Below are 60,948 nucleotides of genomic sequence, written 5' to 3'. Positions count from 1 at the left end.
GGGGGTGGCTGCTGAGCCCCCTGCCATCGGCTGAGCCCCCCTATTGGCTGAGCCCCCCTCATTGGCTGCTGATCCCCCCTATTAGATGATCGCCCCCCATTGGCTGAGCCCCATCCTATTGGCTGATCCCCTGCCATTGGCTGATCCCCCCCATTAGATGAGCCCCCCACTGGCTAATCCCCCTCATTAGATGAGTCTCACACTGGCTGAGGTCCCACCTATTAGATGAGCCCCCCTCTATTGGCTGAACCCCCCCCCCCATTAGATGATCCCTCCCCCATTGGCTGAGGCCCCCCCATTAGATGAGCCCCTCCATTGGCTGAGGCCCCCCCTATTAGATGAGCCCCCCCATTGGCTGAGCCCCCTTCTATTGGCTGATCCCCCCCATTAGATGATTCCCCTGCCATTGGCTGAGGCCCCCCCATTAGATGAGCCCCCCCATTGGCTGATCCCCCTTATTAGATGAGCCCCACATTGGCTGATCCCCCCCATTAGATGAACCCCACATTGGCTGATCCCTCTCATTAGATAAGCCCCTCCACTGGCTGATCCCCCTCAGTAGATGAGCCCCCAATTGACTGAGGCTCCTTCTATTGGCTGAACCCCCCCCCATTAGATGATCCCTCCTCCACTGGCTGAGGCCTCCCCATTAGGTGAGCCCCCCCCAACTCGCTGAGCCCCCTCATTAGATGAGCCCCCTCCATTGGCTGAGGCCCCCCCATTAGGTGAGCCCCCCCCAACTAGCTGAGCCCCCTCATTAGATGAGCCCCCTCCATTGGCTGAGCCCCCGCTCATCGGCTGCGCCCCCCCATTGGCTGAGCCTCCCCTCACCCCCATTGGCTGCGGAGACCCCCCTCTTGGCTGCGCTCGGCCTCCCATTGGCTGCGGAGCCCCCTCGGTTGGCTGCGGAGCCCCCCCCATTGGCTGCGCTCGGCCCCTGCGGAGCCCCCCCATTGGCTGCGGAGCCCCGCCGCTGCCTGAGCCCCCGCCCACGTGCCGCGCTGGCCCCGCCCGGCCGCTGCGGAGCCGCTACCCGCGGCGGGGGTCGCGGGCGCCCCCGCGGAGCCGCGTTCGCGCCGGCATTGGCTGCGCTCCCGCCCGCTGCCGCGCTGCTCCCGCCCCCCTCGCTCCCCCCTCCCCTCCCCTCCCTCCTCGGAGCCGCCGCCCGCGGCGGGGGTCGCGCCGCCCGCCCCGATGCGGAGGCCCCGCAGCCGCCCCCGGCCCCGCGCAGGTACCGGGGCTGAGCGGGAGAGCCCCCCGCGGGGAGGGAGCGGATTGCGGGTGGTTTAGAGCGGGGGAGGGCGGTGCGGGAGCGCGGGGTGGGGGGGGGCTGAGGGGAGAGGGGGAGGCAGCTGAGGGGAGAGGGGGCAGCTGACTGGGGCAGCTGAGGGGAGAAGTGGAACTGAGGGGGCAAATAAGGAGGGCAGCTGAGGGGAGAGGGGCAGCTGAGGGGGGCAGCTGAGAGGAGAGGGGGCAAATGAGGGGGGCAGCTGAGGGGAGATGGAGGAACTGAAGGGGGCAGCTGGGGGCAGCTGAGGGGAGAGGGGCAAATGGGGCAGCTGAGGGGAGAGGGGGCAACTGAGGGGGGCAGCTGAGGGGAGAGGGGGCAAATGAGGGGGGCAGCTGAGGGGAGAGGGGGCAAATGGGGGGGCAGCTGAGGGGAGAGGGGGCAAATGAGGGGGCAGCTGAGGGGAGATGGAGGAACTGAGGGGGGCAGCTGACGGGCAGCTAAGAGGAGAAGTGGAACTGAGGGGGCAAATAAGGAGGGCAGCTGAGGGGAGAGGGGCAGCTGAGGGGGGCAGATGAGAGGAGAGGGGGCAAATGAGGGGGGCAGCTGAGGGTAGATGGAGGAACTGAGGGGGGCAGCTGAGGGGAAAGGGGGCAAATGGGGGGGCAGCTGAGGGGAGAGGGGGCAAATGGGGGGGCAGCTGAGGGGAGAGGGGGCAGCTGAGGGTAGTTGTGGGGATACGGAGGGTGCTAAAAGAGCTGTGCTGTCTTTGCACCTTGGGGACCTTTGTTGCTGCTGAAAAAGGTCTGAGGTGCCGCTGAGGCATAAAGGCATTTGGGGATGCTTTTTGAAGGGACGGTACTGGGGTCCTGAGCACCCCTGGTTCACGTAAATATCTCCCTGCATGCTGCCACAGCGTTTTTGTGAGAAATGTTGTTTTTTCCCACTTGGGACCGATGCAAATGCAACCCGGGAATGACTTCTGCCGTTGTTGCCAAAAACGTTTTGTTTTCTTCAGGAGTACTCAGGAGAAGGAGGTTTTTGTGCTGAGCTGTGGTGGGTTTTTTTTGTATTTCAGTAGATAACTAACAGTTGTGAGGGGAGGTGCTGAGGAGTCCCTCAGGAGCGCCTCGGGGACCTCTGTCGCTGCTGAAAAGGGTCTGAGGTGCTGCTGAGGCATGAAGGCAGCAGCGTTTGGGGGTCTTGTTTTTGAGAAAGAGGGGACAGTCCTGTGGATAATTAGGTGAGACAGGGTCACTGGGGCCAGGCAGCACCCTCCACCCTGCTGCAGCGTGGGGCTGAGAGGTATAGAATGCCCCAGTACCTGCACTTTGAGATGTCTTCAAGGAGATGCAAAGGTGGGGAGATCGGGGAGGGGGATGAGGTGGCAGCTGTGATGGGAGTGAGGTCTGCCTTGGGCCTCTCTGGGGAGGGAGAGGAATGCAGCTGGGGCTGTCTCGAGTGGTTCTGCTGAAGTAAAATTTATGGGCTTCTGCTTGTCTGCAGGTTGTGATAGCCTTTTTTTTTTGGTGGTTTTTTTTTTTTGGCAGATTTTGTCTTTTCCTGCTTTGGAGTAGTGTGACTATAACCCAGGAATGACTTCTGTCATTGTTGCCAAAACCATTTTATTTTCTTCAGGAGTACTCAGGAAAAGAATGTTTTTGTGCTGTGCTGTTGGGTGTTTTTTTTCTATTTCAGTAGATGAAATCAAAATATAAGGCTGGTAGATATTTATTTTGCAACTCTCTTCAGTTATGGGAATGAGTGGTAAATTTTCATTAAATTACTGGAGGTAAACAGCTTTCCTGTGGTAAATGGCTAATTTTGTATCATTCTGAGAAAAACGGTAAATAAAGATGCATATTAATTACTTTTCTAAAGAATACTTGAGATAAATGCTCTTTATATGCCTCAAGTGAGCACATGTTTTTAGATGCAGCTCCGTGTAAAGAACTGTACATATGTACTTTAGAAGTAGTGTGTGGTTTTCCTGCAAGCTGTGTTATTCCATCTGTTTTGCTGGAATGAGGTTGCTATCTTCCATCCAAATCATGCAACAGGAAATCTCGAGCTGTCTCCCAAGCCCTCTGCTAGCCAGACAAGAGGAAGCAAACAGGGAATTTAACTGCAAAGTCAAAATGCAGCTGGAGAGTTAGTGCATGCAAGTGCTTTGGTGTGTCGGCCACTTCCATAAGGAAATGGGCTCATCCTGCCTCTGGTTTCCTGGAATTTCTTGGAACTTGGCATCCTCTTCCATAGAATTTGATTAAATTGGCTAAATGATTGACAAGCAGTTAGGAGCAGGATGTAGAAGACAGAGTAGTAGCAGAAACTTCCTTTCACAGAGGAAAACGGGCCAAAAATGTTTAATTTTTTGTTTTGCGTTCATCTGTTAAGGTGATGGATGTAGGATGTGCCAAGCATGCTGCATAGCTGGGGTGTTTGGCGAGTGGGTTATGCTCTTCAGATAAGAGATTGTGGGAAGCTTAAGTAGGTCTTGAGTTTTGTTAAGTTACAGGACAAGACTCAGGCAATGCTTTAAACTTGTCGTGGATTCATGACTATGTCGTGGATTTATGACTATGAACAAAACTTACTCAAACACAACAGGTTGAAGTATCTGCAGCAGGCGCATCCAACGCTTCGAAATTGCATAGTGGTAATTCGGGTATAGGACTTCTGGATCTTAGACTCTCCCCTGTTGCAGGCAGCTTTCTCTCATAAGGTCATTCATAAATTAAGGACTTCCTTAAAACCTGTGTAGGCTGTTATTTTCCTTTACTTCTATGGGAAGGCATATTCAGTTACTGCTGTGGAATCTTTTCTTGTAGCTGATATTTATTTGTGACTTTTCCTGCATGCTAACATTATCCTTTTGTTTGAATTGTTTGCTTTTGGCTTTCGTGTTTACATGTTTGATCTAGCTAAGGACAAATTCTCAGCCTGTTTTTTGAAGTTAGAGAAGCTGAGCTTTCTGCTCTTCTTGGGAGCAGCTCTTCACCTGTTCCACCAGCACTCCCTGCAACCTGTTAGGTCCTGAAGTCTTTAATTTAGAAGTTAAGTACTAATATTGGCTTTAGCAATGTTTGTTGCTATATTACGATTTCATTTTATGCCTTTTCTTCATGGGAGGCTTTTGGCACCTCCCCTTTTGCTTCTGGAGGCTCAAGTGTGGTTTTTACCATGATCAGTTGGAATGTTAGATGATACTGTAGTAAAAATGTTGCTGTACTATTAACGTTGTTTCATAATTACCAGTTGTTTGGTGCAATTCTGCTGCATAGTTCAGATGTAATATGAAACATCTTGGCTGTGTAAGTCTGCTGGCATGTTTCCTTAGGCCAGCAAGGATTAATGCTATGCCCTGTCTTTTCTAACTGTTTCTTTTGGGGAAGGTCTATTCCTCAAACTTGACATGTAAGGGGAAAAATACAATTTGTTTTGGCTTTCCTCCAGGGGCTCAGAAATATCCACTTCCACTTGTGCTAAATGAACGTGCTGATACACTGTCCTCTCTTCCTCCTCTCCTGGCTGGCATGGCTCTTCCTCAAAGTACAGGAGCAGAGCAGGACTTTCCCCCATGCCCGGTCTGTGGGCCTGTGAAGGAGGATGTGCTGCAGAAAGGGGATTGTCAGCTGTGCCTGGTGGAGGTTCTGGGCAGCAGCTGCCTGCTGTTTCACAGCAATTGATTCTTCCTGTGTGTTTGCTGGCTTCAGCAGATGCTTAGTGGCTGACCTGAAGTTCTGAGCAGGCAGGTCACTGTTTCTTAAATAAGTAACAAAAAAGGGAAGACTGGTATTTGCTCTTAAATAAACCCAAACAAACCAAACCAAACCCATGAGCAGTGGCTAAAAAGCTTCCACTGCAAGAAATAGATTTACCTTTTTAATACCACACTGTTAGCAACAGCAATGCTTAAACTCATCTATTTCTTCCTGCTTGGTTGGAACACTGACTTCCAGTGGCTCGCTTGGGAGTCAGTAAAATTCCAAATTCAGCTACTGTCGTGGTCTGTTGCGGAGCACCAGCTGCCCTCTTAAGTGTGAAGCACATCTTGTTGATATTTCTTGTGTTTATGCAATATGGATTTTTGCTGTTCTTCGATTTAGGGCATCTAAAAGAGGTTTCACGGGAAATCTTACAAAAGCTTGGAAATCTCAACTAGAAAAGAGAACACTGAGGCATAAGTGAAATCAAGAGTGTGTTCTCTGTTTCGAACATTGAGCTGTTATTTAGAACCTCACTAAGAATTGTTTGCCTATAGCATTATTTTAGCAGCTGATGAAGGGATGTGATAGCGTTACACTTGGAATATCTTGAGGCTGATAATTGGACTGGATTTAAGCTGGATTTAAGAACCAATTTTTTTATGTTCTATCTGGATGACCCAAGGTTAAGAGCAAGTTTTAGCCTAGCTGCGTGTATCCTTCCTAAAGGAAAAGGCTGGGTGAATAGACACACAATCATTGAATCATAGATTAGTTTGGGTTGGAAGGGACCTTAAAGATTATCCAGTTCCAGCCCCCCCTGCATTGGCAGGAACATGCCCCAGAAGATCAGGCTGCCCAAGGCCCCATCCAGCCTGGCATGGAACACCCCCAGGGATGGGGCAGCCACAACTTCCGTGGGTAACCTGTTCCAGGGCCTCACCACCCTCATAGTGAAGAAACTCTTCCTTATGTCTAATCTAAATCTGCCTTGCAGGCATGTCTATCAAATGCTTTTTTTCATTCAATATTAATAGATGCTAAGGAGGTAATTATTCAAAGAAAGCTTACCAGATATCCAAATATGTTGAAGTATCAACTTTACTTTTTGGTTTATATAGTTGCAACAGAAGAAATAATTGTCAGGGGTCTGTAATTTTTAACTTCAGTTCCAGTTTTTCTCCAGCAAGAAGCTGTCAGTCTCTAATCTATAATAACCCCTAGGCTTCTTTCATTTCATGTCTTGTGACCGTTTCTGCTGGGAAGTGATAGGCTGATGATCAGGGGATTATTCAAAGATAATTATCCAACAGTCAAGACGTTGCTACAGATTATAATGCAGGAGTGTTTCATGCATCAGTCCCTGATAAGTCTGCCTCAGAATTTTAATATCTCTGGAATGTTTCCTTATGCTACTATGACAGTAGGGTTGAACAAGAATCTTAAAGAAGGTATTTCAATGTTTATTGTGTTGTAGAAAGAGATTTCCCAATCAGAAGTAGTTCCTATGGGATAACTTGTTTGTTCCTCTTCTTTCTACAGTTTTTTGTGAGTGTTTTGTCTATGGGCATATGCAGATGAAGTGCATTTTACCTCCCTTCTATAGGTTTGAAACCCAATTTCAACATCTGGGCAGCTTTTCGGTTGGCTTTCCTGGTCTGTTAAACCTGCATTTAAAATGTAACATATGAATATGGATTCAGTTCTGCAGAGGCCATTGGAAAGTGAGGCACATCTTTCACTGCGGTGCAGTTTTTGGAGTGCCTCTAGCTAGAGGATGATTGTATGTTGTTCCAGGTTGATGTTTTTTTAATAATTGTTCTTTAATGTCATGACAGAATTTATTTCTGAATACTTCAAGAGATAATGAAGTCTGATAGCATAGGAAGGATCTGAAAGTATCATGGGTTGCTAAGTAGACTTGAGGGGGAAAGTCCTGGAGGAGGGGACACCCCTGAGGACTTGTGGGCCACATATGCCAGAGCAGGTGAGTTTGTAAGAAGCACAGAAGAGCTGATAAAGAGGAGAAATACACTGAGAATCACAGAGGAGCTGCAGATGGAATCCATTATGCACTTAACCTACACCGCCTGTCACCTCCCTAAAGGAGCTGGGATGGACTCTGTGTAACCTATACAAAAATAAAGGAAACGGAGACAAGAAAGGGAGGAAGAGAAGGTTTGGCTTAAAGTTAGCCTGTGGAAGAAGGGAAGCTGTTTACTCATAGGTTAAATTGTTTTCTTTTTCTCAATATTAGAATTGGTGACTAGAAGTTGTATCAATTGGCAGTGCATTATATTACTTAAAGATTCCCCGAGTCAAGACTGTTTTGCCCATTGAAGAGTTGAACAGGTTTTGAGGATATGGGAGAAAACTGTGAGAGTTTTATATCGATGTCTAAGTCTTTTTTTTAATTACATTCTTAGATCAGAAAATAAGTTAAGTTTTCATATGCTTGGGTTTCTTCAACAGGGAGGCTCTGCTTAACGGACGGCTCAAACATTTTTTACTTACAAAATGCCACAAAACCAACCACTTAATAAACTGTTCTGTTCTTTTTTTTTTTACACCTCTTGCCTTTGATCTCTGCATTTCAATTGCACAGAAGTAAGCAGAATTAATCCTAGCGATAAATTTTACCTATTTTTCATGTTATGTAAATTAATAACGTTCTATTCAAATATTATAGCAATCTTGAAAGCCTTAATGAAAATTAATCTCTCATCTATATTGTCAATAATGAATCATAGAATCACCAGGTTGGAAGAGACCCACAGGATCATCGAGTCCAACCATTCCTATCAAACACTAAACCATGCCCCTTAGCACCTCGTCCACGCGTGCCTTAAACACCTCCAGGGAAGGTGAATCAACCACCTCCTTGGGCAGCCTGTTCCAGTGCCCAATGACCCTTTCTGTGAAAAATTTTTTCCTAATGTCCAGCCTAAATCTCCTGTGATGGAGCTTGAGGCCATTCCCTTTTGTCCTGTCCCCTGTCACTTGGGAGAAGAGGCCAGCACCCTCCTCTCTACAACCTCCTTTCAGGTAGTTGTAGAGAGCAATGAGGTCTCCCCTCAGCCTCCTCTTCTCCAGGCTAAACAACCCCAGCTCTCTCAGCCGCTCCTCATAAGGCCTGTTCTCCAGCCCCTTCACCAGCTTTGTTGCTCTTCTCTGGACTCACTCCAGAGCCTCAACATCCTTCTTGTGGTGAGGGGCCCAGAACTGAACACAGGATTCGAGGAGCGGTCTCACCAGTGCCGAGTCCAGAGGGAGAATAACCTCCCTGGACCTGCTGGTCACACCATTTCTGATCCAAGCCAAGATGCCATTGGCCTTCTTGGCCACCTGGGCCACTGCTGGCTCATGTTCAGTCGCTGTCAACCAACACCCCCAGGTCCCTCTCCTCCAGGCAGCTTTCTAGACAGACCTCTCCCAGTCTGTAGCACTGCACAGGGTTGTTGTGCCCCAAGTGCAGGACCCGGCATTTGGCCTTGTTAAACCTCATGCCATTGGACTCTGCCCAGTGGTCCAGCCTGTTGAGATCCCTTTGCAGAGCCTCCCTACCCTCCACCAGATCAACACTTCCACCCAGCTTAGTGTTGTCTGCAAACTTGCTAAGGGTGCACTCGATGCCTTCATCCAGGTCATTGATGAAGACATTGAGCAGGGCTGGACTCAGCACTGAGCCCTGGGGAACCCCACTTGTCACTGGCCTCCAGCTGGATTTCACACCATTTCCCACCACTCCCTGGGCCTGGCCATCCCACCAGTTTTCCACCCAGGAGAGTGTGCGCCTGTCCAGGCCAGAGGCTGACAGCTTCTCAAGCAGAACGCTGTGAGAAACTGTGTCAAAGGCTTTACTGAAGTCCAGGAAGATACATCCACAGCCTTTCCCTCATCCAGCAGCCGAGTCACTTTGTCATAGAAGGCGATCAGGTTAGTTTGGCAAGACCTGCCTTTTGTGAACCCATGTTGACTGGGCCTGATCACCCGGTTCTCTTGCATGTGCTTCATGATAGCACTCAAGACCACCTGCTCCATGACTTTCCCTGGCACTGAGGTCAGACTGACAGGCCTGTAGTTCCCTGGATCCTCCCTGCGACCCTGCCCCCTTTTAAAAAGCCTCAGAACAGAAAGTGCATGAATTAGTTTTTTGATAATATGCAGAGCATTCCAATGAAGAGTATCTTGCTCAAGTTTATTGTGTGAAACACTTCTGCCTTTTAACATCACCTTTCTTTTTTGAAACATAGGTGTTGCTCAAACCCAAATTATTTTCGTTTTATAGTTTTGGTTTTGCCATTATGTTTTCCAAGTAATTTATGTCTATCTGATTTACAGGAGAGGGCATGAAACAAGCAGGTGTTTGGGATTTTTGCAGTAGTTTTACTTTCTGTTTCGAGTCCTGTTGCTCTTGCTATTCCTTTATGTAGATGTGACTTTCAGGTTTCTGTTGCTGTGGGTTTTGCAATGCAAGCTTCTTGTTACATGAACTTCAAAGGCTGCATTGTGCAGTGAGACCTTCAGGTGGCCTGTCTTGTGCTTGACCTATAAATCTGGCGGTTTCTGCTACTTGTGGTAACCTGAGAGGGAAAGTTAACTTGTATTTTCAACTTCTAGGAGCTTCAGGTGTCATCCAAGATCATTTTGTACTAGATGCCATACAGCTGTAGAACAGAAGATGCCTCTTGTCCTGACAGGCTTTCAGCAGTGGTTTGCCTTGGGTAGATTCCCCATGGGCTCAGGTAAGAACGTGTGACAAGTAACAGCCTGTGTGCAGGTACTGGCATAAATCTGGAGATTAAGTTTCTGCATATAGAGGTAGCGGTTGACAGCAACTGTCGGTGCCAGTGCTCCCTCTGTAGCTCTGGCCTCTGCCTGCACACAGTTGTTTTGGGACAGTACCTGCTTACATAAAATGCTGAGCTCAGATGTGGAGGCTGTTAACTGGACCCTCAGTGTGTGTGGAGATGGGAATTAGTAGGATGAAGGAGGTAAGTGGAGTTAATTTTTAGCATTCTTGTATAAAAAGACATCCTGAAGACTTAAATTAGTTGCTTTGTAAGTATTCCAAGTGTGGAAATTTTGTCTACTATGGAATAACAGTAAGACAGAAATAAATTATGGTGAAAAGAATAGCACCACAGAAAGCTTTGGATTGTAGTCTTACTGATGGACAGTTTAGCTTTTGTAGCAGATTTACACAGATCACTTAAGCTCAGTAGATGAAAAGCAAATTTAAGTCCTTTGAGTTCTCACTAATTACATCGCAATGAGTAGCTATGGAAATGTCAATGCAAACTGATTTAGCACAGCATTATTGCTGAGGCATCTTTCATATGCAAAGGATACATTTGCATTTATGGCTCTCAAAACAACTGCAGCACTGCCCCTTTCTGAAAGTGCGTAGTGGTGTTTGGCGGTGGTGTTTCTATGCAAAAAGCAAGATCTGGATGCTATAGGCACAGCTTGTTCTTGATGCTTGGTTTCATAGTTGCCACAGTTCTCTATAAACTCAGGGGCTGTTTGTGAAGCTCAGGAAGACCTGGGACAGGCATCCTCTCAGGTGCTTGTTACTGCTGACCTTGCTCTTTTGAGCACTCTTGCACCATTCCAGCTGGTGGAAGGTTCTTATTAATTTAGGTAAGAGTGCAGGATCTAACACTGAGTAACTTAAAAACTGCTGTGCTGGACAGATGTATTTTGACTTGATCTATCTATCTGTCAGCCTATCTGTATGTATTGACTTGATCAATAAAGAAATCCCCTGAAGCAAACAATTGACAAAACTCAACTTCAAGTAAACTGTTTCAAATGAAATGAAAACTGACATTATTTCAGTTATTAGAAAAAAATTAAAACCATTGAGCGTATTAAATACTAAGAACTGGACTCAGAAAGGATGTGCTGAGGTGATTGAATCCTCTGGGTTTCCGTGTTCCTTTTTTGCACAGTCAGGATGAGTGAAACAACTGTTTGGGTATGACTGGAATTTATTTAGCTCAGAGGCAAGGAAGACTTTCTGATACTGCAGTTTATTGCAGTCTTGCATTTCTCATTAATCCCCTTCTTTCTTCATCACTCTACCTCTTCAGTTCCTTCTCCATCTTTCAGATGTCTCTTAGCATTCTCTTTTCTTTGTTTTGAAAGGCTTCCTGAAAAGTGCATCTGTTGTAGCATCTCTGCATACAAAGCACACGAAATGTGCTTTGCCCAAAGCAAAGGCAATGAGACATTAACCTTACTGTTGTAATTCAAGCTGTAAAACTTCAGGATTTGATTGGAACTGCTGGAAACTGTGCTTAATCTGGAGTGTATTCCCTGTTAAATTTTACCAGTATCAGGACCAGACCTTATACTGTCACTTGGTACGTTGTTGCAATGATTTAGCAGGATCTTCTGATACTTAGTTCATTCCTCTTGTGCAGAATCTGTTCTGATCTAGGGCCCTATAGGCCTACGTGTTTGAGTTACCTCTACATGTTGTTTACCTGAGAGACAATTATTACCTGCATTGATCTGTAAGTGAAAATTACCAAAGCTTTTTTCCTGTTTTTTTATTCAGCACTTTTTCTTTTTAGAAAGAAAAGTCTGATTTTATACTTTTCCCCAGCTGTGTGTATAGAGCTCAGTGGAACTGCCAGGTGTAATTATTTTTTTGTTGTACCTTGTAATTTAGGCATATGCAGTGTTCAGCAGCAATCAAGTCCATGCTGCAAGCCACCCATGTCGAGGAGCAATCCCTTTCTTTTTTGCCAGACAGTGCTGGGTGCCCCTCGTTTGTGCTGATCTGAGCCTGTCTCTTCTGAGGTGATATGACTGTGGGTACTCTGTGTGGTATATGGAACAGTCCTGGAGTTTCCATATAGTTTGCAGGCCTTGTTCACATTCTCCTACACAGCTCTCTACTGTCCTTTAATCACTACTTGTTTTGTGCACCAAGTTTGACCATCCTGGCAGGCTCCATGAGCTGGGGCTACTCCCTGTGTGTGCTGGCAATGTGTTATTTGTTGGATAGCTGCCATCTCTGAGACATGTTGGTATGAAGGTACCAGGTAATGATGAAGGTTGCTTAGCTGTCTTGTCTGTGCAGTGTGGCAGGAATGGTGTATTGCATCCTGCAGTATAAAAGAATTATGCAAGTCCTGCTGGATAGGCACTGGACAGCTTGAGATTCGGTGCAGCTTAGGGATCCATACTGGCACTGGGGCATTGTCCTTGTAACAAATTTTGCTGGTGCACACTAGGCCTTTACACCTGTGTAAAGACTGATTTGCTGCAGGTCTTAGCTGAGAACACAATGGACTTGTGGATGGCTGGGGTGGTAGTTTTAACACCCAGTTTTGCTCCCTCGGTGCTGTTTTGACCTGCTATATTGTGTCCTGACAGGTTGCATGGGAGGCTGGAGCTGGGCTTGATTTCCAGCTTAACTGCTAGCATTCTGTGAAACCTTGGGGTACTGCTTACCCATAGGTTTTGGTTTATCCTGTTCCAAGGCAAGTGTAATGGTACTGATTTTGGTTTGTACAGTGCTTTCAGGTCTGCTAAAAGGTCTTGTTAAAGGTATTGCTACTTTGTGACAAAGGCCTACAAATGGATGTGATAGCTCAGAGAGTCTGTGCAGTTAGTAAATACAGCTTGATGGGTAATTTGAGGTTCTTAGTATTATCATAATAACCAAGTTACATATGTTTTGAGGTAAATGGTGAATTCTTTTTGCTGCAAAAATCATTAGGCTTTTTTTTCCTTGCTCTGTTTTATGAGTTATGACAACTTGCAGGTGACTAGAAAGTGTCACTTAACTATTGTCTGCTCTTCAGAGGACTCAAAATGCTGGTGTTGATCTTTATCTCTCCTTTTCCTACTGTACCTTGCCAGTGGTTTGTGGCTTTTGTCTGCATACCGTATATATCAAATTCTGTCTCATTGGCTCTTTCGTCTTGGTGTTTAACAACATGAACTATCTATCCTAACATATGGTGTTTTGAAGTGGCAATTCAGGCGAGTTCCAGTGGGTTGTATCACCATATAAAATAAAAGGATGTGAAGCGCATAAGAGAATGTGGAGGATTGTCCCTAGATAAAAGCCTTCTGTTAGCCCTACTATTTTTAAAAGTTCTTGTGACGGAGCTCTTGGCAAGAGAACAGAACAGTGTGAACTTATTTGCAGTGGAGAGCAGAGAGGGTTAAGCATTGAGATAAAAAGGAAAGAGTAGGACTGAAATCCTCTGCCGTAGCGGATCAGGCTGTAACCTTCCATGGTTGGCTGATCGAAGGGAGTGCTGCTTTGGGAGGCTGGTAAGGCAGGAAAAAACTGTTGCCCATATCCTTTCTCCTTTCAGGGCGAACCCAGTGGGGTCATCTGGGTGGACTTTGCATGGCATTTCCTTGTTTACTCACATTTCCGTTAATGGCAGCAGCATTTGAGATTTTCCAAAATCAGAATTGAAGCATGCTGATAAAAACTTGTGGAAGCTTACAAACAGTAAACAGTGAGATTGCTTCTCATTAGTTAATGATCAGTGACTTGGCCATTTGTGAGGGAGCACTGTGGGTTCACAGTGTTTGTTGGAGGGGTGCTGCTACTGCACACAGAAACTTCTCTTGTGCTGGCAGCCTCCTGGTCCTGCTGTGTGCCAGGCACAATTTTCTGCACATCCTCTTTGGTGTTTGCTATCAATGTTGCTGGGGCTTCTGGAGAGGTCAGCAGTAGATTCAGATGGATGAAGAGACAGGTTTGCTTAATCTCAGGGAAATTGGGGAGTTAATTTGAGGTGTGGGCTTTGGTTTTGAGGATACGATCAGGGTAGCATGGTGTTTGGCCACATTGATTCAGGGATCCTAAATGCCCTGATCATGTGGTGTAGATTTTTTTTTTTTTCCCCTCTCTGAAGTCTAATAATTGCTCTAACAAAATAGTGTGTGACCAAGATCAAATAGTCGTGCTTGATGGTAGCTAGTGGAGTTGCAATTAATAGACATCAGGCTTACGAAGAATGCAAAGACCTATCTATACCCGGCAACGTGTACATATTTTTGGAATTGTGTCCTGGTGGTAGCATGAGTATATTCTCGATCACAAGGTGATCAGGAGCAATTCGATATTCCTGACATGATGACCAAGAATCACAGTTATCTTGGGGAAACAGAGTTAAGTCAACAGCCAGTGGGTGTCCTATGATTTTTCTTTTTTTCATTAAGAAAATGTTACAATAGATTTCTTCTGTCTTTTTTTATAGCAATGCTGAGTGACAATAACTCTGTGAAGCTGAAAAGTGATTGTTCACCTCCTGTGCAATGGTGTAAGGTGGCTGCACATGAAGATGAGAAGACCAAGCTGGTTTTTAAAAGGTACTCGCAAGTAAGTGTCATTGGCTCAGCAATATAGAGGTCAGTTGCTGTCTTCCCTAGCCTGGGCAGTTACAAAAGGGATGTCGAAATCAAGGGATGAGATTGCCACAGGAACTGAATGGAGGGTTAGACATGCAGCTTTCACTGGCACGCCTAAAACACTTTGAGGAGCCTAGGCTTTCTCATGCTAGTACCTGTGTTCCCAGGCCAGTGTGAGATCCCAGTATTTTACTCACAAGTATTTCCAGTCTCTTTGTATCCAGATACATTACAGTGTTGAGGCTTTTGTACAGCCTGATGAATGCAGGGCAGTGGATGTTTAGTGGATATTTTGGGGGGGTTCCCCCTCATAGTTAATTTATGAAGACTGCTGGAGTTCTTCATCATGAAATCAGTACCCTATTGTTTGTCTTTTAACATCAAATTAGAATTAATGAGTTTATGCTAGGGTACATCCAGAGCCATTTTTTAAACCAAGAAAGCTTGCTACTGCAGTGTCCCTATGGCACATGAAGATTTAGGTCTCTGAAAGCTTAAAAAAACAGAACTCAAACTGTTCTATCAGCTTTGTTTTGAGGACTTGACTGTTGCAGCCCCTGCTGAGTCTAGAGGTGCCTGATAAACCTCCGTGAAGGAAAATCAGCCTCCTTCATTTGTCTGTGAATCCTGTCAGTCAGCTGATTTTCAGGGGGATGTGCTAACTGAGGTTTTAGATCCTCCCATCAGCACAAAATTTGCTTTAAATCATTAGGAAAGCAAAAGTCAATTTTGGTTTCTTTGTGAGGAGAGCTGTTTGACCCATCATAGATCCGTATTATGTATATGATGCAGGCATAGAACTACATATCAGAGTGTCGATATGCAACATTTTCCTTATCAGAGCATCTATGTACATTTGTACTTTCTTGTGGATAGCTCTGAAGAGTTGTGAAAGACTTGCAGTGAACCAAGCAATAGTTTTTCTCAGTTTGAATCAAATGCAAGTATTCACCTGAAGTTCTTCAACTGCCTTAGATTTGTTTAAAAATACTCATTTATCTTTTGATGAATTGCTGGAAAAAAAAGGTGATTTGTTTTCTTCCTCTCTGCTACCTTTACACCCTGCTGTTTGCTTTTAGATTCCTTGCACTGTTTCTGGTTGGAGGGTGCTTCCTTTATATCCTCAAATTACGTTTTAGTCCTGGAGAATGTGACAGAACAAAAATGCCATATGTGGACCCTGATCGTGTAAGGGTTAGTATTTTTTGGTGGTTTTTTTTACTTGGATCATTTATTTTACTTCAACTACAGATTTGCATGTGGCTTTTAAGCTGGTGTACCAGAAACCAGTAATGCTTACTCTTAACTCTTGCAGTGATTTCTCTGCCTTTGCAACTTAACCTGTTTGCTTTTTATAACAATGGTTACCTTGGTTCAAAGTTCTTATGTTTCTGTCTTCGAATGTCTCAGCACTAAGACACAACTTGTAGCAGAAGCGCTGGTTTAGGATGGTCTCGTCTTTGCGTCACTGGGTGTGCATCCTTCCCTACCTCCCACCTTCTTCAGTGCATATTTTTCCCCTTCTGAGCCTCTCTGCCTCCCCTTTTCTTCTCATTTGACTTATTTTCCTTTCTCAGTAATATATTCTTGCTTGCAAGCAACCACCATCTTAAACCAAGCAGACCTAAGGACTGCATGGACTGTGCTTATTGCTGTCTCATGATTAATTTTGTTTGTGTTAAATACAGGATGAGGAAATAGCATTGCTGTTTGTCTAGTTAGGTAGCAGCTGATTGCAAACTGTTTGAGGCATTTGTCAAGTGATCAGCATCGAGTTTTACTGATAAGATGCACAAAACTCAGCCTTAAAAATGATTAATCCAAAGATGCACTGACTCTTGCTGGCAGAGTACAGCATAAGGTTGCTTAGTTGTGCTTTGTCCAGGAAGAATTGTGGTGTTTATGTCCAGACCTGCAGAAACCTTTGTAAACATGCTGGAGGCAGCTCTGGGGAACTATCTCGTTTAAGAAAAAAAAAAAAGATAAAATAAAAGCAAAACTTTCCTCCTCATGCACCCAGATACACACTTCCCTTTCCTTAGCAGTTCAGCCTTCTGAACTGCTGCACTAGTAATAGATTTGAGTCTTGACTCTGTCTATTTTTGCTCATGGATTTTTTTATTGCAGTGGAGGAGACATCAGCGAAGTTGTATCAGGGGAAAAGAACATGCAAAAAGATGTTATTTTAACTGATAAAAATAATACCTTTGCTATTCCTTCCTTACATGAGATATTGTCATGTCACTACAGATTTCTAAAAAATATATGTGAATAGGGGTTTTTGTGGTTTTTTTTTTTTGTAATGAGACAGATCAATGTGTAGTTTTATCTGACAGCTTAATGTTTTTGTGCAATATGGAACTGTATTCTTTTATTTTGCTGACTAGTCTTTGAAAGAATACCTGAAACACCTCTACCTTACATTGCTTTTAAACCTGTTTTTTTGTTATTGGCAATACTAGCTTAGCAATTCTTCTCGATGAAGTGTTGCTTCATTTTGATCAGTAAGCAAGTCCAGCCTGCCATTTCTCAGAACTTTTACCCAGTGCATGTGTTTGGTAAAATTCTACCACTGGTAGAACTCGGGTCACACAATTGAGCAACAGAGTAGAATTCCACTTGCTGGCTTGCTGGGTAGAGGTATGCCTAGAGCTTTTCATCTGTTCTTATAAGCAACAGTCCAAATGTTCTCAAACAGCTCATTTTCACTTAACTCTTTCAGTAGCCTAATGTATTCTTTAGAGAAACTCCTATACAGATGTGATTGGATGGGGAGACATTCCTTTGCAGCTTTTCACCCTGCACTGCCTTAGTATCTGTGTTTGAGTGAATGCTTTAAAATGTCTTCTATTCCTGTGTTTAAGCTTTCTTTATAAAACCCTGTGTTTGCTAAACTGCTGGTGGTCAGCAGGTGGGTTGCACTGAGAGGGTGTTTTGTTTTCCTGAAGCCAGCTTTCCCGACTGAAATCATGTATGTTTTGTTTTAGAGAGCACAACAGTATGCCAGTGCGGTATTGCAGGAACAGTGCCGACCGTCTTATGTGAAGAAAGAAATGAAGAAGTTATTTGCGGAGAAATACAGCACGGACATATCTCCCTTTGTAAGAAAGAATGTAAATGAAGATGATGGAGCTTTATTTAAATATGAACCTCCTTTTGGATTTCACAACTTCCTTGATAAGCTTAAAAATCTCCTTGAACTCTTACCTGAGCATGATTTACCAGAAGATTTGAAATCAAAACACTGTAAACGTTGTGTTGTTGTTGGCAGTGGTGGAATTCTTCATGGATCAGAGCTGGGTCACTTACTGAATCAGTTTGATATTGTTATACGGTACGTATTTTCTGTTTAAAGATTCCAGCTACTTCAGCTGTACTTTATGGGTCAGCTTTATTTTTTAAGAGGAGAGTATCTCCAACATTTGTGCAACTTATAAGACTTTCTGAAAGTGCTTTTGGAAAATAACTTGTGACTTGGTGGAATTTGAAGTCTGAGGAGCAAAATAAGTTGTCACGTTCACAAGGCACGGATTTGGTGTAATTATTTTTGCACTTCAGATAAAAAAAACATAGGCAAACATGAGATAGAACCTCTAGAAGGCAGACCTCTGCGTTTTTCGCCTTGGTTAGTTTGCTTATTTGCAGGATTACTTTATAACAGCTATTTCAAACACAATAAAAATGAATTGGTGTTAAAGTATACGGTTTGCTTACTATATAGCATGCTTATCTTTCCTTATCTTTCTAAGATCAGCGCAAGCTTTCTATGATGACCCATGTTTTTCCAATGACTGGATTAAATGAATATGTGCTGCGTATTTGCACCTTCTGAACATTACCTTTTGAACTCTTTCTTTGTATTTTGTATCATGTAAAGCCACAGATTTAATAAAAGCAGTTTCCTCAATTGCTTTGTAAACTAAGGCTTGCTCCCCTTAAAAAGGGTGGGCTTGATATGGTGAGTCAATAGCTCTTACACAAAGGTAAACAAGCCTCTTAGCATATGGAGAGGCAGGGAACCTGAATTAGCTCTTATCGTAAATTAGAGCTGGTAGTGTGAAGGTGTTGATATAGGAAAATGCTGTTCTACAGAACCGATGGAGCTGGATGGTGCTGCTCCTGTTAGCACTGTGCTGGCAGGTGGAATTTTTCGTGAGCTGGAATGATGTAAATTCACAGAGTAAATTACACAACACCAAAGGGAAACATTGAATGTGTGTGCAATAGCCGTATACGTGTGTTTGTGTGTATGTATGTATAGATAAATAAAAAAGATAACACTGGCAGCTTCCTCTGTGTTATCATAGAATCATAGAGTAGTTTGGGTTGGAAGGGACCTTAAAGATCATCTAGTTCCAACTTCCCTGCCATGGGCAGGGACACCTCCCACTGGATCAGGCTGCTCAAGGCCCCATCCAACCTGGCCTTGAACACCTCCAGGGATGGGGCAGCCACAACTTCCCTGGGCGATCTCTTCCAGTGCCTCACCACTCTCATAGTGAAGCAATTCTTCCTTATGTCTAATCTTTCTTTCCCTTTCTCTCTTAAGCCTGAATTGGCAATGAATATGGAATCCTGCAATGCTGTCTTAAATTACTTTTCTATTCAAGCTTTTCTTTTTGAAGTTTTGCTCTTGTGCCAGTTAATCCAGAAATAGAATTTGCTTCCTTTCAAAAATAAGGGACAGATGAGTACGTGAGGCAGGGAACATGGAGATACTGAGGAAGTGCTGTACTCTGTTCTGTTAAAAAACTGTAGGCCAAATATAAGTCCTTTGCTTACTGTCTGCTGTTTCTATGAGATTGTAATCAGTGCTTGTGAAATACAGTTTCTCTCCACTGTGGTTTTGTTTTTGTTAGGCTAAATGATGCACCGGTTCAAGGATACACAGATCATGTTGGTAACAAAACTACTATACGGATGACTTACCCAGAAGGAGCCCCCCTTTCTGAACATGAGTATCCTCCTGCTAGCCTGTTTGTGGCTGTTTTGTTTAAGAGTGTTGATTTCAACTGGCTTCAAGCAATGGTAAAAAATGAAACCTTGGTAGGTAACGTGGCAGTGTTACGTGCCTCTGATTTTTGTTTTTCTTTTTTAATGCTTAAGAAGCTGACTGATCAGATACTTCCTTATACTGATATCGTTTATGTAACTGAGGGGCTTTTAGCTCCCTTAGCTCTGTGTCCTGGTTACAGGTGGTACTAGTGTTCATGCTGAAGCTCCACGCTGGCAGTAACACTTTTTCTGGAGGTGTTGGTGGTTTGCAGCAAGCTATATTTTTTGCATGTTTGCAGCATGACATATTGGGTGTTGATTAAAGTGGAATTCATTTCACATTAGGTTTAAGTGACTTGTTTAAATCTGCCAAGCCTGAAATAGAAATGAGATTTCTGGATGCCAGTCCATTCTTTTTTTAACAGCTGAAGTCTGCACTACTACAAGAGACGTACCTGCAGGTAATGTGCAATTTGAAGCATTGCAGTTCTTAGTTCACATTTGTCTGTGGTTCCAAAATTAAGAGGTTGTGTATTTCTTGTGGGATATTTAAATAAGTGCAGAGACTCCTAAGTACCTGATAGAAGGATTCTATGTTTTTAAACTGTCTTTAAATTGGTTGTTTGCACTTTTAATTTGCAGGCAGCCAGTTTCTGCAAGTTGAAAATGAGTAGCTAGCTTTCTCTTATGACAGGTTGAAAACAAATGCTCTAAGTCATTGAGGTAGATTTGCAAGAAAGCCTGACAAGTTTTAAACAACTTGATACTCATTGGTTTATGTACTCCAAGATCCCTTCTTAATTCTGTGATTTTTGCAACTTTAGAGCATGTAGAAGGTCTGTTTAATATTGGCCATGACTGCGTATTACTACTTTAGTCCAGAGAAAGTGTGCTGGGAAATTCTCTTGTTTTGAATAATCTTGAATATGTTTTATAGAGGGGAGTTCCTAAATGCTTGAATTTGCACAAATTAAAGAACATATGCTCCCTGATTACTTTTTTTTTTTTTTACCAAGGACAAGGTAATGTTGGTCTGTGACCTTCCCTGCAGCACTGTGGTAATTTTGATGACCAACAGCTTTCTAACTTTTTTTTAACAAACTATATGGCCATTTCATGCTTTAAGGTTTGGTTTTGAAGAATGATGAGTACAAGGATGGCTTTCTGTATTAAAATTTGTTTTGGAGTAATTGGAAGAATGATTGTTTTTTGGCATCGACAGCATCCTCTGTTAGTGAGTTAGAAGACTGAAGTAAGTGCTTTATGAAAATGGTACTTTTTCTTGTTTTGCATGGTTTAGAAACAGATCTGCTCCTTTGCACCTTCTTCCATTGTCTGGTGTTTTTGCTGGTGCAGAGAGCCAGTTTCAGGAGCTGGTCTGGGAATGGACATACTGGAGAGGTTGCTAAAGGGCCACAGGGATGCTCAGGTACTGGAGCATCTCTCCTATGAGGAAAGGCCAAGAGAGCTGGAACTGTTCGTCCTGGAGAAGAGAAAGCTTAGGGGGAAATCTCAGTAATGTACATAAACAGCTGAGGGGAGGGTGCAGAGAGGATGGAGCCAAGTTCTTTTCACTGGTACCCAGTGACAGGACCAGAGGCAATGAACACAAACTGAAACACAGGAGGGTCCCTCCGAACAACAGGAAACATCTTTCTACTATGAGGGTGACTGAGCACTGACACAGATTGCAGAGTCTCTGTCCTTGGAGATAGTCAAAAACTGTCTGGATGTGGTCTGGACCAGCTGGTTCCAGGTTTTCTGCTTGAGCAGTTGTTAGACCATTTGACCTCCAGATGTCCTTTCAAGCTCAACCTCTCTGATTCTGTGAACTGAAAACGTTACTATTTTTAAATCCTAGGCTTTGAGTTGGTTCAGCAATTTGTGCAGGCAGTTACTTTGTTGAACTGATTAAGAAAACAGGTGGGAAGATGGGACCATAGCAACCTAGATTTGATCAGTTTTAGCTGCTGCAGGGTTGTACCTGTTGCCTGTTTAAAATATATAGGTCTATGTTGCAGTTATCAGTTTTATAATTTGCCCACTTTATGGAAAGATTTGTAAAATGAGCCTGACTTAGTATTTTTTTTTCCATTAGTGTCCATCTAATTAACTGCAAGCGGCATGAGATCAGAATCTAGCTTGCAGAGTTGTGTAAAACCTCTTAAGTGTTAGATCTGCCACTAGGTGGATTCTGTGAAGCAGTAGGTGTTCACTTCAAAGTCTGAGGAAAATTGTTTTAAATCCAGTGCTTACTTCAGAATGCCTGGTTAACGTTCATGGAAAACCGTTGTTCCATTTCTTTAAATACTGCTGCCTGCTCAGTTGTGCTGAGGCAGGTCCAGAGAACCTGGTGGATTCTGTTGGATGTGTTAACTGATTAAACACAGAGCGCAGTCAAATATTCAGATGAGCAGCTTTCCTCCCCGCTATCCTCTCTGAAATTCCTTATACTTAGAAGGTTTTACCTCTTGTGGGTCAGTCACTTGAGCTGTACGCTGGTATTCCTGAACTTGGCTTGGCTATAAACTGTTTCCTGTAACTTTTGTACTGTCTACCATATGCTTTGCAGTCTGTTTGCCTTTGCTGAACTACTTTTGTCTTTCTCTAAGCCTCTGTGGGTGCGACTCTTCTTTTGGAAGGAGGTTGCTGAGAAAATTCCTTTTACATCAAAGCAGTTTCGGATTCTGAATCCAGTCATCATCAAAGAGACAGCTTTGGATATTTTACAGTTTCCTGAACCTCGATCAAAATTCTGGGGTTGGGATAAGGTAGGAATTTTCCTTTTAGGAGAAGGAGACTATAAAAAAGAATAAACTGAAACAAGTCTTGGGCTCTTCTTTCAATATAGTTTCTCTGTGAAATTTCTGAGCTGGTTTCAAATAATAGGGAAATTAATGCACTCTCAAGACTCTTGTATTTTCTTGTGTAAAACCGAAGTAGGATTTCAGCTTGGCTTTTTAGATAAAGTATTATCCCTGTGAATGCTGACACAAAATGGCCTGTTTTACAAAGCATTCAGATGCAGCAAGACATGAATTCCTTCTAGTACAGTGTTCACTCGGACATTGTTGTGAATGGTGTAGATACTCAAAACACGCATTTGATGTCTATTAAGTGTGCTGAGAGCAGCCCTGTTAAGTCAAACCAGCAATCACTACAGATAAATGTGTCCCTAGCTGTAGGGAAAGCAGAGAGAGTATGGAAAACAGGCCAGTGTTTAGCAGCCTTCCAGCTACTGGAATTGCTGTGTATGCCAGTAACAACTGATGGGTATATCCGCCCTCTGTCCTTTGCTCTGTCAATGGTATGGAGTGATGAATTGCCCAGTTTAATTATATGCTGCATTTTTGTTATTGTCATTGTTTGATACATTGGATGTCACTAGTTCTCTTGAACTATGAAAAATACTGAATAACTTATCTGTTTATGTTCTGTGTAAAAGCATTTAATGATAATGTTGTTGCACAAATGTTTGAAGGATCTTGTCATATTTATTAAAATGTAACATACTAAGCTATGTGTCTTTCAGCTGTATTGTAGTATGTTTACCTTCTTCATGGGTTATTCAGTGAAAAGTTATTTTGTGAAGAATACGGTTAAAGCTGTTTGCTCAAGGCTGAAGTAAGCATGCATCAAGAAATGTCAAGTTTAACTGCATGTCAGGTGTTGCTTGAGTGTTTGGAGCAAGGGTTCACATGTAGTTCAACTACATAGTAATAGGGATGTTTTGCCCTCAGAGGAAGTTGGCAGCCGAAAGTCTTGTTACAGGCAAATACTCAAGTTTTATGTATTTGGCCCAAAGGTTTTTAGTTTTAATTATTTAATTTATTTATAGCTTTAGTTTGAATTGGTTGTTTGACTTCTGTCTATTCTCTCTCCTCACTTAAAACAAAGTTGTTAAATTTTGTGAAGTGTTTATAAAACTGGCAAAGGAGAATATGTTTTAATTCAGCAAGCTTCTTGTTCCTCCCCTTTTTAGAATGTACCTACAATTGGAGTCACAGCAGTTGTTCTGGCCACACATTTATGTGATGAAGTGAGCTTAGCAGGATTTGGATATGACCTCGATCAGCCCAACGCACCTTTACACTATTACAACAACCTGTGCATGGCTGCCATGAATGGACAAACTATGCACAATGTGACAAGCGAAACAAAATTCCTGCAAAAACTGATCAAAGAAAATATTGTCGAAGACCTCACTGGTGGGATACATTGTGAATTCTGCAGCAAAGACAGCTAGTGATTGAAGTGTGGCATGGTGTGGATTTGTTGTTTCCAGAGGTTTGATTGGAACCACCTTTTCACTGTCTTAACTACTTCTTTAAAATGTGTATAGAATGGACGTGAAATCTCTGCTGCCTTTTTAATGTTAAGTTCAATATGTTGGACCTAAAAATTTATTTTGATGTCAGATTTTACTTTGCACATTTTTGTGGATAACTGTGTAAATATACCTTGGGGTTGAAAGAGATCGATTTAAGATATTTAATGTTTTTAAGTTGTCTGAAGAAAAGCAGCATTTTGTTTTCAGATATATATGGTATGCACAACGCGAGCCTCAGTTGTCTAACAGCATACAAGTGTTATTCTCCACTGAACTACTGTTTTTGTCAATCCAGTTCTTGATACGTGATTTCTTTTCATGCATGACATGAAAAAAAAGGCCTGTGCTTCTCAAGTCTTTAATTTCTCACAACTGGATTGCTTTGTTTCCCCCTCAAGTAGTTGTATTGTTTTCAATTTGTGCTGATTTCTTTTTTTGGGGTGGTGGAGGAATATGGGAGTGGAGGTGAAGGAATAGGAACTGTTGTGGCAGCAACTAAATAGTAAGCACTTTGGTATTCATGGTTGATGGTAAAATCATTGCTGCGTTAATGGATTGGGTTAGAATCCTGCTTTATCATGAAGCATGTTTGAGCCCAGGGCTCACTAAGGATTTAGCCAGTAGAATCTTTCACCTGAGTCAGATTTTTTTGTCATTTCCATTCCTAAAGAGCCAGATAAAAGTTTAAGTAGTTGATTTGTAGCAGAAATCACCTAGCCCAATTAAATAAGTGGCATTAATGCAAAATCTCAAAATCTGCCCCTCTTTTTTTTTTTTTTTGAGTGACTTGAGAGTTGCTGGTTCTATAAAATACTAGTTTGTGTAAACCTTCCATTTAGCAATAATAGAATCTATGACTAGGCTAAAATATCCATGGGTTTACTTACATAATAATTTACAGATATCATAACCTTATTAGCTTACAATGATGATAATGCATATGCACTCTAGTGCTGGATATTTAATTGAATGGAGAGGCAGAATTGTTGGTTTTCCTGGATCAGATTTTAAGTCAGCAGTTTGGGCGGGTGTGTATAACTTAAGAAAAAAATCACTTTGAGAAAGTAGTATGACCTAGTAGCAAGCTAGGTGACGGCTGAAAGCAGCATGCTTAAAACCAAAAAGCTATAGATTCATGTCCTTGTGACTGGAAATCAGTGCATTGCAAAGAAACTGGATCATGCAGATCTGCAAGCAGCTTTTTGGTGTTCATTTTCATTTTGTTTAGCAGATTAGTAGATACGACTGTATGCACTGAGTAGGTAGTGTTACTCAATCTACAGTATGTGAAAAAAGCTTTCTTTGGGAATGAAAACTCATTAGCAAATTGATCAAAGGTTGGCCTAGAAACATTGTTCGTTGTCATGGACTCTCCAGGTGGTAAACATTCCTACTTTTTTGTTATGGGCAAAGGCGTGAATGCAGTTTTAGTTCTAAGTTTTCAAAATACTGATGTCAGAAAGCAAGATTAGGGTGGTCGGGCTTTTTATTTTGGGATGTTTTTTTCCCATGGAGAGGAGGTTTAATGAATGGTGATGTTAGAATGCAGGAGCAGCAGACTGATTCTGGCCATTATGCTAAAAGGCAGTAAAATGACATCAGATCATAAAGCATTACTCTGAAGAAAGTTCTGGACCCTGTCTTTTGCAAGTCCCATGTACCTCTGTGTCCTTGAAAATCATGTGTGGATGGTGAGCAAATTTGAAAATCATATTTTTCTCTGGCACTGTTAGTGTTTATAGCAATAATATTAATCAAACTTGTCCTCCATGAAACACATTAATATTTGTACCAGCAATAAATAACTGTTTTTCTTGTAAGTATTGTATTGTTTAATTTAAAAATATTTCATGTGCAAAGAGTTTTATACAAATAGTCTTTTAGTTAATATATTAAAATGTGCTAATTATTTTCTCCTGGTATTTAAACTGGAAGCGAAGTCCTTTAATTTCATTTGGTATTAGTGAAGCTTTGGGAGAGTTCAGAACATGTGCGTTGTATACTGAATGTACGTGTTTCAGAGCACTTGGTCTCCCGCCAGTTTGCTTTATTTGGTAACTTTAATATCAGTTGATTAATGTAAATGCCAGTAGCTTTTTGGAGATGCTGTATTTACTGTCAAATTCTCAAATTATGTTGATGTAGGATGAGATTGTTTTCCCACTAGTTTTGTGGCTTGTGATAAAATACTGTTCTCTCTGGTAGCATGTTCTGCATTGAATATGTCTGCACAGGCTCAACCATCCGTAAAATGGCAGTGAAGTTCAAGTTGCAAAAAGCAATAAACTGATGAAACCACTTTCTACTGAACTATTTGTCTCACAGGCTGCAATTTGTTCTGCCTCCTTTGTTGAAGAATGATGATAACCAACTCCAGCAGAACTGGAGAATATGGTGATATTTAAAAATGCCACTGATGAAAAACGAGGTGCTGTTGAAGAAGCGATTGCCTCAAGTGATGTATGTCCATATCCAAATATGAATTAAAGGATGAAGGGATTTGAAGATGGACAGCTGAGCCCTGCTGTGAAATGCAATGCCTTTGTTCTGAAGCCACCTAACTGGAGATGTTTACCTTCTCACAGTGGCACAGATATTGACCTGGAAGTTTCTGAAGCTCTAGAAATTGTTTGTGGACAAATCATAGAATGGTTTGGGTTGGAAGGGATCGTTTAGTTCCAACCTGTTCCAACGTGCAAGTATGTCTTCATTGCAAGAAGATGTGAGCACTTTGGTATCAGCCTTGCCCCACATCTCATGAGGTGTTGGAAGGCAGGCGACCCGCTGATCAGGTTCCCCCAAGGGCTTGGTCACACCACACCTAAAACTTGCTGTGTGTCTTCTCTCAGAGTCACACAAAAGTGCTTTTCTTGCTAAAAGCAGAGTCCCCAGCAATCTCTGCCTCCTTGGCTATTTTCTTTGTTTTCCCTAAAACAACCCCGGGGGTGGGGACTGAAGCACCCACCCACGTACCTGTAGGTGGTGTGAATAATGAACTTGGGTATGGAGGGTTTGTCTGCATTTCAGTGTGTCCCCAGACAAAGGGGTGTGTGGGTTGCAAGCTGAGCGCTCTTACTGTGTGACCAAAACTACCCAGGCTTTTTATAGATTTATATTCCTCCCCATTGTTCCTGGGAAGGAGCCACAGTGGCTTATAGCTCTGTTCTGGTCCTCTAGTTGAGAAGACCAGAACCCTGTACGCTGCCACCTGGGAATCCTGTTTGCTGCCTCTGTTCCTTGCTCCTCTCTGTATCAAAAGAATTGCACCTGTGTGCTAAGAGCCATAAGGCTCTTCTAATGAAGAAGAACACAATAAGATGACTTCCTTGAAGCATGACGAGGGATCTTTCGGAGGTGGTGGTGGTGGTGGTGGTGTGGTGTGTTCCTCACAAGCTGTAGTTCAAACTTTGATGTGTGACTGACTCTTATAGGGTCACAACATGCTCAGTGGCAGCTCTGATGGTTGAGGCAGGTATTAAATCAACTGTGCTGTGACAGTGCTGCGGTTTATGTTGATATCAGGCTGGCTAGCAGAGCACCAGTGCCTGTAGATTTTGTCAGTCTCTTTATCTACCTGCCTGTTCCAGCTGATTTACCCTTTTCTTCTTGCCCAACCACTTGTGTATCAACTCTTTGTGGTTTAAAAAAAAAACCTATGCTTGAATCTTGATTGAAATTCTCATACCCATTAACACTTGCATTTTCAAGCCTGTGAACTGGAATTAGAGCTCCTCATGCGGGGAAGGTTGGGGAGGGCTTGAACAGAGGTGGTTTACTTCCCTCTGGGGTCATCTGCCTGGTCATTTGTTTTCACAGTCTGTCTCTTGTGCTCGTGCCAAAACCAACTAGTTTCTAAGCTCCTACGTCTGCCCTTGAGGAGAACAAAGGCTTCTTGCTCTGTGCAGCCACTCCCGCTCCCTCCTTGTGGACAGTGAGTAGCCCTGACCTCTGGAAGGAGGTTCTTTCAGCTGCATGGGATGGTTTGGCAGCAGTCATACACTGGAATTATTAGAAGGAGCTTCCCAGGGTCAACAGAAACATGATAGGCAAGTTGCAGAAAACAAAACTTTTTATTTTTCCATCTTTCTGACAAGGGAAAACTAGAAATAAAAGCAAGCGCTGCAGTGCTAAGCATTGCATGTTTCTTTCTCAGTGGTCTTTGCTTTCCTGCTGTAGCTAAAATAATTATTCTGTAGCTCAAGGAAGGCTTGAGCCCCAGCTTGGACCATGAGTATGCAAGTCAATCCTGAGAGGGGAGCAGAAACGAGGTTCCTTGCAATTCTCTCATATTCTCCAGCCTCTTTCTACCTTATCTTAGCTTAAAAACCAAAAAAGCACTCTTTGTGCAAACTGGAGTTATATCCCCAACACCACCTCAAGTTGAGTTAAGGAGGAGAAGACGTGAGGAGTTGGTGGAGCCAGTAGAGAAGCTGCAAAGGAGATTGTTTCCTCTGCAAGAGCTGGATTGTTTCTCATGCTTTTTTCCCTTGTGTCCCCTTTGGATCTGCCTCCTTTGTTTTGGGTATCAATATGCTTTCTTTTTCATGCTGTTTTCTTCCTTTGTCTACCACCTTGTTGTACTCCTGCGTGCCTCTCTGGACTCTGCAAGGCTCTCTGGTTTCTCAAGGCTGACCAGCTGGAGTAGTTCAGGTTTGTGCCCAAAGGATGTGAAAGCATTTGCTGTGGTGTTGAGAGGCTGCAGTAGAGAAATCTGAGAAAATCATAGAATCACTAGGTTGGAAAAGACCTATAAGTTCATCAAATCCAACTATACCTGTCTACTACCAAACCATATCCCTGAGCACCTCATCTACCTGTTTAAAAAACATCTCCAGGGATGGGGACTCGACCACCTGCCTGGCAGCATCTGCCAGTGCCTGATAATTCTTTTGGTGAAGAATTTTTTTCTCATGTCCAATCTGAACCTCCCCTGGTACAACTTGAGGCCATTCCCTTTTGTCCTATTACCTATCACTTGCAAGAAGATGTCCAAATGCAGCCTCTGCAGCAGGACAGCAGGTGCTGGGATCGACCCTCTAGGGCACTGCGTGCCTGGGCCTTTCATGCTGTTGTATCATAAATCACCACAAAATCTCTCAGCAAAAATTTTTGGACTACTTCTCCTTTCCACTGAGTAGGATGGATGTTCACAAGAAGCAGCTGGTGTGATGTTTTTTGTGAAGGACTTGGTCTTGCGGTACCTGAAGGAAAAGATTGGGATGTGGGTCTGTGGCAGTTTTATGGCCCCTCTGTGCTGGTCTGTTGGGAAAAGAGATTTGCAGGTTATTGTAGTTGGTCATGCAAATTTTTAATGCAAAATCTTCAAAAGGAAGGAAGGATTGGTTTTTGCTGGCACTCAAATATTGAGATTAGCATAAGCATTTTCAGTTTTATGGCTGTGTGGAGAGGTCCGGGGTTATTTTTAAGCAAGTCCTTTCCTGTTTATAGAGGCAGTTAATCAGGACGGATCACAGCTTAGCTCAGAGCCCCTGGGGTTTTCCTCTATGTGGTCTGTTCAGCCTGGAGAAGAGGAGATTGAGGGGAGACCTTGTTGCAGCCTACAGCTTCCTCACGAGGAGAGGAGGAGGAGTAGGTGCTGATCTCTTCTCTCTGGTGACCAATGTTAGGACCTGAGAGAATGGCAGGAATATGTGCCAGGAGAGGGTTAATTTGGTTATGAGGAAAATGTTCTTCACTCAAAGGGTGGTGGAGAACTGGGACAGGCTCCCCAGGGAAGCTGTCACGGTGCCAAGCCTGACAATATTCAAGAAGCATTCGGACAATGCCCTCAGACACATGGTGTGAACGTTGAGGCTGTCCTATGCTGGGACAAGAGTTGGACTTGATGATTCTCGTGGGTCCTTTCCAACTTGGGACGCTGTGTGATTCTGTGAGGGTCTGAAGCTGGTCACCACTTCTCCCATCTGGTTTTGTCTGGTTTGATTTCTAAGCCTACTCTTCCCCTGCAGATGTGCTGTTCCTGGTGTCATCAGCCAGAAATTTGTGCTAGTTTGTCCCCAGCTCTGGCTGCTGCTCAGAAATGGATGGATTAATGTCCGTTTGTAGTTCTGCAGCCTGGAGGGGCACTTGGGGATATCCTGGGCTGGAACCTCCTGCTGCAAAGGGACAGTCCCAATCACTGTTTAGGCTGAACATTAGGAAAAAAATTTTCACAGAGAGGGTCATTGGGCACTGGAACAGGCTGCCCAGGGAGGGGGTTGATTCACCTTCCCTGGAGGTGTTTAAGGGGAGTGGATGAGGTGCTGAGGGGCATGGTTTAGTGTTTGATAGGAATGGTTGGACTCGATGATCCGGTGGGTCTTTTCCAACCTGGTGATTCTATGATTTACTGTCTATAACAGATCATGCTCCGTCTGCGTTAGAAATGTCAATGACACTAAGTACCTGGGTACCAGAAGAGATGTCCCCTTGCCTGAAAGCAGTGAGGAACCTGGAAGTTCACAGGTAAGAGGTGACGAATTTTATGCTGTGTTACAAGAACAGATGTGGTGAAGTGGTCCATGAAATCAGAATCAAGGAGGGCTCCCTTCTGTCAGTAAATGCAGCTGGAGTTTTTCTTGTAACTGAACCTGATTTCGCATTTGCAGGAGGACTGGAGAGGAGAAGCAGGCACGTAGCCCCATCTAGTGCTTCAGCGTGAATGGTGCTGCTGAGCCAGGATGCGGCTGAGGTCTTCCTCCAGCTGCAATTCATGATTTTGAAGGATCAAAGCAAGAAAAAAAAATCCTTAACCACTAATGCAACACGTGTGTGCTGGGTGCTGGAAGGTAAGCCTGAAGTGAAGTCCATGGGAATGAACTGTTTTCCTTGCTTAACACACAGGTGGAGCTTAAGATAAGGACTTTTATTCCATGGCTGAGTATTAAATACAATCAGCTGTTGGCCCAATCACAGTGCACCAAACGATGCAACCTAAGGTGGCAAATATCAGCCCACACCCTGGCCTGGTGCTTTCCTAGAGAAGCCAAGTGTTTTTTTAATCAGATAATGCTTTCTTGGATTGTGCATGTAGTTTGTTTCATGGTTTAGTGTTTGACAGGAATGGTTGGACTTGATGATCTGATGGGTCTTTTCCAACCTGGTGATTCTATGATTCTTTGTATGTAGTAAAATCTGTATCTAATAATATTTCTAAATTCCTTTTCCTCAGAGTTAGTGTTTCTAGTGATGGAGAGTTGGACCAAGCCAGGGATATCTGAGAGCTGCTAAAGGACCTGGATGTCTGACTCTGCACCTTTGTGTTCCTTGCCTGGGACAAATCAGCCTAAACCGGGCATCCAAAAAGAGCCAGGAGCACAGGGAATGTGCAAGATGGTCATAGAACTCAAATAGGAAGGGTGTAAAGTGACAGCCAAGGGATGGGATAACAGGGCTTTCTCCTTGCCTTGTAGTGGGTTTGTGTGTGAAGCTTGGTAGCTCATCCAGTGATGACCCTCTATCTCTGCATAAATCTTCCTGTGGGTGGTGGCTGTTGGTGTGGAGCATGTTCTTACAGCAAGCGAGATGTGGACCAGGGGTGTGTCTGTAGCAAAGTCATCTGAAGACACACACCATGCTACGTGGGCTGGAGGGAGGAGAGCTGATGTCCCTTTTCCTACTCGCTGCGCCCCCATTCTCTGTCCCTAAACACAAGTTGTGTGTCTGTGTCCTCTGAGCAGAGCACCACAGTTGCACTAAGAGCTGGTGGCAGCTGGGTGGCCAGAAAAGAGCACCAATCCTGGACCTACTGCCTGCACCTGGAGAAACAGCCTGGTGGGTCTTCATACTCTTCACAGAGGCATTTAGGTTTGCCCCTCCTTTTATTTATTTTTTTCTGGTGGTTAAAGGGAAAATGGGTGCGAGCGACCGCTGAATGATTTGGGATGCTTGTGAATTGTCCTCCCCTCATCCCTGCCCCATAATGTTTAAAAGCTTTTGGGCAAAGACATTTTCCCCTCCTCCTTAGCCCAGTCCAGGATCTTTGTACCTGCAAGGGGCAAATTTGGACTTGTTTGCAGGTTGCATGAAGAAGGAAAGTCACTGCTCACCCGTGACACTGCCACTCTGTGTACCAGCAGTGCAGAAGGAAAAACTTGTTTTGTCTTTGAGGCTGCTGGAGACAAGTGTGGAGCTTGCTTTCCAAGGCAGAAGCTCATCAAACCTCTTCAGAACAGCCTAAAACATACCACCACCTTTACCAGAAACCCCAAATTTCTTAGGTTCCAATGCAGGATTTTGGAGGGAACCGTCAAGGTCTTGTTTAGCCACATCTAGTGGTCCTTCTCCACATGTGGAGGAGTCTCCTTGCTTCCTCCCGTAAGCTTGTGCCTCTCCCCTGGTCAGGGAAAAGTGGTGTTAGGTACTGAGTCACGGAGCAGCAGAGATGCTGCTGTCCCTCTGCACCACCTCGCGTGGCCTTTCTGGGAGGCAGATGCCCCAGGGGCAGCCCAGCACAAGGACTGAGCTCTTCTTTGTACACAGGCTAATTGGCTCTTGGCTCAGTGGTTGCATTGATGAGCCCTGCAAAAATGATCTCAAAAGGATTCTCAGCACTTTGGCTGCTAACTGGAAGTACTGGATATAGCTGAATGCAGAACCATGGGCAGCTCAGAAGACCCGTACTCCCAGGATTCACAGAGCACTGAGGTTTGGTATCGTTTGAAAGAATTTCCCCTGTAATTTATTCCCTTCCAGCATGAGAAAGTGGAAGAAGGCACTTGAGATGGTGGTTTTATATGCCTTTTCATTTCTCCATGCAGAAGCGATGGGGCAGGGTTACTGATGCCTCCTGCTCCAGCCTCCGTGGAAGCACGAGCTATTGCTCAAAATCCCTGGAGGTTTGTAAGCAGCAGGAATCTCCCACGTCTGAGAAAAGCCGAGATTTATCTGCATGGGAAAGTCTGGGCAGCCATAATGGACTGGACAACAGCGATGCAAATAAAATCCTCAGCAGCCCTGGCTTTAACCCAGGACACCAGGAATCGGGCCCGAGTTTGCTCCTCACTTTGGAGCGTGTAATTGCTGAAGCAGAGCTCATTTGGTGGCTAATGTTGCAGCTCACCTGAGTGCTGATGCTTCTCTACGTGAGATGGTTTCAGCAGATTGTGTAGGTGGCAGGTGAGCAGGGAGGAAATCAGGACTGAGCCCCGGGAAAAGTCCGAGCATGTGAATTTGTAGCAATGAGTCGATCTTGATCTGTCGTTGATGCGTCTCCTGTGTTGGGTACTTGCAGTGAATACTCTTCAAGAGAAGACTTGAAATCAATAGTGTTTCCTGCACTTGGGGCACAACAACCCTGTGCAGTGCTACAGACTAGGAGAAGTCTGGCTAGAAAGCTGCCTGGAGGAGAGGGACCTGGGGGTGTTGGTTGACAGCGACTGAACATGAGCCAGCAGTGGCCCAGGTGGCCAAGAAGGCCAATGGCATCTTGGCTTGGATCAGAAACGGCGTGACCAGCAGGTCCAGGGAGGTTATCCTCCCTCTGTTCTCGGCACTGGTGAGACCGCTCCTTGAATCCTGTGTTCAGTTCTGGGCCCCTCACCACAAGAAGGATGTTGAGGCTCTGGAGCGAGTCCAGAGAAGAGCAACAAAGCTGGTGAGGGGGCTGGAGAACAGGCCTTATGAGGAGCGGCTGAGAGAGCTGGGGGTGTTTAGCCTGGAGAAGAGGAGGCTGAGGGGAGACCTCATTGCTCTCTACAACTACCTGAATGGAGGTTGTGGAGAGGAGGGTTCTGGCCTCTTCTCCCAAGTGACAGGGGACAGGACGAGAGGGAATGGCCTCAAGCTCTGCCAGGGGAGGTTCAGTCTGGACATCAGAAAAAAATTTTTCACGGAAAGGGTCATTGGGCACTGGCAGAGGCTGCCCAGGGAGGTGGTTGAGTCACCTTCCCTGGAGGTGTTTAAGGCACGGGTGGATGAGGTGCTGAGGGACATGGTTTAGCGTTTGATAGGAATGGTTGGACTCGATGATCCGGTGGGTCTCTTCCAACCTGGTTATTCTATGATTCTGTGATTCTTGGTTCTCTGCTATGAAGTTGTGACAGAGGTCGTTTAGGACCTCACCCAAAGCCCACTAAAACGCTCATTGATTTCAACAGGCTTCAGACCGAGTCTGTGAGGAGCCAACTCTACAGAGCAGTAAAACACTCCCAACACATGGCAGCTCCGTGTAGTCTTAGTGCTGTAGGAGGGAGGGTATCATGCAGAAACCAAACAGCTACGTGACTTCTGGGGGTGTCCTTGCTTGCTTGACTATTTAGTACCAAGGTGCAGGTGCTGGGATTTTGTCTGCCAAGTCATTCTGTATTTGGTAGCACAGTGAGGCTTCAAGATGGTCTTTTCAGGCATGTGAAGGTACAAAGAGGAGCTGCCTGTGCTCTGGTTGAGAAAACCTTCCTGTTATTTTCCCCTCTTATTTTAAGCCCTAGCTCTTTTCATTCAGAAACATGGACCACAAATCTAAGGAAAACTGTATGCTGGAGGAAAAGCAGGACTTCAGCCAGCCGGAAGAACATATGCATACAATCTACACAACTTGTTGCATAGGGATTTGTGGAAAGGAACAGTCTCCAGCTCTAAAGGGAGTGTTGCTACATACATTGCGTGTTGCTCCATTTCCCAAGGAGTTGGGTTAATGCATGGAGCCTGATGTGTGAACAGAGACTCACTAGTCCAGAGAGGATGATGCAAAGGGTCAGTGCAAGAGAGAATGATTCCCTTCTTCCCTCTGCATTATTCTGGAGAAAGGACAAGACATAACGGACACAAATAGCATCCTGGGAGGTTTAGGTTCAGCAAGAAGATTTTTCTAAGATGAGATTAGACAGGCATTGGCATGGATTGTGCCGGGAGGTCTTCCAGCACTGGAAAGTCTGAAGGCTGTGTTGGACAAGCTCCAGCCAGGACTGTTTCAGCTGTAGCTGATCCCACCGTGGGCAGGGGATGGATTTAGCTACCCCAGGGGGAGGAAGGGAGTGTTCTTTCCAGCCTTTCTCTTTTTGCCCTTTTGGCTCGATGCGTGACATTAGACACTGATGCTGGGGTTGCGGTTACTCGCCCTTCCTCCTGAACCATTTTTAACTCTACTTACAGGACATGCTGTGAAAAAGCAAAGCCCAGCTATAGAACTGGGGACAGAGTCTCCCCTGTAGCTAAAATGGGTGCAGAGGGGACAGAATTGCAAGTACTTGATTCAGAAGGAACGGTGTGTTGAAAATCATTATGGCCAAAATTAGAGTATTTCTTGGACAGGTTTAAAATTTACTATCTTGGATGAAGCACCTTATCAGCTTGTAGAGACTGTTATTTACTTGGAGATGGGTCTTCAGGTATGTTTGAGTGCCAAGGCCTGAATTTACCTCTCTTGTTGAGCGGTAATTGGGAATGTCAGCTTAGGAGAGGAGATCTGGGGACAAATGAGGTTCCACATCGTGCAGAACTAAAGCAGAGGCTCAAAACCTACAGCAAACCTGCTCTCTGCATTTTCCTTTAGTTTCTCTCTCTCCTCCTGTGAAAATAATGTGTGAATCGTGGAGAAGCCAGCTGGAGCTGAGGGATGCAATGGACCCTGACACCATAAAACACTTCCCGGCTAAATCCTTCCCGCAGCCTGTCCAGGGAGGATTTGTTACATGGCTCATTGCACTCTCAGCTGGCATTTTGCTTCATCTGCTCCTCACACCTGTAGTGGTCGTGGCAACTGGAGGAGCTACCACGTGAAACATGCAGCCCAGATGAGTTAGGGGGAAATGTTTTGATCCATGTACAACATACACATCGTTGCAAATGCAGCTGATGGGAGGTAAGGGTGGTTTTTCTTGCAGGCATGCACCCTGTGTACCTGGGAGCTGAACTGATTGATGCTGCAGCAGGGTGTGAGCTCACTCTTCAATACCGACTGCAGCCACTTCTGCTGTGTCTGATGTCCCTGGAGAATCATTTCCTTGCATTTGAAGGACCTCTGCTTTTTCTTCACTCCAGGTTTTCTGATCCCAGTGTTCTTTCCACATTTATTATGGGAAAGGAGAAGAGGTGAAAAACAATTGGTTAAAGCACTGCCCTGGAAAATGTGAGCATTTTCCTCAAGTTCTGCTTATCTCTGACCCTCAGCCCAGTCCTTGACTATAAAGGGATTGTATGCACATTACTCCTGCTCTTGTTCTGGGATACGCTTGCAAGCGTGACCCCTTATTATTTGTTCTTGGCATACATGCTTGCTCTTAGCTAGTCTCTTGAGCTTGTTGTGACTCTTATTCAAGGATGCAGCCTGTCCCTGATGTAGCATAAGGGACAGTCAAGTCTCCTCCCCCATTCTGGACTGATTTTCTTGCTGCTGCTGCTGGCTGCAGTGGGTTATGGAAATGAAATGACATCTTCTGGGCTCTTGCTCCAGATGATATTGTTCGGAGGCCTCACCCTTTCTAACCCTAAGCTGAGCGTATGCAAGCTATACAGGGAGACTCCCACTGCTCTCCTTCCAAACAGCACTTCCCAGATCACAGCTTTGCTATAATTTCTCTCTGCAGCCTGCAAAGGACGGAGTTGCCATAAAATGATCACACCTGGTAATACAACAGCCTCCTGACAGACCTGTGGAAGGGATCCTGATGTCTGACCCAGCAGCTGGCAATCATCAGCACAGAGCTCCAAATGAAATACATTCCTGTGTGGCTTTTAATCCTTTGACAGAGATGTTTCCCAAAGTGAAGCTGCCATGAAAAGTGCAAGCCAAGAACATATTTATTAACCAGTGGTGCCACGAATACTGCTGCAAATGTAGGAATGAAGCGAATACACCTTGGGGTGATTTTATTCTGGCTCTGGCTCGTCTTCCTGTCTGCACTAGCTGTTAGGCAAGAACTAAACAATGCTCAGTTCATCATCTCATCAATAGGCTACATGAAAGAAATGAATAGGAGCCACACAGGAGGTGTAATGTTAGCTGTCCAGGGCTTGTGGTTACTCCTGCTAACAGCAGCTGAAACCCAAAGGCCGTGGTATCACTCAAAGCCTGCACTCATCCCTCGTGTTACCGAGTTCTCTGGAAAGACTGAGGACACGCAAGCATTTTCCTTACACAGAAACAAGGAGGTAACTGGGTTCTGAGCAGATGTGTACAGATGTCACTCCAGGAGGATCTGCAAGTCCAGCAGTGGGTTCCCATAGGAGAACCATGAAATGTCTTCAACTGCCAATGGAGAGCACTGGGGGAAGTTATAAATTAATGGATTTTTTCTCAGGTTAAATTTTGCTTTGCCGTGATCTTTGTGAGCCTTTTAAGTTGGGGTCCCAATTTCAACATGAGTGCAGCTTCTTGCTGATGTGCTTTCAGGCAGGTGAGAACAGATACGGCTGCCATTCAGTGTGTTGCATTTGCGGTAACCTGCATCTGGCTTTTACTTTGTTCTAGAAAAAGTTGCTCCTATATTGAATCATAGAATCACTAGGTTGGAAAAGACCCACTGGATCATCGAGTCCAACCATGACAAGCATTTTCCCTCCCTTTTCTTTCTTTATTCAATAGTTTTACTGAAGAAATAAAGGTTATGCAGTATGACCTCTGCCTGTTGGTCCCCCAAGTAGCTCATAGATGATTTTAAATAAAGTTTACATATGAGAAGAATTGTTAAAGGAATTACAAGTTCATAAGCAACGTAAAAATCTGTGCCTGGGTAGGGGAGGATAAAGGTAGGTTATCTCCCACCCTGTTTTGTCCAGCCAGGTCAGGATGCAATGCTTGGAGGGAATCCAGACTTGCTTAATCCTGCTGCTCACAGACTGTCTAACTTCTGTTTTTGCAGGTACAGTTTTAGGAGTTAGTTTATGGATGCAGAAGTATTTTTCATTTTGCTTGAAAATATTATGCTTGAAATTACAACAGGGAGCCTTTGCAGGCAGGAGTTTCATTCTCACCAGAGGGAAACAATGGATTTGATGGCTTCCTTACTAGCAGTGAGCGTGGAATGGTGTTAGGGTCAGAAAATACAACCCAACCTCATTGCCAGGTTTGAGGGGGTTGGAAGGACCGTGCTCACCTTCTGTTTTCTTGCATGTTGCATTAACTCTGTGGCAGAAGTGATCGCTCTTGCTGCTGTGATCATAGAACCTGAACTGCGTCTCCCCCAAAGAGCTTTCAAAAAGGCAATATTGCCCTTGCCTCTGTTTTTCTTTCAGCAGACATAGCTAGAGGGATATAAATCAAAACAGACAAGTGGAGTGTATGAAACAAGCCACTTCAATGTGCGTGTTGGGGGGAATCTCATAAAGTCCTTCACAGCAGCCAGGAGATTCCAGGTTGGGCTGCAAGACTGTAGTCCATAAAAGTTGCTGGGGTAGCTCTTGTGCTTTTTCTCCCTGGAGCCGGGAAACCTTTATCTCAGTCCCATTTGCTGCTTCTACTAATGCCAAATTTCCCTGTGTGAATCTGTTGCTTTTTCTTCACACCCTCAGGTAGACTTTCCATTGATCACTGCCCAGTTCTGTGTCTTTTAGATCCTGGAGCTCGGCACCGAGTAGCCTCCTTCCTAATAGAATGGGTGGATGAGGAGCTAGAAAGCAGTGGGTTTCACTTTTTTATCAATTACAGTTTTTCCTGTGGTTAAAGAAGTGCAGAGCTCAGGAAAAATCCAGGCTGACGACCTGGCCTCAGCATCCAGTATTTCCTTTCTGAGATGAGCTGACTATTGCCTCACTCCTCGAAGTAAGGATCTCCCACTGCTTTATGTGATTGTGTTGTGGTTTTTAAATGTCGCACACCTCATTCAGGGGGCATTTGAACATGGTTTTCTCATGGAAAGTGCAATCATTTTCTGGAATGTGTTGCTGTGGAGTGTTGCTGAATCCAGGCACTTAGCAAAATTCAAAAGGAGGTCATGTATTTGTATGGATTGCAACACTAGTCCAGACCTATATGGGATTATGTTAACAACTTTTGGAGTAGATCTGACTAGTGCTTTCAGGCCTTAGGTGTTCTCTAGAGCTTAGAGCTCAGGAGGAGAGCCTCATGTTTGAGAGATTCCCAAATATCTGCCTATTTTATGTCTTCCCTTATCTTCCCATTGCTGTGTGCTGGAGAAAGCACGGCCCTGATCCGTATTTTTTTTTGCTGTGGTTATCCATTCATATTGTGTGTAGACTTAGCTGAATGATTGTAGGCAAGATGTTCCTGATAAATTTTGTGCTTGTCCCAACTCTTGGAGCAAAGGAGAAGCCAGTGCAGGTTGGAAGCAGGAATTACATGGTGTCATTTGGGAGGCAATTCTCATCCTCGTCTCACTAATCTGTAATACGGGGCAAAGAAAGGGGCGTGTGAGTGTCCAAAGCCCTTGTGAATGAGAGGAATAAGGCACTTGTGCAGGACTTGTGGTTCCCTGCCCTCCAAGGCTGGTAAGTGACAAATGCCTTTGATAGCCACCTGCCACCAACTGTGCTCAAGTCTCTGGTACAAATAAAACCACCAAAGTGGGCAAGAAAGAGTATGCAGACAAACAGCCAATGGGTGTGAGCACAGCTCTCAGCTTCCATCCTCTGCCTGGGTCCTGGGGTGGTTGCTTTATTATGGGGAGAGGATAAGGGTTGTTTGGTACCTAAACAAGCAGGCATAGAGTGAAATACTACTGAGCATGTAGTCCTTCTTCAGTAGGGGCCCTGAGTTGCATATGAATCAGTCCGACCATCCATCCATCCATCCATCCATCCATCCATCCATCCATCCATCCATCCATCCATCCATCCACAGAATCATAGAATCACTTAGGTCGGAAAAGACCTCTAAGATCACCTAATCCAACTGTCAGCCCAGCACCACCGTGCTTGCTAAACCATATCCTGAAGTGCCATGTCTACATGGTTTTTTGAACACCTGTCGGGAAGGAGAGTCCACCGTTTCCCTAGGCAGCCTCTTCCAATTCTTCACCACTCTTTCAGTAAAGATATTTTTCCTAATATGCTTCCATCCGTCTATGCATCCATCCACCCATGGCAGAATTAGAGATGGCTGCAATGGGAGTATTTGTAAGACGGGCACATCAAGCCGTGTTTGAGCTATAGGACTAAACTTTGCTAGATTCCCAACAGGATTCTTTCTGATGGTCAGTTCTTCCAAAGTGCTAATCAGCATGACTGAATATGCAAAACTGTCTCTGGCAATCCTGTATATCATAGAATTATAGAATGGTTTAAGTTGGAATGGATCTTAAAGATGATCCAGTTCCAGCCCCCCTGCCATGGGTAGAGACACCTCCCACTGGATCAGGTTGCTCAAATCCTCCTCCAACCTGGCCTTGAACATCTCCAGGGATGGGGCATCCATGACTTCTCTGGGCAACCTGTGCTGGTGCCTCAACACCCTCAGAGGAAAGAAGTCTTCCTAGTATCTAATCTAATATTAGCTGTAAAAGCATGCAGTGGGTGAATGCCGTGCAGTGAGCACTAGTGGGTGCCGCCTCTTTGAATCCTGGTCACAAAGGTCAACTTGACCAGGCTTGAGAGAGCAAATCAGAACCAAACTACTTGTTTTCTTTTTTTCTCCATTTTCCCTAACTTATGCCTGATGTTTTTATGCTACTACCCAATCCCCCAAAAGGAGAAGAGAAGTGGTGGTGGGTTCCTCTGCTTGTGCCACCACTTACCTTGTTTCTTTGTCTTGCCAGCCATCCTCTGTATGCCGGGGGATGTTCTGCCTTTTTGCAGCCCCTCGTGTTTATCTCAGCTATCCTCTGGCAGCTTTTGTCACGAGGTTCCTTCCTAAAGTGTACCTACAGCATCTCTGCCTCTTTGGTGATCACGGAGCTGACATCCATGTGCAAAATTGTGTCTGGCTATGCCATTGGTGTCAGAAAGCACTTTTATACTTAGTAAGCTTATACTGTGTTTCGAGGCAAGATAATGATACCAAAAATGCCAGCAAGTAAAACTCTCTAAGACTTGTTTTGGAGTTTTAGAAAGCAAGCATCCTTTATCAGGCCTGGGCAACAGGAGGGAGTGATCTCCGTTAATCATCTGCAACAAGACAAGAGCTGGTTACAGAATGTATTTCCTACTTACACGCGTATGTATAATTTTCCCCAGAAATCTTATGCATATTTTATTACTTTCCAAGGTCTAATTTTAACGCTACTATGAACCTCCCAACAGTCAAAACACTTGCTAATTCAGAGCTGGCTCCAGCTCTCTGCCTGACCTTGCATTTTAGATAGTGAAAGACTGCAAACAGAGGTGATTACAGATTAAGAGACATCTGTCCAGCAGAGATCATGCTTGACAGAAGGTGTTATCATCTCCAAATAATGAGCAGGGTCTGGAAAAACACCGCTTTAAAGAAAACTATCAGAGACATGTAAGAACACAATTACTTAGATGAAACTTAATTCTACTTTAGCTTAAATCAAAAATATTACATTTTTTGGAACAGTAACTACTTCTTGTATCACAGAATCACAGAATAGCAGAATAACCAGGTTGGAAGAGACCCACCGGATCATCGAGTCCAACCATTCCTATCAAACACTAAACCATGCCCCTTAGCACCTCGTCCACCCGTGCCTTAAACACCTCCAGGGAAGGTGACTCAACCACCTCCCTGGGCAGCCTGTTCCAGTGCCCAATGACCCTTTCCGTGAAAAATTATTTCCTAATGTCCAGCCTAAATCTCCCCTGGCGGAGCTTGAGGCCATTCCCTCTTGTCCTGTGCCCTGTCACTTGGGAGAAGAGGCCAGCACCCTCCTCTCTACAACCTCCTTTCAGGTAGTTGTAGAGAGCAATGAGGTCTCCCCTCAGCCTCCTCTTCTCCAGGCTAAACACCCCCAGCTCTCTCAGCCGTTCCTCATAAGGCCTGTTCTCCAGCCCCCTCACCAGCTTTGTTGCTCTTCTCTGGACTCGCTCCAGAGCCTCAACATCCTTCTTGTGGTGAGGGGCCCAGAACTGAACACAGGATTCGAGGAGCGGTCTCACCAGTGCCGAGTCCAGAGGGAGAAGAACCTCCCTGGACCTGCTGGTCACGCCGTTTCTGATCCAAGCCAAGATGCCATTGGCCTTCTTGGCCACCTGGGCCACTGCTGGCTCATGTTCAGTCGCTGTCAACCAACACCCCCAGGTCCCTCTCCTCCAGGCAGCTTTCTAGACAGACCTCTCCTAGTCTGTAGCACTGCATAGGGTTGTTGTGCCCCAAGTGCAGGACCCGGCATTTGGCCTTGTTAAACCTCATGCCATTGGACTCTGCCCAGCGGTCCAGCCTGTTCAGATCCCTTTGCAGAGCCTCCCGACCCTCCAGCAGATCGACACTTCCACCCAGCTTAGTGTCGTCTGCAAACTTGCTCAGGGTGCACTCGATGCCTTCATCCAGGTCATTGATAAAGACATTATCGTTGATATTAATTTGTCACTGGTCGGTATGTTGATAATTTGTGGATGTCATAGGTGTCTGCAGAGGCTAAGCAGGATTTCATGCCCCGGGTGCACTGGCATCGTGGCATCGCTCGCTGCTCTGGTTTGGGTTTCATCTCTGGTGATGCAGGAGGGAGCTAAAAGTCGCCAGAAAGCCGGTGCAGGTCAGAATCCTGCCCCCTCCATGCTCAGCAGGGCTGCCCAACACTCATGCCCCCACGTCCCCATTAACCACATCCCACGCTGGATGCCAAGGTCGGTGCGCTCCCCAGCAGAGGGCAGTGACAGACAGACAGACACAGCCAACGCCAAGTGCTGTTTTGCTCTTCTGCAGGGTCTTTTAGCTGGGGATCTCGAGCCAGTTAAGCTGTAGCATAAGCCACATCCTTAACTGCTTTACTGGCTGAGGACAGGCTGCTTAGAAGCTGGCAGGATCCAGGCTCTGTCTCCTGTTTCCCAGCTGATGACGGTGCCTGTGGCTCTGACCCGTAAAACATGAGCTCGGTTGGGTCTTGGGTAGGATGGAGACGGGTTAAAGAGGTCCCTGACGGATGCTAATTCTTGCAAAGTTCTTGGGGAGGATTTCTCTTCGGCATTATTTATTTTGAGTGAGTGTTTCAGGGTGGCTTGAGGGGGACCACAGCTGAAATTGCATATTCTGACCACAGAATACCTCATCTGGAGTACTGTGTCCAGTTCTGGAACCCTCAACATAAAAAGGATATGGAGCTGTTGGAACAGGTCCAGAGGAGGCTACAAGGATGATCAGAGGGCTGGAGCACCTCCCATATGAGGGCAGGCTGAGAGGGCTGAGAGGCAAGTTGTTCCTCCTGGAGAAGAGAAGGCTCTGAGGAGACCTTATAGTGACCTTCCAGTGCCTGAAGGGGCTACAAGAAAGCTGGGGAGGGACTGTTTATGAAGGCTTGTAGTGATAGGACTAGGGGCAATGGCTATAAACTGGAGAGGGGCAGATTTAGACTAGACATAAGGAGGGATTTCTTCACTATGAGGGTGGTGAAGCACTGGCACAGGTTGCCCAGGGAGGTTGTGGCTGCCCCATCCCTGGAGGTGTTCAAGGCCAGGTTGGATGGAGCTTGGGCAGCCTGGTCTAGTGTGAGGTGTTCCTGCCCATGGCAGGGGTTGGAATTGGATGATCTTTAAGGCCCCTTCCAACCCAAACCACTCTATGATTCTATGATTTTTGCCTGAACAAGTACACTGAGAGCAGATTGCAGCTGGAGACCTAGGGAGGTGATGGCAGGAGAAAATTACAACCCTAAGATGAGTGTAAAGGTAATAATATCTTTTTCTTTGACTAGGCACCTCCTCCTCTCTTTTTATTTCCCTGCTGGTCATAGACCCCCTGGCTCAAAGCTCAGACACCAAGGCACACAAACAAAACCTGTGTGGTTTACTCACTGACCCACAGATAGCTGAAATTTGAAGCCCAAGAGCTCAAATAAAACACTCAGTTTTCACCTATTAAAAATCCTGGAGGGTCTTTCTATAAATTGACTGTTTCCTGGTTTGCCCCAAATAGAGCAGCGTCCTCCTTATACTGTGCCTGTTCTTGTGAGGTTTCAAAAGCCACGCAGCAACGGGTCTGGTTAGCATTTAGATAAGAGACCTCCAAGAGCTTTGGGTTGTTGAGAAACAAGTATTGGAGGCCCAGAAAGTGGCATTTTCCTCTCCTGAGTCAGTGTTGAACAAGCGCCTGTTTCAGCAGCAGATCTAATTCTTCAGCACTGTCATGCTGACGTCCAAGAGGTCTCCAAAGCCCATCTGATCAACATCAGATGCACTGGGATACTCTGTGTGCTTGCTAAAGAGGAGAGACGCACAGAACATGGTTCTGCAACCTATCACAGTTTCCATGAGTGGATGGGGCCTTAGTATTCAAGTACTGAAGAAAAATGATTACAGTGGGGGTCAGGTTAGGTGATGCTAGAGGAAGGAGTCTTCAAAGGAAGGATTTAGGTCTCCCTGGGCTTCTCTCTTTTGCCTGATAGCATCACGCTGGCAATAGCTGGTCGTGACCCTTTCCTCCAAGAGCTGCAACGTAGCGGTCTTGCTCCTCTCACTGTGCCCATTGGTCTTGCATATGTCTGGCTTGCTGTCTTCTGAAGGCAGAACATCTGTCCAGTCTGTTTCCTCCAGGCACTTCTTGTTGGCAGTTTTAGTGCTGAGTTACACCTGACGATTCAGAACAGAAGGTTACAAACATGAGGATGTTCTCCTCAATCAGGAGCATGAGAAACTGCACCTAGAGAATTTCTTTGGTTGAGTAAGCTCCATGTCTGGATGGGGACAAGCTCTAAAAGCAAAACAAGAGTTTTATTTGCCGGAATTTTACTCTCGGAATGTTTCCAGTGATGCACTGAAAGTCACCAGAAGCTGCAGACAAATTCAAAACTGGCTGCACAGTAGAATATGGAGCAAGGGAAGGTTTTTACGAACACAGCGCCTGTAAAATGTGGATCTTTATATTCTTCTTGTCCTGTGCCATCACAAGGGTCTACAGCTGCAAGAAATCTATGTGTTGGCTCTGAACAGGGTGACATAAAAGCAGAAGACATTCTGCACGAGGCAGGCATGGAGCTAAGCAACTTTCTCCGAAATAAATCAAGCAGAGAGGGTGGTTCTTGCACTTCTTACTGAGCTGGGAAGAGCTTGGCCTCCGTGGCCTGTTCCTAACTGCTCCGTGATTCTAAATGGTGCATGGGTTTATGTGTCTGGGAATAGAAATTACACTCATGAGCATGTTCACCTGCACAGGTGGGGACTGACTCAGTGACTGCCAGTGCTTCTGTAGGAGTATGATTACAGTCCATTTCCACAAGGTATTTTGGTTTTTTCCACCTTGGGAGCAATTAAGAAGCCCGATGACAGATTTTGCCCTGATTTCACCCTCAGACTGAGGTGGGTGGAGAGGCCATAGTGATGTGGACACAGCGGAGGTTTTTTTAGGGTCCCTAGAATTTCAGCGTTGGTGTCTTGAGCTGGGGCTGTTTTGTTTTAAAAGCAAACGTGAGCTGTTGGACCTGGTGAAGTGGGATCCTGACACCACCTGGCAGAAGGGTTGCACTCAGATCGGGATGGCTGTATGCGTTTAATTTTGAGCTGGAGGAAGAGAACTATGGTGAGTCCTGGGTCAGCGACAATAAAGTCTGGACTCCAGATGTGCAAAGCCTGGCAGCACGAGACAGGAAGGCTGTTTAGAGAAGAACATTTGGGAAGTCTGGGGGAGTACACTGTGGGATACGAGATCTCAGATTAAATCTTCAGCCAAAAAGGGAGGAATGTAGCAGCAGTTTTATCGGGCTAGGCTACTGCAAGAATTGCTTCAGCTGCAAGCCAGGAGTGCAGCAGAGAAATTGGCTCTTGCAGCAGCCTTATCTGATGGGTTAAGGGAACCATTTCCAGATTTTATGAAGCGGGTAATCTGAATGTGGGACAATGGGGCAGTCAGTTGCCTTGAAATTGCCGGGTGAAGTTTTGAGGGTGCCCAGTGCTGAGCGGTGCTTTTCACTGAGGGTTGCACGTGTCTGGAAGCAACATTGTGGAGACAGCAGGGACACATCGCTGCCAAAACCCCACAGAGTTTCTGTTGGTTTTGGACGCTTAACTACCCTGATTGACTTACCCCCATGGATGGCAAACAGGAAGGAAGTTCTACAGCAAGTGATGCTCCTTAGATGCTAAATATCATGCTTAAGTCACATTGTCAGCTCCTCAGACACACATGTAAGGTGGCTGTGGGTCTGTGGAGCAGCAGGCAGCATCTCCTGCTGGAAGGTTGCCTCCGTGTATGACCCTGTCCACTCCTGCTGCATGTAGCATTTGCTCAGTGCCTTCTATGACATGAGTTTTCATGGCTGTTGTGCTTCACACTGATGGGGGCTTCATTTCCAGAGCAAAACCCAAACATCTGACAGCACCAAGTCTGTCTTTGTGGGAGGTGGGAGGAATGAGCAGAGCCAAAATGTCTTGAGTCCCTTTCAAGGGCTGTGGCTATGGTGCTCTACATTTGTGCTGCTCTTCAGCTTGATGTGCATTGCATGGAAAGAATCATGCTCATTTTTAAATAGGGTATATAAACATTTTCTTGTAGGAAAGGCCTTAAAACAGAAGGAAAAAGTGCTACACAGAAGGCAGTGGCCACTAACAGGCAGGTAGGCACCTTTCTAGTAGGAACCATAGTATCTACCAATGTCAGGCATCTCAAGGGGTAAGCAGCAGCTGTGTGAGTTTTAGAGATGTGAATTTTGAAGTATGCACTGAAAGTCCCTGCTTTTAGGTGCCCAATATTCTTGGTAGATGCAGACCACCAAGGGACACATGCCCTTGAAAACCTGAACGATGAAGAGTAGCTTATATTCAGGGCTGGAGTGAGGAAGAAGACAAACAAAACACTATTTGAGCACTGTGCCTTCTGTGTTTCAACAGGGCAAAAAGGCAGATGGGGAAATAAAATCACATTTGTATTACTGAGATTAAATATATGACTAAATATATGGTCTTCCTGGACTTCAGCAAAGCCTTTGACACAGTTTCTCACAGCGTTCTGCTTGAGAAACTGTCAGCCTCTGGCCTGGACAGGCGCACACTCTCCTGGGTGGAAAACTGGTTGGCTGGCCGGGCCCAGAGAGTGGTGGGAAATGGTGTGAAATCCAGCTGGAGGCCAGTGACAAGTGGGGTTCCCCAGGGCTCAGTGCTGGGTCCAGCCCTGTTCAATGTCTTCATCAATGACCTGGATGAAGGCATCGAGTGCACCCTTAGCAAGTTTGCGGACGACACTAAGCTGGGTGGAAGTGTCGATCTGCTGGAGGGTCGGGAGGCTCTGCAAAGGGATCTGGACAGGCTGGACCCCTGGGCAGAGTCCAATGGCATGAGGTTTAACAAGGCCAAATGCCGGGTCCTGCACTTGGGGCACAACAACCCTGTGCAGTGCTACAGACTAGGAGAAGTCTGTCTAGAAAGCTGCCTGGAGGAGAGGGACCTGGGGGTGTTGGTTGACAGCGACTGAACATGAGCCAGCAGTGGCCCAGGTGGCCAAGAAGGCCAATGGCATCTTGGCTTGGATCAGAAACAGTGTGACCAGCAGGTCCAGGGAGGTTATCCTCCCTCTGTACTCGGCACTGGTGAGACCGCTCCTCGAATCCTGTGTTCAGTTCTGGGCCCCTCACCACAAGAAGGATGTTGAGGCTCTGGAGAGAGTCCAGAGAAGAGCAACAAAGCTGGTGAAAGGGCTGGAGAACAGGCCTTATGAGGAGCAGCTGAGAGAGCTGGGGGTGTTTAGCCTGGAGAAGAGGAGGCTGAGGGGAGACCTCATTGCTCTCTACAACTCCCTGAAAGGAGGTTGTAGAGAGGAGGGTGCTGGCCTCTTCTCCCAAGTGACAGGGGACAGGACAAGAGGGAATGGCCTCAAGCTCTGCCAGGGGAGGTTTAGGCTAGACGTTAGGAAAAAATTTTTCACAGAAAGGGTCATTGGGCACTGGAACAGGCTGCCCAGGGAGGTGGTTGAGTCACCTTCCCTGGAGGTGTTTAAGGCACGGGTGGACGAGGTGCTGAGGGATATGGTTTAGTGTTTGGTAGGAACGGTCGGACTCGGTGATCCGGTGGGTCTCTTCCAACCTGGTTATTCTGTGATTCTGTGATTCTGTGACTTTGTGGGGGGTGGGAGTGGGGTGATGCGTGTGCTGCTTTATTCCCCAAATAAAGTTCAGGGCCAATCTCTTGGCTTGCAAGTTGACCTCTATAACAGATGTGTCCATCTCTGGATGTTTTCAATCAAGCTGCTGGTGGGGAGATATCAAAGTGAAGAAGTCACGCCCTTCATGGCAGTAATTCTGGATATGACCACCCATTTCTGCAGAGGCCCAGCAGCTTGTTGGCCATAGAGGTCATATACTCGTCCCTGCTCTCGAGGAGTTTCCCACAGGCCAGTGCTTGTAGACATCAGGTTCGATGTGTTATGGGGATGTTTGTGTAGGAGCTCTGTTCGCTTTGGTGGTAAACTGAGAGTTTCAGCTTAGGTTCACCCACTAACTCAAGTCTTTAACTCTGAAGTGGCATCTGGCCTGAGTTCCCCCTGTAGTCAATAGAGGGAGGAATGAGTTGCCCTAGACCTAGAGTTTGAGTCGTCTTCCCGGGCTGTAAAGAAAACACAGAATAGTGAGATATCTTATTAAAAATACAGCTGGGTAGGATGAATTCGGGCCCCAGTTCTTAGCACTCTGGATTGAGCTCAGAAATATTTTGACTTCTGAAAAGCCCATAACCACCAGCTCTTACTTATTTCTCTTCAAGGTTGCTTCCTTAGTATTACTCATCCCTGCAGAGCTCTGTGTGACCCAGAATCCCACTTCACAAGGTGTCACACCAACACAGCCTGCTGCAATCCTGCTTCTAAGCAATGATTGAAGCGACCCATTGAACCTTGTAAAAGTCTGGGTTTGCAGTTATAAATCGCTGACATCAGTGAGGAGTGAAGCTCCAGCTCTAGGATTTCCAATGTAGACCCAAGTCAGGGATCCTGTGTTGGACTCATACCTCATGTACCCCTCTCTCCTCCCACACCTTAGTCCCAGACCCTAAGTAGCTGCAGAGGTTCTTGTAAATAGGAGTGGTTCTTAACATAGTTTCCTAATGAGAAGCACATCTGCTGTATGGGATGCTGTGCGACCAGAGAACCATGCCCCCGCACCATCTCAGCTCTGCTCTGGGAGCACCTCCTTCCATTTGAAGCCATTGTAGCCTGCCAGGGAGCTCCCAGGAGAGCCTCGGGAGTGGGTTTTCAAGAGTGGATGGTGTGGGGACCTTCCTGTCAGCAGGTGTGGGGCAAACAGCCAGATGACAACTCAGAGCATAGCAGGGAATGGGGCAAGCCCTTACAAGGGAATGTACAGTATGCTGGGCACACACAGCATCCATCAGCGAGTACAGTAGCAGCCTGGAATAGTTTGGCTGGGTAGCCCTGCATGAGGGAATGGTCCTGAAATAGGTTTATAGTCTTGATGTTATTTTTGTTGCGCTGGAAACCGTAGTCCTGGCATCCTGTGTGGCTGCCGGCTCGCAGGTGGCTGTGCTGGGCTGGATGCCCCTCTGCATCCCTGGACAGGAGGTGAGGAAGCCTCCTGTCAGTGGGCAGAGGAGCAGGGTTGAGAGAGAAACTCTGAAAGATTGGTGAATATGAGCTCGCAGTGCTCTGGAATAAAGCAATGTGAGTGTGGCACAGGATTCCGCTAGCTTATGATGCTGAGGTCAAGAGACTGAAGAGAGGGACCTGTGGAGGGATCCCTCCTCCCTTCTTGCACTGCTTCATGGTGTGGACGCTTGTCAGAGCTCTGTTGCTGGAAGAGCCTTTGTCTCAACGGTCCAGGCAACACAACATATGCTTCTTTAAAAGCCACCATCTTGAAATCAATCTCAAATTGTAAAATATCTCTCAATTGATAATCTCCACTGGGAACAGAATGTTGGTCAACCAAATTCCTGGTTCAGTCAAAGACTATCTCAAAAGAAACCCTGGAGTTGTAGCCCTAGATCACTTAGAGCCATGGAGTCTGAGGTCTGTACAAACTTTCTGACATGAGTTTTTAGCCAAGATCTGTGCTTTTAGTTATCTCAGCATGAGGCAAACTTAAGCAGGAAAATAGCTGAATGCTCAAAAGCAAGTTTTGCAGGAAAAAAAAAAGTGTTAAGCCTAAAATTTCATATAGAAAAGTTGGGAGGAAAGCTTCTGACTTATCCGCTCCAGAATAAGTAGACACTTTGCAAGGTGATGGTGATTTCCACATTTCATGGTCCGGACTGCTTTGAGTAGGGGTGAAACAGGCTGACTTGCTGTCATTTGGTTTCAAGGTGGTTCCCTTTTTTTTTTTCACTGCATGCGAAAAATAAGAAAAATGAGGAAATAGAGGTTGAAATTTAGGGACCTGTGAGTCTCCACGTAGCTCCCAAGAGTTACGTTTGAAGGCACAGCAGATACAGATACTAAGGTCCCTGCACAGTGGCAACAAATTGGTGCGTAATCATAAAGATGAGAAATATATCCAGAAATAGAAACACATTTATCTACAGTGTATGCCCCTATTATGCTCCTTTACTTATGGGGTACAAGAAAGATGAAGGGATCACCTCCTTTTCTCCTTCTTGAGGCTGTTACTTAGACAGAGTTGGGGCTTATTGTCCTTCACGGGAGGGTGTGGAGGGAGGGATGTTCTTCAGGTACAGAGGGGGTGCTCCCATGCAAGAATATTTAAGTATCTCGAGTTCTTGTGACTCAGTAATGGAAAGTTATCGCTGTGCTGTAACAGGGAACTGAAAAATAAGTGTTTCAGATGAATATGGAGAGAGGAAGGGGCTGCAGGGAATCCATAGATTTCACAAATTCCCATCTGCAAATTCCCTGTCTACTTCTCTTGGAGTGCAACGTCATGCCTCATTTATTCTTATCACTATTGTGAGCACTTTTGAATTCATTTATACCACCTTAAAATGCCATCAATATGAAAACAAGAAACAAAATTTATCATGGGTTTGTCCTGCTCCTCAAAGATATGAGAAGCCTAAGTTTGGTTCCTACCTTTGCAACCAGCATCCTAGTTTCTCTCACAACTTCTCATCCACTTTAGGAAGGACAAAACCCCTCCCATGGCCCTTCCAGTGAACTTTTTGCCTGGAAACCCTGAAGCCGTGACTTCATTTAGAGCCTGAAGGGGACAGCTCTGGATTGTGTCAGGCAGGACGTCCTGGGACTTGAGGTCTTGAGGAGAAGTGATGGATAGAAAAAAGAAAAAGAAATAAAATGCCATTTTTGTTTCATTTCCCAAAGGCCTCCTTAACACTGTTTCATTTTGAAACAAAAATGTGCTAGAGCCGTGTGCTGGAATGGGAAGATGGTCTCAATTCACAAGTGTGGGGTTAGCTCCTGGGCGCCTGCTATTCTCCTCCAGGGCACGCAGCAAGGGGGCAAAATGTCTTTGGGCAACGCAGAATGGAGAGGACACTCAAACATCCCCTGTCTTTGCCTCCCATGGGAGGAGTGGAAGCACGTTCCTGAAGTCTGCAAACCAAGTGCACCGGAGGTGAAACTCTTTTTTGGAGTAAATATTAAGTTTGCAATACGTGGGCTGTTGCACTGTTGATTATGGCACAGCTGCAAGAGCGCATTTCTCCCCGTTTTTAAAGTGAATTAAATTCAGTTATTCTCCTCTAGGTGCACTTGTAGATGTGGTGGAGCTTTTTGTTGTTCTCTGGGAATCAGGAGAGTTACATGAAATGGTTCCTCTCCTAACGATGCCCCATCCAACATCTCTTAAATATGATTGCTCACATTTTCAGAGTCTCCAATGGTCAGAAAGATACTAAAAGTAGTCAAAGACAGTGGGCTAGAAGAGCTTGGGGGTTTTTTTTGTAAGATGATTCTGTGCCTGTGAGAACAACCATTTTTATTGAAAAAAATCTCTACAATGGATGTCAGACTCAGTACCATCGATCCCAGGACTGAACCTAAATGTACAGAGGAATGGAGAGGTGCATATGAATTATAAGTTTAGGAATTAGACCTTTCACCTACCAATCTGCCCCGAATTGGCTTTATAGATGTATTTCTAAAAACAATAATTAAAACATCCCTAGCAAACTTTGTCTATTAAATATGAGCTATATGGGGAACATAGGATGTGGGGTGCAGTAAGAAGGGTTTATTGCTCTCTTTTGGGATGACTGTGATAATATAGCTTGAGTGAAATAGATGTGAAAGAGAATGTGGCCTAGAAGTGTTTAAAGAATGAGTCTGACTTACGGTACCTGAGTTATCTAAACTGTACTCAGGTTATCTAAGGGATGCCAGGGAACCTGTATATCATATGTGTTTATGCACCACATATATTTATGCACAAACCTACTTCTGCAATCTTTTCAGAAGTATGATCTTATCATGAGGGGTGACTTCTGGCAAATCTCCAGCTGCTAAACCAGAGCTTTCTTACGGCATGGGGAGGAGAAAAAAATTATATGATGAATATGTTTTTTGTTTCCCTCCAGTAGATGCTATTACTTAGTCTTACGTCAATATTGAGGGCTGGTAGGAAGTGTTCAGAGCACCTGGGAAAGCTGGGCTCCCTCTTTTCAGCTGCCATAAACCCCCAATTTTTATGCATGAACAAGACAGTGAGCTGCATCTGTCTCTGCCCACATCCTTGCCCAACCTTGGCTTTGCAGCATTTGGGGTGAAAAGGTCCTTTGAGGAGTCCTGCAGCAGGCACATCATTGAGGGAGACTCCATCTGTGCAGCACGGACCTCATATACCCATTTAAAGCCCTGAGATGCCAGCATGCTCCTCCTGCTGAGGGAGAAAAATCAGCTTCGTAGCTCTTGGTGTCAGGAAAGGTGACTTTTATTGGTTTTCTCCTTCTGGTCTTCTGGATGGAACAGGCCATTGCCTTGCATTTTTCCATAGGATGAGCAGTCTAGTTCTACCCCTCCCTTATCAAAGCAATGAACTCCAATTTTACCTGCACTTTGGAGAAGACCTGGGCTAGCTCTACAGAGCAGGTACCAAGGTTTCTTATCAGCACACGTTGCAGTGCTGTGCTGGTGGGCATTAGTACAAAAGAGATAATGAAAACCACCAAACTCAGGTGAAAGGTTATAAGGGGATTTTTTTCCTCTCTTAACTGCATTTACAAGCATGAGCACTTTGACGGGACAATGCAGCACCTCAGGTCAAATCTAGCTTTTACAGCTATATCTCTCTTTGCCTACATGTCTAGCATAGTGGTGCCTACACAATCATAAGAATAGGGGATGCGTATTTCAGGTAGCAGTGACACACAGCCTCCCCATATCCACCTCACATCTTCATGAATTTAGTCAGATCTATCTGACTGAACAGCTCTTTACGTCTTATAGGCCTTGTTGGAAGACTGTTCCAGGCGAGAGCTTCTCAGAGGGTTGTCCTCTCTCTCTAATTTCTCCCCTAATTTATTCCTGGCCTCTTCATATCCATTTGTTCCTATGCCAACATTGTCTTTCAGCTTCAATAGCTCAACTGCCTCCCTGGTGCTTGCCCCTGATGTATTTATAGACAGGAATCGTGTCTCCTCTCAGCTTTCATTCTGTGGCCTAAATGAGCTTTTTTAGGAGATGACTACCTAGGGAGCAGAGATGTGTAGACACATCTCAGTTGGCCTGACAGTGGCTGGTGCCTGTGGCAGCCCTGGGGTGTTGGGCAGAGCAGACTCTGCAGGCTGAACAAAGAGCCGCAGGGCAACCTGGCAGCCAGCGTCCCTGTGTGGTGATGCCCAAGAGATCGAGTCCGTGTGACATTTTGTGGTGCAGTCACGCTGCCTTTGTGCTACATCCAAAAGAATGCCAAGAAACCGCTGAAGAGCTGAGGAAGCAGCTGTGCTGATGGTGCAGGAGCCACGCACAACACGTTGGCAAGAGACTCCGAAGTCAATTGTTTTACTTTTTCCGTGACAGGTTTATGAAGTGGTGCCAGCACGAGACCAAACCATGACATATCCATTCAGTCATGTCTCTTCCTACCGTAAGTCACTCAGCTGGAAAGATGGTGCACTCTACCTCTGGGCAGCTTTTGAAAAGATATAATGAAGCCTGTCCTGTTCTCTCCAGCCATCGTGGGACATGCAGATGGGAAAAAAGTCACAAAATGTGGGAGCAAGAGGTTATTGCCCATCTTTGGCTTATTCTGGTGTCGACACATAGGTCTCCAGACAAGGTGTGAAGGGATGGAGAGGATGGCTTTGCCAGGGATGTGTTAGGTTACCCTGTGGCAGCTATTCCACCTCTCTCTGCTTTCTCATAATCTCTTTGGCTTGTAACCCCCTTGAAGACCACGAGGACCCAGCACACAGCTCACAGCACCACAGGAGACCTTGTTCTTGGGGCTTCCAGGAGCTTCTCCAGCAACGTTGGCAACTGCTGCCTCTGTTGTTTATTGTTTCCCTCCACCTCTCACCCAGCTGCTCACATTGCAGAATTTGCAAGGGTTGATGATATTCCACGGGAAGGAAGTATAGCTGCGTTTTAGCTTATATTTATGTGTTTTTTGGTACTCCACCTATGCTTAGTGCTTCTGCAAGATCTGTCACCACTCAGCAGAAAGGAAGGAAACAATGAGTCTTTGCCTGAAAACTATTTTTCTTTTGCAGCTGAAGTTTTTGGTGAAAGAAAGGTCTTTTCAGGTCTGTCAAAATGGAACTGAAAATGCGGCCGCTGAGAGTGGCAGCGGTAATTTACTTTTCCCATCCTGGTTTGATCCTGGTTGCCTGTCCTGATGTCTCCCTCTTGGCTGTAAGCTGTTCTTGTGGTGCATTCATGGGGATGGTTTGGCAGCGCTCCTGACCCTAGAAACCCCAAGAGAATAGTACATCTCCCATAAAACACTGCTATGTGCTTTTTAGATCTGATGGTTTGCTTGTGGTCAAAAAATTGCTGTGATAAAAATGACATTTTCTGGGGGAAGGTCAGAGCAATATTAACGGACATGTGGCCATGTACAGACAAGGTAACCCGCCCTAGTTATGTGCATACCATTTTGTAAGAAATAAGTTTATTGGACGCAACCACTTTGCGTGTGGTGTGCTGCTCTAAGCCTTGTGTCTACATTGATATGAACACGACCCTCTGTTTCTGCAAATACACTAACTGTACATGCTTTATTTCAGGAGATATTGGAGAGTTAAGGTGAGATACTCACACAAAACTCTAAGAAATATCCCAGTGAGGACCAGCTGTAGAAAGAGCTCACATCCACTGCAGTTTTTTACCAAGTAAAAGTACTTGGAAGATATGATTTCCCCTTGTTATCTGTCTCTTCCTTTCATAGCCAGTCCTGATATCACCACCCATTTTTCTTGGTCAAATGAGAAGTCTCCTTTTCTGCCTTTTGTGCCCTGACCAGCGTAGTAAGCTCCTCTACCACTGACAAATTCTATGAGGTTCCTATTTTTATCCCCTTTGGCAGCAGAACAAACTTCAGAAATGTTTTAGCCTATGGAGGGAGGGCAGGAACGGATGGAGACCGGTGCAGCAGAGCCAAACCCTGCTGGCACGGACACCCACGTAGCATAGGAGACATGAACTCTCCTGCTCCAGCATGGTGGCATCACCCTGGGGCCAAGCTGCAGCGCTTTAATCTGTTAGCACCAGTGAGAGCAAATGAAAGGACCTAGACTAAAAGAAAACATCCTGTTTTCCAGATGGAACTCGGGATGGGCAGATGTTTGTCATAGGGTAACCAACTCCAACAGCCATCAAGGGTTTGGGGACACACGTTGGTGGGCACGATCCCACGGATATGAGCTGCCAGCAGCCGCGGTGCCGGGGCCCGTTGTAGCGTTGTGACCCGTGGAGTCGTGTGGTGTCCCCACCAGGGCAAAACCAAATGGCATGTGCTGGGGAAGGGCTGAGTGCCGCATCCTGCTGGAGCTGCGTGAGGGTTTCCAGGCAGGAAGCAATTGTCAGACTGCTGTGCTTACTTTCTTCTGACCTGTGTGACTGAGAGCAAATTGCCCAGGCCAAAAAACCCCCAAAAACCCCAAAAAACCCACCACCACCCAAAAGGGAGGGGGAATGAGGCTGTAGCCTTCTTGCTTGCAAGAGGGGCTGTAGAACTGTATTTGAGGAAGCACTTGGTCCTTCCCAGTGTGGGGCTGCCTGTGCTTACTCAAATTTTCAGTGTCTGCAAGTGTGGGTTAGAGGTAGTTGACCGTTGCATTTTTGTCAGCTCCCTCCTCAAAAGCTGAACTTGACATCCTGCTTCTTTTTTTCTTTTATTTGTGTGTCATCCTCCACCCCCCCACCTCCCCTTTTCCCCTGTCCACATGACAGTCATAAAAATATAATGGAAACAATATGGGAATAGTCCTGGTTAGGGCAGCTTCCTTCTGGATAAGAGCTGGGAGCTCTTGATGTCTGCAAGATCCCTTTGGAAAGCCACCAAAGGTGGGTCACGGTGTCCGTGTGTCCAAAACTGGTGCTGAGAGGAGCCACTTGTGTACCAGGCTCTGGGCATTGCGTAGGTGGGGTAGGAATATTGAGATGAGGTTATTATATTTGATATTTCTTTTGTACTGAAAGGCTCTTTGGGGCAAAGCAGCGCATCCATCAGAGGGTGCTAAAAGTATCTTGAATCCTGCTTTCCATCCTGGCTGTGGAGCTTGCTGGTCCCTGCCAGGCAGGAGCTGCTGTGGATGTGTCTGTTGACTGTAGCCCACTGGCAGACGTTTGCAGCCAGGAAGGACAATATGCTGATTGCAGAATCCGGTTTAATTACTCACAGCACATGCCATTAAAAGGAATTGGCTTGACTTTCTCAGGAGCAACACGTCTGAACTGACTCACCTTCATAAAACTTGGCTCACATGCTAATTAGATGGCTTGGCTTAAAAAGATTGAGCCCCTATTCTACTACCAGCTCGCAGGACCCAGTGTTATTTAAAGTTCCTAAGTTTCCTTACATAAGAGTTCAATTGTTTTTTTCAACAGAAAATAAAAAAGACCCCAAAAAGAAAAGAAAAAAGGAAAAACCCAACCCACCCTTTAAACAGAATATAAATTTATGCATCATTGAGTTCTTAATTTTCATGGAATTTCTCTCCCCCTCACAGACAGAAGTTGTATATACAGGATTTTAGTATTTCCTCTCCGGCTCCAGCCCCAATTTGAAGGACTGTAAAAGTTTGAACCAATTCCAATAGCGCGCGGTTTGCATGGTCTCTGCTATGCTGCAAAGTCAAAACAGCCCACACAGTAACAGACATGCAGTAAATCTTGGGAGAAGTGTTTCCTTTCTTCACGCACACACAGAGGACTGAAATTCAATTATAGTTTTAAAATAATACTGAAATTCAGAGGCAGAAGATAAAAAAGCAAGCAGTGCTCCTCACAGCGAGGAACCCGACGGGTTTTGAAGCACTATCAGGTTTCACCAAGCTTGGAGCTGATGATAACGTGTTTAGCATATTCTGCGGTTAGGCTAGTTTGCAAACATGAACTCATTACTAGTGAATAATCATAACAGTTAATTGTCTTTGGAGAGAGATTTTGAGTCCCCTCGCACCGTGTTTTTTGCCGATCCCATGTACTTTTTCACAAATCTTGGGAAGAACACAATGTGAGACTGCAGATCATCAAATTAGCCTTTAATAATACTGCAAGACCCACATGCTCTGCAAATACACAAAATCTTCCATTCTTTTCTGCGTTTTCTCTCTCCTACATACTATAAACAAAGGAAGAGAGCAGCACTGTGTGCCAAATCTACCCATGTTTTTTTTTTATATTTCCTTCCATCGCACTTTTGCCTAATTATATCACAGTGCCTGCAGGACAAGGGCTGTATCATCAGATATTCGCAAAACACTCAGCAGCAGCAGTGATCGTCACACCCAAATCAGCCCACAGGGCTTTGCTGTCTGGCTGTGAGGCACTTTTAATGACTGTGTGGCGTTGGGTTGGGTTTTTTGCAGTGATGCTCTTGTATCAACCCCACAGCGTGGGTCTGGGCTGAATGCCGGGAGCCGGGATGGATCTGTGCTTCTTCGTGAAGGAGATTGACTTGTGATTTTGGAAAGGAGAGAGGCAGTTTTGTGGGAACAGCTGCTATTTGCTGTGCAGGAATGAGCCCAGAGACTGGGTGTAAAGCCTTTTGTCTCTCTCCCAGACGACAAAATGCCATGAAAATTACCAAACTGAGAGATAAATGTGGGAGCTGTGAAGAGAGACTGGATTGGGAAAGAGTAGAACAAGGAGAGGTAGGAGGGCATCAAGAAGTTAAAGCCAAAGAAAGGCAAATACAGCCCAGGAGCCCAAGAGACCCGAGTGGATGAAGTTTTCCACTCTGAGTGTTGGTGGTTGAACTTTGCCTTGGAGCTGGTTTCATGATCAGGTGGAAAATCCATGGGGATTACATCCTTACTTGTCATCTTCCCCACCTCCCCATTTCTTACAGTTGTTAACTGCTCACCGAACTCCAAAAAAACAGAGGAGCAGAGCTGTGGAGATTGGAGATTCACCCACTGCCACAGAAGCTTAAAAAGTGCCTTTGGTTCATACAGTTCTGGAGCATCCAGAGAATAAGCCAGGAGAAGGGAGAAGATAAAAGCATAGAAAGCACCACCACCTCCACCCACCTCTGCTTGCACTTTCCTAACTGAAGTCTATGCTACCCATATTTTCAGAGCCTGGTCCTGATTTCTAGTGCCTTTACTAACAGGGTTTGGGCTTATAGCCAAGCACAGGTCAAGCCTGAATCCCTGTAATTTCAGCTCGAGCAGGCTGGAGGGTTGGTGCAAGTTGGTGGAATCTTAGTGAAGTGTGTTCCTGCTTGTGGATTTCCATAGTGTGTGCATTCCTAATCAGCCTATTGCACAAGCCTGTCTCAAGTCCCTTTGCCTGTGGTTATTAACTGGTAGCGAGCTCCAAGCCCAGGGATCTATCCAAGTATCTTGGATATGTTATATTCTAGCTTCGGTCCTTTCCCTTTCCTCTGCAGCCTCTCTGCCATCCAGTCATGACCTTCTCTGTATCACTTAATCAACCCTGTTTCACAAAGGCAAGGTGGTCTCATAGATTGCTCAGTTTTAATGGATTTGTGCAAATTGATGTGGCCATCATCTAAAACCAGGTTACCTAATATACTGCTACTGTGGGGTACATCGTCACATGACAGTATAAAGCAGCCTGTATTTAATAACCCTTGGTTTGGATGTTTGAAGCAATATAAAATCATAGATTTATAGAATAGTTTAGGTAATATATTCTCTAACGCCACTGGAACTGATATATACTGGAGGGATGAGCCTGTACCAGCAAGCCTGAACTTCTACTGTTGCATTCAGCTTGCTGTCAGTGGCTTATGCAGAAACTTGGATCACAAATGCCATAATCACTGGAAAAACACTGACCTGATTTTTTTTGCCCAGGTCATTCACACGTTTTAAGAGCGAAAATACTTTCACAGCTGATGGCTCGATATAGACTGGTTTCCATGCACCCCACAGGTCTGAGAATCCCAATGGATATGTAATTGTCTGAGCCATTTTGGGTCATCAAACAGACAGGTTATTTCAGTCACTGCACATTAAACTTCCTGGAGCCTCTAAACAGACGGTTTGCTGTCACATAAAACTGGTGTGGGATGGGCTTGGGAGCCAGGATTTGGCAATACTTCATCAGAGCACTTGTAAGTAAGAGCACCGGAGGCATCAGGGGCTCTGGGACAGCCAGGAGCAAGAGTGGGGGGGAAAACAATTCCCTAAGCTAATGAAACAACTTTAGTTTTGTTTCCTATTCAAAATAATGCCTGTAAGACACTGCTGGGGGAAAAAGCTCTCATCTGTGACATGAACAGTAGAAGTGAGGATGGATCTGTTGTTCAAAGTCCGTTTGAAAATGCTTTGATGGCTCACAGAGAGGGATTAATTAGGCTTGGTAGTTTTGCCTTTTTTTTTTTTGTCCCAGGAGGCTTCAGTGTTCATCCCAAGGTGTGAGCTGGGCACCCTGGGCAACCCACTTCTTGCTCCTCAGAGGGATCATGCTGGGTGGCAGCTGGGGACTTATATTCTAGACAGAGTCTTTTGCCTATTAGATCCCTCTGAGTAACCTGTCCTAGATGAAGTGCTGCATCACAGCCTCTCATTTTGCCTCTTTTTGAGTTAAAGTAAGTGAGATAAAGCCTGGCTACTGGTGCAATGAGTTTCACTACTACAAATCTTGTCATAAAATGCCACTTGAGGGTGCAAAATAGCTATTTCTGTGCCACAAACACGGGCTTCTTGTCACTAGGAGGAATTTCTTCTAGTTGCTTTTAAGCACTAGCCTCCAAACAAGCAAACCACCAAAGGCGGCATCTCTTAGCCACTGAAAACCAGTGGTTTGGAGAAAGACCCTTTATTGGGATGAGAAGCTGAACCGTGAGAAACAGATTTTTGTTTGTTTGTTTGCGTGCCTTAGTTACAGAACCAAACATTTGTAAAAAATTTAGGTTTTTCTCCAGCCAAGCTTAAAATTTTTAGCTTTTTTTTCAATAAGCCAAGTTATTAAAAGAAACATTCTTCTCATCAAGCCAAACGTTCTTTTGGTTTAAAGCAAAACATTTTATTTTCAGGCCTTTGCACAAAAAGCAAAGAACGAAATAGCCATGTGGAAGTGGTAGCTGCCTTATATCAAAAGACCCATCTCTTTGGGTGTTTACCCATAGTGAAGGAAACTTAAATGCAATTTCCTACCTCACTGGTGGAGGGTCCAGCTTCAAAACTCAGCCTCTAAGACGCTCACTCCCACCACAAAGCTATGATATTCAGCAGAGGATGTTCTTCAAATCTACTTTGTAGAGGTTTGTATAAGAAAAACTTAAAGACCCTTTCTGTAACGGAAGGAGACACCATGGTTCTCTCTCTTGCCTGTGGACTAGGTTTCTCAATATTCATATTTATATATGAAAAGTTTAGTAATGTCAGTAAGAGCAATGGAAAAATCCTACCAGATGTTTATAACAGGGTGACTTGGATGGCACATTGCAGCCTGTATCTAGACTGGGAAGATGTTGCTCACATCTCTGCAGGCAGTTTTCTGCCTTCTGCATGTCATCTTCCCCTGTGGGGCAGCTGAAGCTGAGTGCTGACATCCCCAGTAGAAGGAGGTGGTGCATGGCCTTCAGCTGGCTTCACTTGCGGAGCTGACCTCAATAAAAATACTCATGAGGCTTTGATGATGCTTAGTTGTGTAGATCTGTCCTATGGTCTGATATTTTGGGACAGAAAGATGGGGGATGTTCTGACCACCCCAGGAAGATGAAGAAATTGCAGGGGGTCCCTCATAATATAAGTAAATGTACTAACCATTAATCTGTTAGATAAAGGAAAGTGTTGATACAATCATA

General features: G+C 45.2%; 1 protein-coding gene across 5 annotated transcripts; it reads left to right on the top strand.

Annotated features, from left to right (window-relative positions):
* Nucleotides 1-1,150: 1,150 nt before the first annotated feature.
* On the top strand, nt 1,151-25,960 carry ST3GAL5 (ST3 beta-galactoside alpha-2,3-sialyltransferase 5). 5 transcript variants are annotated; one of them, XM_069856522.1, is made up of 8 exons: nt 1,171-1,231; nt 9,556-9,680; nt 14,175-14,286; nt 15,405-15,519; nt 17,313-17,659; nt 19,185-19,371; nt 21,933-22,091; nt 23,303-25,960. In XM_069856522.1, the coding sequence occupies exons 2-8, from the start codon at nt 9,617-9,619 to the stop codon at nt 23,564-23,566; spliced, it is 1,248 nt and encodes a 415-aa protein (XP_069712623.1). In that variant the 5' UTR covers nt 1,171-1,231; nt 9,556-9,616; the 3' UTR covers nt 23,567-25,960. The 5 variants fall into 5 exon arrangements, with proteins under 5 accessions (XP_069712627.1, XP_069712624.1, XP_069712623.1 ...); XM_069856526.1 differs by lacking the exon at nt 9,556-9,680 and having other exon boundaries at nt 1,151-1,231; nt 14,175-14,296; XM_069856523.1 differs by lacking the exon at nt 9,556-9,680 and having other exon boundaries at nt 1,157-1,231.
* Nucleotides 25,961-60,948: the final 34,988 nt, after the last annotated feature.

This window comes from Phaenicophaeus curvirostris, chromosome 4 (assembly GCF_032191515.1).
Source record: "Phaenicophaeus curvirostris isolate KB17595 chromosome 4, BPBGC_Pcur_1.0, whole genome shotgun sequence".
Lineage (NCBI taxonomy): Eukaryota > Metazoa > Chordata > Aves > Cuculiformes > Cuculidae > Phaenicophaeus > Phaenicophaeus curvirostris.
This window is presented reverse-complemented; position numbering and strand designations above follow the sequence as displayed.

What these genes read in the sequence shown, in the direction of transcription:
- ST3GAL5 (XM_069856522.1), top strand. Translation starts at nt 9,617, where the DNA reads ATGCCTCTTGTCCTGACAGGCTTTCAGCAGTGGTTTGCCTTGGGTAGA. An exon ending in TGGACCCTGATCGTGTAAGG is followed by an intron (nt 15,520 to 17,312) that starts GTTAGTATTTTT and finishes GTTTTGTTTTAG; the next exon opens with AGAGCACAACAGTATGCCAG. An exon ending in CAGTTTGATATTGTTATACG is followed by an intron (nt 17,660 to 19,184) that starts GTACGTATTTTC and finishes TGTTTTTGTTAG; the next exon opens with GCTAAATGATGCACCGGTTC.